At 45.6% G+C, this 72089-nt stretch overlaps 1 long non-coding RNA gene across 1 annotated transcript; it reads left to right on the top strand.

Annotated features, from left to right (window-relative positions):
• The first annotated feature begins 40711 nt into the window (after positions 1 to 40711).
• On the top strand, positions 40712 to 56105 carry LOC144167033 (uncharacterized). Its single transcript, XR_013321826.1, has 2 exons — positions 40712 to 40894; positions 55889 to 56105. It is a non-coding gene; the product is annotated as an uncharacterized LOC144167033 (long non-coding RNA).
• The last annotated feature ends 15984 nt before the right edge of the window (positions 56106 to 72089 follow it).

Genomic DNA, 72089 nt, shown 5'->3' with positions numbered 1-72089 from the left:
ATGCAATGAACGGTATGTTGATAAACGTTGTGGGATTCTATATGTCACACACTAGTTATTCCCCCCCTTGCCACCATCCGCGCGCAGAAAACATGCCTTGCGAGCGATGGCTGCGGACGCGTCCGTTGTGTGCCGAGACAGACAAAGGCAGGAGGCTACAAGGGTAAAACACCAATGACCGCCATTATTGCAGTGTGCAAATCAAATATACCGCGTACAGACTAGCCGTAAGCCATAACGGTAGCATTGGGAGCGAGGCACTAGCCAACGCTAGAGATCGAGATGGTTCGACTCACCGATGGAATACAGGAGCAGCGGGGCACCGCGCGTGCGAGCGCGGGTGCCGTCTCTGAGCTCTCCCGGAAGCGTCCCTTTGTGGTGCATTCCCCAGATTCAGACCAGCGCGTCAAAATGTCCGCACGCTACCGCAACCCCAAGACAAGAGAGCATCATCTTGTATTGCTACACACAACCAGACCTCGCTAAACGGTGGTGCTAGCGCGGAGGAAGGACCGATTCTCGGGTAAGGCAGAAGGGAAAAGGGTCGACTCCACCCCGGCGACAACAAACCCTACGGTTGCTGAAGCGCTTCCAGCGCACGAGTGATGCGGGCTGTGAAACTGCGGCCGCGATGGAAAGCTAGCCAGAAAGGAGTTCACGTAGAAGTCGTGATGCCCACATCCTTGTATCCTAAATTTCTCGCGACCGCACGTAAGAGCTGACTACAGCAATAGTGGCGACGTAAAGTCGTTCGTCGAATAAACTATTAGTGCCTGCATCATGTTGCCTACGCCGGCTTGTACTCTTCCAACGGCAACACTCGCGGTGTACCAGCATGCCAGGTCGTCACCCGCTGATGTCTGCAGGCAGGTAGATCCCGAGAGAATTGCACCACCCAGTCCAAGCAAGCTTTGATCAAGTGATCGTGCATCCGTGATGGCCTGTTGTCACAAAGTGACCAGAGACTACAGACCCCCTCGGCCAGGCTGGCCGCGGCATGCTGCACCGCGCTGCTTCAGCAGGCTCGCTAGTTGCAGATGACCCTTCATTCGGAACAGTACTCAGCAGCATAAACACGCTCCGGCATGTGGTCCGTGCCTGGGTGGCTAAGCTGAACAAAAAACTCCCCGAAGCTTTAGTGTATGGCACCAGAATAGCCCTCCGAACGCACGCCTTCGTTGCGCGATCGTAATGACAATTGCCAAGTTGCCATCGCTATGTTGATGTCAACAAAGCCCAATAAATTGTCCAAACCCTGCAATGTAGAGGACTAGAAAAACAGGCTGCATTACCCCTTTGAAGCTATTGATCATGTGGTTCGCTGTCGAATATCACAATTGCCCTGGCTTTGGCATAACTAACAACTTGTTAAAGTGAACAAAACATGCCAACTTGTCCTAACCCGGCCGCGTGTAGGGTAGACAGAATACCAACTCGATTGCATCAATAGATGGACTCAATCTGATGGTTCAGCTGCAAAGTGTTTCAGCAATGCAATCGCTCTGGAAAGTTAATAGAGCTAAAGAACCTGCTGTGACCCTGTAGCGTACAGGGAGCAAATAACTCACGATCGCATCGACCACCCGGCGCGATGTCTAACCACACAAATGCGAAAGCAGTATTTGCTCGAATCAGTAACACATGTAAACCCGGCAACAGTATTTGCTCCCAACGACAACCCCATGTTCACACACATGCACAACGCATGCACATAGATGCTGAGGTATGTTGCAACACACTGGCGCTTTTTTCATGTGAACAGAGCTTGGTCTCTGGAGCTTAACAAGAGCGCTCCTGCGACGTAACAATTAGCGGCGAAGTTTGTCCCACCTAATTCACCCCGTTAGTAGAAAACAGGGAGGGATGAGGCATCCCTTCATTTCCGTCACCCGCGTGCTGCGACAATAAAAACAGCTACTTTGCTGAAAGAAGGAGTTTTTAACGGAGCACGGGGGTCATTCCGGGAGCGATTCCTTTGTTTGTCTCGTGCGAGGCAATCACAAAAGAGGGAGCGCACCTTCCCGTCCTCGCTTGGTCCCCAAGGACGCGCCTACCCCGGGGGGACCAGCTGTGTAAGCCTTCGGATCACTCACTTCGGCAAACAACCCCCATCCAAAAAGACAAAAAAAAATAAAACATCCCAAATGAAAAGATACCCCGAAAGGGCCCGTACATGCAGCCGTGAGGAGACATCTGCTTTGTTTAGGGTCCTCCACGCTTCCTGCAACACAAACAGCTTAAGAGCGAACAGCGCTGCCGCCGTCAGCGGGATCAGAGCGCCCGCGCCAGGCTGAAAAACCAGCTAGCCTTTTGCAGCACACGTGTTGCAGCCACACGGCTCCCAAAACCTCGAATCCCGGATTTGAAAAAAAAAAACACGAAAAAAATAAAATAAATAAACTCGGACCCTAATCGCAGCTGTTGTACTCACTCATTTCGGGCTAACACAACGGCGCGGGCTCCCTGGCGTCGCATTGATGCAAACTCGGAAACGCAAGTTTTCAGAAACAACCCCGTCCTGAGAAAAATTTGGATACCACCTATTAACTGGCCGCGATGTCCAGCCATATACACGAGTGCTGCAAACTCAGCGCTTAACAAATTAAAAGCGCCACAGCAGTAAATATTTCGCCTCACTCTAATGAAAGTTCGCCTCTGCTAATCACTAATTACAATAAGTTAGGCCTGAAGTCTGTTGTTTATGCTCGCCCAGACAAAAACGGATGCTGTCGTCCTTCCTGCTCATCTCCGGAAACAAGGTCTCACATTGGGGCACCAGGTTTGAGATTCTACGTTTCACAAACTATAGTTATTCCCCACGCCACAGCATTCTGCGCTCAGTAAACATGCCTTGCGAGCGTTGGCTGCGTACGGGTTCGTTGTTTGCGGACGCAGACAAAGGCAGGAGGCCACAAGGGCAAAACACCAATGGAAGCACTTTTTGAAACGTGCAAATCAAATACTCTGCATACAGACTAGTCGCAGTCCATTACGGTAACATTGGGAGCGAGGCGTTAAACAACGCTAGAGATCGAGATGGTTCGACTCAGCGATGGAAGACAGGAGCAGTGGGCGCCGCGCGTGCGAGCGCGGGTGAAGTCTCCGAGCTCGTCGGGAAGCGACCCTTTGTGGTGCGTTCGCCAGCACCAGACCAGCGCGCCGGCCGGTCCCCGCGATACCGCATCCCCAAAACAAGATTGCGCTCTGTCGTGTTGCTACATACCACCAGACTTCGCCAAACGGTGGGGCTAGTGAGGAGGAATAACTGGTTCTCGGGTAAGGCAGAGCGGAAAAGGATCGACACCACCCCGACGACAAGAAACCTTACGGTTGCTGTAACGCTCCCGTGGAATGAGCGCTGTGGGCTGTAGAACGCCAGCCACGATGAAACGCTATCCGCCAAGGGGTTCGCGTGGAAGTCGCGATCCTCACAACGGATCGCTGAGGAATAGCAAACCAGATAATTATATCATAAAACATACTTGGAGGGAGGACATCATATCAAAAAATACAAGGAACAAGTGGACTTGGAATAGGCGGGAGGCGCAGAGTGCTGACAACTGATGCGTCCTGTGTGCCAGATTGGCTATTAAGAGATGGGACTGAGAAAGTGCCGTAACGTGTGGGGTAGAGTAAATAACAAATATGGGATAGCAAAGGTTGGAGTTCTGCATCTCAAAGAAGGACAGTTGCAAGCAATTGCAAATGCATCGGTTTTTGTTTACAATTTTGTTGTAAACAAATTTGTTTGTAAACAAAGATTTGTAAACAATTTTTGTTTACAAATTTGCGGTCTGGGATTGTGTTGTGGATTTAGTGGCCTGTCTCCGATCAAATTGTTATAAGGAAGAGAAGGTGGAGGCTGGGAACAAGGCATGTACGGTGCGCACTGAAGTTGCTAAAGAGCAGCTTCAGTGTGCACTGCTCCATAATTTATTCTGCAGACTTCGGTATTTGATTGTGCTCCAAAATGCTGTTCCCCGAATTATCTCCGTTGTGGCTTTTATAACGAAATATGTGTTACTTCTGCCAGTTGCGTATTTATGTCAAAATGCAGGTTGTGCTTATTTGCTCGCGGTTTACTTATTTTCCATATTTGTATTGGTATTTTGAATAATATAGTGCAGTGTTTTTGGTTACTCTCCAGGTGTTGGTGCTGTTGTACAATATGCGTGTTTGTGATATGATCAGGCTACTGGCAGCATCTTTAGAACGGATTTTTTTCAACCTTAGGTTTCAAGAATTCTGCGTGACGACAGATCTCAATTTTCGCTAATACACCGAATAACTTTGTTATTCCGCCGATTAGGCACTTTTGTGGATACGCATGGGCGTACACGGTTTGCTAATTTTGCGTTTTTTATTTGTATTTTGAATGATGTTTTTCGGGCTGGCTTGCTTAGCGCTCGGTTTTCGGAGATTTAGAAGATGCATGCGTTAAATTTGGTCGGTTCATTATGGTAGCGCTTTTATTCTTTTTATTGATCTTCATCTCTCGTCCCCCAAAATTGTGTTGCCAGTAATGCATTTTTGAGGAAATTCAGGCCGTTACACTGTTTACTCAATTTCGCTATGTTTATCAATGGTCTGGTGTTGCCTTTGTTGCTTTTTGTTCGGATTTTGGAGGAGATTGATGAAATGAATATTTTTGATTACATCAGATCCTTTTTGCAATACTTCCGTTCTATCTTTTTACTTTTCTTGTGTTTATCCAAAGTGTGCTTCACCATTTATTCTATTATAACCATCAGATTCGTAGCTGCCCAAAGTTTTATTTTTGTTTCAAGGGAGGTTCTTACACGGCTTTCTCATTTTCCATTTTTCTACTGGCATATAAAACGTGCTTTTTCAGGGTTTTCGGTTAGATTTTAGTTCTTGGAGATGCATCTAACACATATTTTTGATTATGACTGGTCATTTTTCAGAGTCTTTTTGCATGTTTACTTATAGTTTTTTCAATGTCTCTTCAGCCAATCATATTCATCTACGCCACTAAACAGAATAAATGTATACAAGGAAGAACCGCCAGTGTTGTATTTTTGTTGAAATAGAGGTCTTTAAAGGAGCCATGACGACAAAACACAAGTTTGGTTCATTCAAAAGACGGCCTTGTTAGAACCATACTGACACCAGTTTTAGCGTAAACTTCTCTCAAATAAGCTATATAATTTGGAAAAAAGGAAACGGCCATGCGACCCACTCGCTAATTTCCCGAAACAGAACCAATGATGTCATACCAGCCTGCTCTGCGACTGGCAGAGGCCCGCAAAAGCAAACACAAATTATGCTGAGCCTATAAACTTGTAGAACGAGCCATTTGTGCTTATATTTAGGGCAGATTCTTTTTAAAGCAATATGAAAGGCAGGAGAAACAGTGGAAGTTACGAATGCACATTTAAACATACAAGTACTGATGCGTACTGATGTTGGTACCGCGCGGTATCTTTGCTTTAGCTGCAGAGCACTGCGCGGCATTGGGGTTGTCTTAGACGACACTGGCCGATTGACCCAAGCAACGGGGTCTTACGTTTACATATCTGTCGAGCGAGCACCTTGTTTCATGAAACGATTATTTTCTCCCAGAACAAAAACAAGCCAGATTTTAAAACCAAAGGCAGAAAACGGCTTGCCACGATATGGGGGCGCCAGCTAGGTTCAGTAACGTTAACAAACGCGGGAACGCCGCCGTAGGGTAACTCAATGCCAGCACCGCCGTGCAGGGTGGCGATACCCTTTGAACTGTCCCGTGCCGCCGCAATCGAGTAAACCTGCTCAACGCGTTGTATTTTGCGGTTCCAACGAGACCAAGCAACGCAAAGTAGATAGGCAGATTCAAAATTCACCAGTAAACCGCGTAGCGCGAAAAGTTTAGCGCAGTTTTGATACAAAGACTTGCTTCGGTGGCGAGCGAGTGAACCAAAATGGCGGCGCCAGCGTATACGTGTCTCCACCCTGTACGGCGGACGCGGGAATCAAGCATATGGAAGAAAATGTTAAGAGAGAGCACGATGTCGGAAAGCCCAGCTTTGGCAAGCTAACCTACTCTGATGCCGCATTCTCCTCCCCTCTGGCTCCTTCCGCGCAATGCATCATGGAAGATCCACCACTTTCAGGCGCGAGGTAGCATTTAGTGGCTCGGTCTGCTGCCGCTGGAGGTGGAGCCGAGTGTCGTCGCTGAAGGCGCCATACGACATTTTTCGCCAGAGTTGCGCTCCCACCCTCGTATGATTGAATACTGTCGCTGTTCAAAGCGACACGAGACGTAGATCTCATGTGAAGGAAGCACCTTCACGAGCTGCGATCCGTATTTCACTTCTGACGTTTATCGCTCGAACCACGACCGGCTTTGCTCGAACGCGCGGCCGTAAACAATCACAAGCACAGAGCGGACTACGGGTGTGTGGTGTTTGCCAGGTGTGTTTTAATGATTGCGTCTGGCATTCTGCTGGTAGTTATCGCACCTCCTTCTCTTTACATCATAGCGCTTAAACTAGTGTCCTATCAGCTGAGAGGTGGTGCGAAAGGCTTTCATTTCGCTCGCGTTCGCTTTTGCATACGTTCGCCTTATCGGTGCTCCGGCATGGTGGCACATTCTACGTACCATAATGGTTGTCATGATGTCTGTAGTGTGTTGCCGTCTGATTCAGTGCACTGGCAAACAAATTACACCCATCTCCCCGAAAGGAACCATGAAAAGGATGCGGAGCGTCATGGGGGTTCCGTTTGCATTTTCATTATGTTTGTTAGCCAAATTTGGTGGAAATGTAGTGAACCCCGTAATGCTCATATATCCTACTCATGGTTCTCTTCGGAGAGCTGGGTGTTATTTTCCTTATTGTATGCGTATGTACGCGAGTGAGACGAGATTGAAGTGGTATCTAAAGGTCTTTATTTAGGTTGGCACGTCTTCTTACTTTGAATATGACAGCCTTATGGTCGCTGCAGTGCACAGTCAGTGGATCTCGTAGCAGCGGTTGTATGTAGTCGTCACCGTTGCAGTTGGTAAAGACGAGATCGATACACGCTCCGTGGATTGTAGTTGGGTGTAATTGCTGTTAGTGTTTGCGCTGATGCTCTCACCTAATTGCGTCAGCACACTTACTGACGCGGCTGTTGCTTCCATTCTACTTCACCTGAAGAATCACGGAGTCAAGTGCAAGCACAACCGGAGTTGTTGTTGTTGTTGTTCCTCTTCTATGGCACCTACCCACGTGGTGGATTGGCCAAGAAACGGTGGTTTGTGGACGCCGGACGACCGCCGGCGCCGGGGAACGTACCCCCGAGTATAAGACGTAGGGGATTGGCCAAGAAACGGTGGTGTGTGGACGCCGGACCATCGCCGACGCCGCGGGACATACCCCCGAGCATAAGACGCTCCGCATCTAAAAGGTGCAGAACCACAGATGTTGGGTGCGGGTGGGGGAAACAAGATCACTTTCCGCATCGCGTCGCAAACAATACGAGGGCTGGTTGTACGAGGACTGCTCAATCGGTGCGATTGGGATATGAGAAAAACGAATGCTAAATTACGCCTTGGAGCTCAAAAGATGAAAAGACCAGAACCAAGAAAGTGCGGTGCGCTTTGTGAAATAAAATGTAAGGCAAGGATGTCGTGCTCGGTCATCTCCACTTTCGCATGGCGGTGGAACAGAACACCTCTACTGCGGCGTGAACATGGACGGATCACATGTCTTTCCCGCCGGACCACTTTCCCTGCACGATCAGCCCGTGTGCGTTTCGGGTTGCAGGCAACGCTGCGCGCAACGCCCGGACGGCGACTCGTCGCCGAAACCCGAATACCCGGGCGGACTACCCCGCGGCAACCGAACGTACCAACACATGAGGGGGGGAGCTACCAAAAGATTTTCCTTTTTATTTTTTATGACTAGGCTTCACGATTGTGACGTGACGCTCACTCCTAAACTTTTCTTTCTTCCATGGAATCAAGGCACCCTACGGTGCAGAGCGGTCGGTTCCTGTGATGTCATTGCAGTATACGAAAACACACGATTTAGTGGGAAAATAACAATTTTAGCTTAAATAATTATTTAACAGGCAATAAACCATCGTTTGTATCCGGACAAGCGCTGAGGGTCTATAAAACACCAAATCTTTTGAACAAAACGAAACAGTATTTTTTTTTCCTGGCTCCGTTAAACGCTTAGCCTGTTCTTGCTAAATTTGAAATTTGTATTTAGAATATTCCAGTGCCGGCTTTTTTGTTAGTCTTGCGATTTTTGAAGAGACGTAAAACTGGATATTTTACAGTTCACCAGAAAATTTTGTTAACTATTTATTTGATCTCTTTTTTCCGTGTTTTTTTGTTTTTTAAAATACTGCTTGACGGATTATATCTAGTTGCCCTACCATAATAATGAAATGTTCTTTCGTCAATGATGAATTTCTGTTTAAATTCAGGGCTTTACGCGGGTGGCTCATTTGTGTTTTTTCTTTATTTATAACGGTGTTTTGCTGGCGTTCTTGTTTAGTGCTGTTTCTTCGAAGAGATAAATATCGTGCATATTTTTCATTTCGTCGGATCATATGTGTGAAAATTTTCTTCTTTTCTTATTTTTATTTTTTACAATGCCTCTTCTACCAATTAATTTCGTTCATCCTAGTATGAATGTTAGGTGTGTTACGTCCTCAAAGTCTGCATTTTCTGCGAATGCAGGGCTTTTGCATGGTGGTAGCCTAGGTTTACATGGCAGAGAATTCTAGGTGTTCAGATTAACCGAGCTTCAGTGACCTAACGTCGCGAACGCTAATGGTAACAAGGAAGCTCCTTCGCACTCCCTAATCCCATTAACAAAGTGTGATATATTTTGTCAATACCAATAGATCGATTCCCATAATCCTCCATTCATTTTCGGCATGTTCCAAGGCTCGCATCATATATTGCAACAATTTGTTACTTTTGATCTTGGAACACCGCCAAGAGGATTGCAGGGAGTGCTTAGTGTATTTTGGGGTCAAAAATGTCATTCAGTGGCTGATTTTGAATTTGTGTGTGAAGAATCAAGCAGCTGTGTAATTTCAATAAACCAGCAATAGAAATATGACTTATGTCTTGATACCTTGCCTCACATATTCCTAAGCATTTTTTTCGTTCAATAATTTTAGGATTACGAGAATTGCTAACTGATTGAGTAATTTATAAATGCTTTGCCTAGATAAACGTCTGGTTCAGTAATTCTTGTACATGGTGTACCTGCGCTTGGCGCTTGCTCTCTTCCTCGAAAGCTGTGCCAACTCCACCTCGGTGGAACTGTGTTATCTCGCGCCGAAACATAAAAGCCCTGGTCAAGAACAACTTCGCCATAAAAAAATGAAACACAACCAAATTGTGTAATGCCCTGTCTTTCCCTGAAAATGCAGAATCCGCGGAAATTACACAATTTATCGTTTTATTGCCCTAAATAGAGACAACTGGTTTGAAAAAAATTTAAGAAACAACAAAAATAAGAATAAAACTAAACATTTTTACCACAGTGCTCAAGCAAAACGCAAAAATACGAATTTTATACATCTCCAAAGAAGAAAGAAAAAGAATCTCGTGAAATGAATGTTGAATATGCTAATAACAATAGCATAAATAAGCAAACCTTCTAAGGCCAAGCATTTTCCCCAAAATGCATAAAGTGCTGATGCTCGATATTTTATCCCGCTGTAGTGTAAATGGACACAATGTGTAGAATAAAATTTTGAAAAACCGAGAACTCAGAAAATGGGAAAAATAAAAGTTTACCAAAATGAACTCACGATGTGAAAAATATAAACATTATCCTTATCCTATGAAAACAGATGACTAAACCAATGAAATCCGGAAAAGTACGCGGAAATACAAATAAAACAGCAGCAAGGACGGGCAACGCTGTACTGTGAATTGTGTAGAAAAAGACGATGAAGTAGTAGTAGAGAAAGAAGAAGCAGCTTGCTTGGAACGGTGGTCCGCGGTCTCTATCTTGGCTTCGCACGTCACTTTCTTTACATTTAGTGAGCAAACAGCGTCGTAGTCATCGAATCGGAGTTCGAGAAAACTTTGCGCTGTCGAAAGAGACAGTGCAAGCATTTGGCTAACGGCACTGTAATCGCGCCACCGGTAGAGGAAGGCCAAGTGGCCAAGTGCTCCAAGTGCCACCGGTAGAGGAAAGGCCAAGTATTTCAAATAGTACGGCCGATTCTGCAAAGTGTTGCACTATGCACCTGGGCACGCGATCGTCACAAAGTGCTGAAGAATGGCCACCTGTTTGTGTGCATTGGCAGGCAGAGCCAGTAAACGACACAACCAAGACTCTAAGCCCCACTTTCCTCGCAAACTGTGTCGGAGGTACCCTTTTGGACCTGAGACCTATATAAGCACCAAGAACGAGACGGTAAAAACGCATACTTCTTCAAAGAAAGAAGCAATGCAAGTGAAAGCTGAAGAGCTAGCTAGACAGTCTAAAGGATATACGGTACCTCCATGGTACCAGTACGAAGGAAAACCTCGCGTGTCCTACTAACGGAGACGGTTGAGCCGCGGGGAAGACCTACAACGCTCGAATACCTGCAGCACAGGTCGTCCGAAGATCGCATACTAATCAGCCCCACCTGCGTTTCAGCCAAGTACCCCAACAGCACCACGAAGGTTATAAACAAACGTCTGAAACTGCGGAAAAGTACTGGTCAAGGAGTACCTGGCGCACGGAAAGCATAAGCCGGAGCACGTCTGCAAACATTGCGGCTGAAGGAAGTGACTTTGCTACCGAAAGGAGGGGACGCTGTGACGTCGTGAATTGGTGCCCATATGGACAGTGAGGGGTCTGGACATTGAAAGTTCTGCTTATAGGGTTCCCATCGTCCCAGGGGGGGGGAGGATGTTACCGGTAACTTCTTGTGTGTGTGTGTGGGGGGGGGGTAGGGAGGCATGTAGAAAAAGATGATGAAGTCGTAGAAGAGAAAGAAGAAGATGCTTGCTTGAAACGGTGGCCGGAGGTCTCTGTCTTGTCGTCGCCCGTTTCTTTCTTTAGAACTTGCTTCTGGAAAAAATTCCAAATTCGCGAATAAAAGGCAGGCAACATATATAATATTATGAATATACACCGTATGCAAAAGGAACACAAAAGCCTAAAAATAATAACATAACCCAACGTCCTTTGATGCTTATAGACAAATCTGGCTTTGGGTAAGTGACACTACACAAACGGCACACAAATACATCAGCGGACAATATTCGGAATCTATGCAGATTTTTTTCCCTTTCACCTTGGTAGCCACCGAGGGTGCGGGCAAAGTAGGCAAAGCTCAATCAAAGAGCTTAATATTCCTCCTTTTTGATCCCGAACGTGGTTTGTGATGAAATTAGCCACCTGCAGGGTATTTTCGAATAAAGATGACTATTATAGCAACAATTGTTCACCCTACGCCCTATGGGATGCGCTCCAAATGGTATTATCTCGCTGCGTGGCTTTTAATACCTAACGATCGCATAAGTCGCTCTAACGCAAAAAAACTTAAAATGTTTTGGTGGATTTGCTCTGCAAAGCCTATTTTTCATCAACATATTTACGTTCCGACAACATTTAGCCTAATGTCAATTCGAATTTGCAATGTCCTACTTTCTCGCTTAGAATTACTGCTGTTTTTTATACTGCATATAGCACGGGACGTTTCTTAAATAATTTCTAGAACTCAACAATATTCTGTGATTTCTCTAATTCCTTTTAGTACCTGGTCGATCTTCTAAAGCTACAGCAGATAGAAGTTCATTCCCTTTCTGTCCAGGGAACGACGTTTATATCGCTTATTGCACCCTTCACCGTAAGAGAAACCCTTTGTTCTGATGAGGCTGGCTGTCTGCCCTTTATTCCAGCTGCAAAAATATGGCTTCAGTGTTTTCCCGGCAAGCGTGACCATAATCATGAAATTAACAGCAGCTTCAAGGGATATCAGCGCCCGGTATCACGCACTTGTGAAACGGTTAGCTTCGGGGGTTCCCCTTAGGAGACGCCCTCGTGATATATATCAGGCCTGACACATCTGCCACCCCGCAGAACCAGCAGCAAGGGCGACGGGAGAAAACCCAAGTTCTGCTCTTGTAGGTTTGTACAAATAATGAATTTTTCACCAAAAAAGCGTCCCTTGATGCGAATTTCTGGATCACACCTGGAAATTGATATCGCAGCGATGTCCTACTAAGCTTGCGATTGTTTTCGTGTGGTTGTAAAGTGGCGACGTTGGGTCTCTGGCCTGCGTTTTTCGAAGACACCGTCAATTTGTTGAGTTCTAGTAGAGTAAACTGCAATCAAAAACCGATGAATATGTGATGCTCATGCACATTTAAAGTTTAAATTCTTTTGGCGTGCTCTGATAAGATGACGACAAACTTTATCTAGAGTTTGGTTTTAAAGCGCATCAGATTTCTTGTTAAAAAAAATCGCGGATGTTACCGGCCTTGCTAAAGAAATGGCTTTTGTGATCGTTCAAAAGGGCTGCAAGCATATGTTTACCGCCTACAAGTTTAACGGATGTTATCATTAAATTTCCTCTAAATCTAATTGTTAACGTCGTTATTCTAAAAGCGAACATAAAAAAAGTAGAAGTTGGGTGTACAAAATTGTTTGCGTTGCTCCGAGAGAGCGGACATCAATCTTGAACCAAAGGTCGCAAGACCACTCGGAGATTCCAGAGGAAAAGCGGTGGAGTAACGGACACTTTCAAACACTTTTGGGGGTAGGGAGGTGAGGGAGCGGGGGGGGGGGGGTTTACATGAACTGTCAGAAATTCGCAGGTGTGATGGGCTTCCGCAGGCCAGGTCAAAGCAACCATATGAACTGCTGTGGGCAATCGAAGTGGGGCCTCTAGTACTGTTTTAGGTATTAGAATTATGCTAACGTGCGATTAACATAATGATAAATATGTGTTATTCCTGGATCGTATTACGTCACTGGGTAGCAAAGGTTTACACGTTTCAATTATTCTGGTCTTATTAAGGATGAGAAGCCTATCTATTGGCAGAAATGAAGTTGAGTTAGTTACCTAGAAGTAGTTGTTCTAGAATTAACCAGGATGCATGTTGTTTTAACGGCCCCTTTATAAAAGTAATGTTGTCAAATTTTTAAACTGAATTTTCAACCAGCTGTTCGTTTGTCCTTGTTCTGATTATACAAGTGCGGGTTTTCCGGTGATAGTAGTCAATAGTTAATGTTAGGGGGCACACTCCTCTTGTTGGCCTAGCGCCCCGTCACCCACTACATTGATTTAGAGCGCTTCTATTCAAAAACTGTGTGCCGTAACAGGCATGAACATTGACTACGTGCAGGCTTTTCCCAGGTGCCACTGTGCCCGCAATTCAAACGTGCCGTTAACTTACTGTATTATTTGTTGCGTCTTTAATTGGTTTTTTTAGCAGCGTTGCTAGCAGCTGGAGAGAAATGCCGTTTTAGTATCACGGCTGCTTGAAATGACACTACTGTACACTTTTATGCGACAAATTACCTATTAATTACCCTGTGCACCAAAATTTCAATTCGCCGAAGCTCGCTGGGTTGTACAAGTAAACACGCAGAACAAAAACGAGGCAGTTTTGGCGTGTAAGCAACTTCGATGTCACACAATCGCATGCTTGTTACCACTGATTTTCTTATTGTACAAGTTCAAGAAAAGCATTGGTGCTACGGAGACTATTTATAAAACAGGGCTAATTGTACTAGATCGACTGGCGGTTGTTGTATTGCAGAACTATGCGAGACGAGCGCGCTAGGGAGTTTGAGAGAATGCGGCATCGCAATGAATGGGACGAAGAGAAGACGAGAAAAAGCACAAGCGGTTCTATCACTACTTTGTTCCACATGTGCTTGTGTTTCTCTTGTCTTTGGTTCATCCCGTTCATTGCGCTGCCCCATAATCTCAAAGTTATTTACGTATCGGCACGAGCTTTAACTCTTCTGCGCTAATGAGGCGAACATTTTTATGCTTCCCCTAGTTTTAGAAACTGGCAAAGGGCTCGGCTATGATTGTAACATTTGTTTTATTCAAGCTGGCACATTTATCTTCTTGCCTTAAAATATTTATCCAGAGGAGGATCACATCTAACATGCACTTACAGCTGCTTATTTGATTTTATGGTGCGTTGTGGTGTGACCAAGATATGCGGACAAAAATCATCAAAAATCTGTCTCGGTACACAAGAATAACGCTGAATCAATTCCAGATTCTAAACATTCCATCACTAATTGGTTAACTGGAATTAACAGGGATGTCATTTTTCACATTCCTTAAATTTATCGGTTATTTATTTACAGCGCGTTGCTCTTAAGTTATTATGCATGACATTTCTGTTAGTAAGTTCCCTCGTTTTTAGGCTAGATTTATGTTGTTGTTGTAGATTGTCGTACCTGTTAAAAATACATTATTTTACATTTCTTTCTGTATTATATCCATCTACTAATACGGAGAATGGTTTTGTGAAATGTTGCCGAAATATATTGTTGCTTACCCATGTATAACGTTTCGGGCCTAATGAGTTTCTGTTTTCCTACCATTTATATTCAGTGATTGAAAAACTGAAACGAAGGCCTGCCACAACAGGCACGTAAAGCGTGCAGGCCTAATGAGTACCTCTCAATCTTGCCGGAAACAAATTCGTCCGCCGCTCACGCTTGGAAAAACTGACGGAAGGGATGGGGCGGGATTTTTACGCTTCCACAGCACTCCGAAAGATCGCTACAAAAAAGAAGGATTCTAAAAGTGTCCTCGCGCCGACACGGCGATGACGTACGTGTAGAGTGGTGCGTATGGAGTCTGAAATATGCGAACAAATTACTCAAGAGTCGCTTTAAAACTCGATGAAGTGAGCACGTGCACACCTTCCGAGCCGACGTCTGTTTTTACGTTGTTTTAATGGTCACTGAAGTAATTTCTAAACATTGCGGGGTTACTAGCGCAAATTGTGTGTGAAGTCTTTCAGCTATGTTTGGGCCACTGTCGCTGCGTCTACGCTATTTTGTTCAGTAGAAAAATGCTGTCTTGCTGTCTAAATCCTGTGAAAGAGTGGTAATGCGGGCCAGTTGGTACATAAGGCCTAAAACAAAAAACTGCGATAAAGGGAGGACACAGGGGAGTCGAGACACACGCAGCGCTGACTGCCAACTAAAGTTTATTGAAAAGGAAGGGGGTTTTCAAACAGGTTTTTAGTAAGAACATACAGAAAACAATAGATATTGCAGAACTAGTTTATATGAAGTGTGATACTTAATCTCCATGTCCCTTAATTTCAACCAAGGACTGCCGGTACAATCCTTTCCCTTTTGGTTGGTGAGTAGGGCTACGAATATCTCTCGCGTGAGTTGCTCTCGACATCGGCTCAGAATGGCGACATTTTTAAAGGCCGACGTGCACCAGCTGCTCTATGAACAGTGTGCAGCAAGGCTGCTGCCCGTGCCCTGTTTTAAACAGTACAGCTAAGGGAGCACGCGTACTGCCTACTCCCTTCATGCATGCTATGCTGCTAACCATGCATGCGGTGCTGGCCCGAAATGGCCCAGTGCCGCATGTATGGGAAGCTGCGGGGGTGGTTGGCTGCCTCGGCCGCAGCGGTGGTGGCGACCGCTGTTGGCGCCCACAGACCCTAACCGCAGGCCCGGCGAATCACGCAATGCACTTCGAGGGGTGTGTCGCGGGGGTGTGTCTCCGGACTAAAGGTCATTTGCACATCCTCCAAGAAATGGCTGGACGAAAGTAGTAAAGCTTTGCTTTAAAAGATAACATGTAAGCGTGCGGTAGGAAGCGCTAAATAACCAAAGGAAGCGCTGCTGCCCGCCGATCATTATCAAACGACCGTTTTATGTGCAGGAAGTGCAAGAATGAACACGTCCAAAAGCAAATCCCTGTTTGGTGACACACAAAAGAGAATTGAAAACGTACATGCATCTACATGCACTCTGCAAAAACACTCAGGAGGTGACGTGAATGGAGCGGCAAATATCTGACAAAAGTGTGAGCTTCGTTTGCTCTGCCCGTAAAACAGTTTTGGTTTACGCCGATGATGTTGACCACCCGACCTGAGTGCGCTTGTGCATTTGGTGTGCCTAAAACATCTTTCATCCTAAATTCACCATTGAGTGCTGAGGTCCTGTGCTGCTTGAGCACAGTCTTGACACGCGATATTCCTTTATTTCATCAATGCATCAAATTTTCCACCTTCTCCTTCTTCTATATCGGTCCCTGGGTGTCTTGTTCGTTGCCCAGGCGGTACGCCAGATATCATTTCATCTCATTATACTACCTGACCAAGTCTATTTTTTAAAATTTTAACTATGATACCATCTACTCGAGTTTGCATCCTAATCCAGCAACCTCGTTTTCTGTCCCTAAGCGTTATTCCGATCATTATACGTTTCATCACTCATTCATCCTACCTAAGTTTGTTCTCTAGCTGTTTAGTAAGGCGCGAATTTCTTGAACCATACGGAATCACGGGCAGGATGCATTGGCTGTATTTTCTTTTTTCGAGTGCTACAGGTACCTTAATTTTACTATTTGGTGTGTTTTGACGAAAACACTCCAGCCCACGCCTATTCCACGACAGATTCCCCTCTGGTCTTGGGGTCACCTCTGATGACCTGTCCAAGATAGATGCACTCTTCTACTTGTTCCATCATTTAGTTAACCAGGCTGAAGAGGGCGCTTTCAGCATGTTATTCATCATGACTTCTTATTTATTCATAGTTATCTTTAGCCCCAGGGAACTGCATTCTGATTGATGTTCCTCAAGCATTTCTGCAGGTATGTGTTCGCAGTCAAGCTTCCTGAATACCCTCCCCCGCCAACTTATTTATTATATGTTGGCGGGGGAGGGTAGCACTGGTTCGCTTGGTGTTGGGAATAACAAAAAAAGGCGAGCAAAGAAAGCACGCGAGGATGTACATGTGCGACAAAGAACTTGTATACCGCATTTCACTACAGCAAATTCAGCCTTAGCAAATATGGTTTACATCAACAGATGCAACTACATGGTGCGCAAATGCAAACACATAAACAAATACATTGATCCCTTTCTTCCATCATACAGGCGCTCATGCATAGGAGCTGTAGCGGTGCGACCCTTTCTTCCTAATTTGAAGTTTGGACCATTTGTTCCAGGACCATTAGTTTCGGAACCATTAGATCCGGAACCATTCGTTCCGTACCATTTATTTCGCGACAGGCAGTCAACATACGTAGGTTTTGTAGACTGGTGAGAAAAAGGCGTTGCTCGGATGCGAGGAAAAACCATTGCGATGCCTTGGACAGGAGTATAAAATTACTAACCGGCTGATTGTGAACGCAATATTTCCATACACTGCAATGGATTGTCATATTCTGAGAATGTTCTACCAGTCTCTCTTCGCTGTGCGCCCCAAGTCTACTTAGCAGAAGGAAGGTCAGAAGGCGAACTAAACTGCAATGCTAGAGAACACCGGGCAGGTGGAATTATTTATTTATTTATTTATTTATTTATTTATTTATTTATTTATTTATTTATTGATTTATTTTATTTATTCAAAGTACCCCTAAAGGCCCTCACGCAGGAGGGTATTACATAGGGGGTAGTCAGTGTATTATGTGTCAGTAATTATGTGTACGATCACCGCAAAAAATGCATCATGAGAATGGCAAGAAAAAGTACATAAGGGAAACGGTCACTAAAACAACATCAATTTCACAATTTTTTAGGAAAGCGCTATGCTTAACAGTTGTTTTACTGGCGAATCGTTATACGTGCTTTCGGCTGACCACGTGGATTTCTGTACGGCAGCGAAGTTCACGTTCCATGACCTAAACGTCGCGGCTTGTTGTACAGATATGTGTTTTTTTGAGATTTCCAACTACAAATTTTGCTACCTGCTTGGTAAACCTGGGCGAGCAGTACATGAAACAATGTATGTACAGTCATGGACAACTGAAATACGGACCGCCGAAAGCACGGCCGGAGATACCGGCGCCGTCAGCTGGCAGCGGCCGTGGAAAAGACAGGAACGTGCGCAGTTGAGATGCCGGACGATGGTGTATGTCCCACTGCGATATGTTGCCCTGTCGTCGCACTCATGCTTGCCTTGTCACCATGCCGCAAGAATGCTGAAAACAACTGTAAGTGATGTGACACGAGATAACTACGAGCAGTGCGAGCTCAGCGCCCAGGGGCGCCCGCTCACCGTCTGTACCGGCGTCACATTGCTGACATGGCTTTGCATGTATGGTGCAGTAACTTCATCAAATAACGTTGGACACCCGGTCACGCCAAATATCATGTTCAGTGCTGCCCGCCTGGTTTCTACGAGCAATGAGGTGCCTGAAAAAACAAAAAAATGAAAATATCGGGCCACCAACATCGTTGTGCAAGGGCAACTCGCCTATTGAATGGTTGGAGCTGCCCAACTTGCTAGTCTTTGTGAAAATTAAAATTCTGCCAGTAATTATCCCAGCCCAAACACCGCGTTAATTATTATATATACATGCAGATGAATTCTGGTGTTATATTTATTGTATTCTAGAAGCACCGAATTCGCAAAATGACTAACCATAACTGCGTCAAAGGCTTGTTCTTGGTTTCCTAGCTTGTTGTTCGATTCTCTAGACCACGCACCACGAACCCACAGCAATGCAGTGCCACCAGAAGTTAGGCGGCATGATTTTTTAATTTCTGTGCGCTACATTTCTTCAAGAAAGTACGATTAACTCTACCGTATGCTTTCTGAGAGCGTGCATGTGTTACCCATGCAAGCACTGGCCGCAGCTGGAAGCAATTACGCACCGCATTGCTCATCGCACGACCGACACCTTCGGATGCGGTGGCGGTAGTACTTGCTGTTCTTACAGCACCCTTGCGGCATGGTGAGGAGGAAAGCGTGCTTGCGAAGAGAGGGCAACATATCGCAGCGGGACACACACCCTCGCTCCCGAAACCTTAACTTTTCATGTCTGGGTCTTTTCCACGGCCACCGCCAGGTGACGAACCGGTATCTGCGGCCGTGCGTTACGCGGTTCACATTTACATTGTCATGAGTGTACTTCTTAAAAATGCATGTCTCTTAGTGACAAGCAGTAAATTGGTTGTGTATTTAAAACCTTTGGCGCGGAATGGTATTTCATTTATTGAACAACCCCGTTCATATTCCCACATTAGTTCAAAGAGCGCCTCATTCCCAACCGGTCGCGCTCTCTAATTCCTAACTAGTTTTCCTTCTACACGTATATATAACGTAATATTTCCCTCTGGTCGCAGTGTTTCCATGTATATGATACGAGGAAGTACGAAGTTTTAGTCCAATGGTGATAATATGAAAAAGAAAATCTGTTTGAGAGAAAGAACTAATTTCACATCGAATTTTCGGACCGCCTTTTATCAGTACTGAAGATAGTCACACTGTTTTTGGTGTTATTTATAATGTAGACAAGAAGATGGCACGAACGCTCGACAGTTCTCTGCGGGTACGTGGAGACACTCCTTTCAACATCCATTTGAAGAAAATAAAAATCAAGGGGAGGAGAAAGAGGCGTTGGTGCGTGAAGTAGAGAGAATATTTGGTGTTATTTTAATTTTCTAGGTTAGCGAAGAAAATATGAGAGGTGCCACTGTTGCATAGCGATGGTAGAAACCGAGGTGCGTCAAGGACGTACGAAATTGCGTGTTTACTACACCCAGTCTCAACCACGCGCTTTCCACAGCGCGAAGCTTCATTGCTAACAGTTGCTGTGCCAGCAGAAACAAATAATACCAGAGCCTGTAAATAACTTTTTTTACTTTAATATAAGCGTAATTTTGAAAAAGCAGTGAAACATGATATATCATAGTGAACAGGGTTACGAAATCTTCCCCACTCGCCCACTAGTCTTATACAGACGCCCCAAAACTACTAGGGAGCAGCTTCCATGGGCTTATATTGGGAATTCATTCGAAATTGGATGAACTTCATGCGGGAAAAACAAGGGGCCGCGTGAGCAAGCACATACCGACCACCACCGTGGCTAAAATAACATATTTAATGAGAAACCTTATTGGGACAAGGTCCTTGACAGCTAGCCTCGCTAAATGAAACGGTCGCAACAGGTCAGCTGGGCCGCCCACTGCTAGTCACTCGGGTTGGCATCAGGGTCATCTGTGGAGGTTGGTAGTTCTCTTATACAATGTGGAACAGGATATGTGGTGAACCGCATAATTCTCAGGTCGCCAGGGATAAGGTTCGGTACGTAGCCTGTAATACCGTACGCTGTTGCACGTCCCGTCAAACCGCTGCTCCAACACACGTCATAGCGTACGCCCCTCCAAGGTCGTGTCCAATTACTATGACTTCTAACAAAATGATTGAAGCTGACACTTATAGCAACAATGATGGAGTAAAGGTCGTTGCGGCTGCGAACAAGAAGCAAATCGGCTGCAATCCTGAACTTAAACGTGTGGGACTATCGTGAAGGTTGCGGACAGCTTCGCTTTCTTCAAGTCTTGAGCGTTAGAGTAAGCTTCCTCTATTTTTTACATTAAAAGTTATTTCTCGTGGGTGCTTGCATTGGTGTGTCAGACAGCGAAGTTTTTTGGGCCGCGATAGAGTTCGAAAGCGCACGTGTATTGTAGAAAAGCGTATTTAACATATAGGACAATCTGCTAGGCGGCGAAGTTTAACGCTGGTATTACATTCTTTCTGAGAAGTAAGGGGCACAGATGACTCAGGCACTCAATTTGCTGGCATTCTCAGTTCGCCCAGAGTGATGATGATGTTTATGCACTGTTTGGCTGCCTGCGAGAAAAGCGGGGTTTCTTGTTATACGCTGTGTGCTCTGTCACACTTGAAGGTATGTGCCTGTGCTTCTGTAAACGTGTTTTTTCGTAAACATTGCAGTGTTGACGTGTGCTTCTGACGTGCTGTCAAACATGTCGAGCACACCGTGTACTTCAAAGTAAGTGATGTCGAAAAATAATGATAATTCTCATTTGCATAGAAAAGTGCATATGTATGGCGAGTTCCCGCACATTCCAGCGTGGCACAAAAGACCAACGGCGGAATAGTCAACTCAAATCAACTTTCCGAATACCATGCAATTCTATATTTTTTGATCCCACTAAAGTTATTATTTAGAGCAGTCTGCGCAAACCAACTTCATGCACGGGGACCAGGTTTATTCTATTCACAAAATATGTGAAGATAAGGAGGAGTGAGAAATCACAATAACCTAAAAACTACTAATGTAACCAAACTTAACACAGACAAATTAATACAGGAAACAAAAAATACTGCATACTAACACGATATAATAAGAGTGAAAATAAATATTGAATGCAGAACTTTTGATCAAAGCAGTGAGATGTGGGCAGCAGCTTTTGAATATGCGTGCTTTCAAATTATCAAGTATTTAGGCCTAACCATGACGGGAAACAGCGTGTTTCTGTAACCTAGGAGAGGCAGCGCCCATTTCAAGTTTGGTAAACCGAGAAAGCACAAAATAGAAGTGTGTTGCATGTTCGTCTTCCGTAGTTTCTTTAAACACAAATAAGGACTTTTTTAAAACGACGAAGATGTGTTGGTTTTATGTAGTCAACGTAAAGACACTTTAAAAATATCCTCAGCGAAGTGCAATCATTATAAACTGATTGTTTACGCGCACAATTTTAGGTTGATGTATGATTGAGACTGCCCTCTCAGTGAAAGTATGCTCCACATACAATGCTGCGAGATATTCTTACGTTGCGGTCCACATGTTTGGTCGCTATTTAGAGGCTTTGTAATACATTGTTCTACTGTACTTTACTGTTGATGCTTCCAAAGAGGTGCACACCATTTTTTCTAAAAATGTGGGGTTTAAATCGTAAAAAACACATTTAGCTGCACACGGCCGGTAAACGCTTTGCTACTTCTTGAAAGTGTGCATCCAAAGATTATGTCTTGTCAGCGTGGCATTCTCAGCTCGCCCACGGTGCTTGAACTACTTCTCCATATTTGAGGTAAGAAGAATTCACAGAAACGTCTAAAGCGGTCGCTGCCACGTAAAAATCAGTCATTCATGGTAAGAGATGTTTATTTGAAATGTGAAAGAAATGGAAGCTTCTATTTGTACATATCATATAGAAATACAATACTTATTTGGTAAAATAGCATGTATCTGTTAGAATATTTCCCAGGTCTTTGTTTACGACTAACTCGGTAGGGCTAAGGCCGTGTAGTCACATGCATGTAAGCTTGCCGTCGTTCGATTTCAGTTAACAAAAATGCAAAAAAAAAACATTTACTAGCAACAACCCTTGCAGAACACCTCAATCGACCGGCCCATTTTCTCTAAAACAAGTTTCTAGTTAGACACACCCTTTGCAATTGAGGAACAATAAATAGGAAACAACAAACAGAGGCCTCTAGACCTAATATATTTGAGTCATAATTATTGATGACAAGTCCTCTCAAACGCCCGTCGTATGTCTACGGACAAAAGAACAATAAAATAGATATATAGAGTTCAGTGTAGAGTAAATCGCTAGTCTTCCAGTGTTGTTGCCGTCTGTTAATCAAACTGGATAAGAGTTGTTTTTTAGTTGTTTATTACTCTACTTTCAATGCCCAGACACCGTAATGGAGGTAATGGTTTAGTTTTAAATACACAAGTTACATCTCGTACAAAACATCAAGTTCTTATAAACAATTTGTCTATGATGCACGTTCTTGAGTAAATATTGCCATTGGCCGCAAGTTATTAATAATTCTTTCTATAGCACATTTGCAAACGCCTCGCTTAAGGCAGTGTCGATATGTCTCGCGGCAGTCCTTCCCAAGTTGGTGATCTGTAAGTTGGTTTAACCTGATTCTGGCAAGCTGAAAACTGTATCACGTAGTATGTTTTCTTAGTAGTCCTATATTTGCAGAAAAATTTTTCGTCTTTTGTTTAGATCCCCCTTTTATTGTGATAGTATCTGTGTTGCTGTAGCAATTTTAAACACGACACCGTTTAATAGTGAAGCTTTATCATCTAGTTTACGCCCAAGTAATAAGGACTGCTTTTCTATTGGAGATTTATTTCCTTTTGAGTTATTCTAAATGTCATTAAACTTCTCAGTCGATAAATCGTACACTACCAAGTGATTGTATTTCGTAAGTTTGTCCCAGTTATATTATTTATTTTTTCCGCCTGCTTCTTCCCATATTTTCCGATTGTTTAGCGCATGCTGTATCAGGAGCAAGCGAGCTACAATAATCGAAAACACCCAATAAAATAAAGTAACGGTCTGCAGCTTTTAATGATTCAGCCAAGTGTATTGTATTTTAATGATTATTTAGTCTAACTCAGCAACCGCAATAAATTCAGCTATCGCACTCAATTTTTGCTACATAGGCATCTTTAACAACGAATCAGTGACGATGGATACCACAAAAGCCCGCTAAAATGACCTATTAGCGGCGCCATTTATAATTACTTTGAACGGAGCGCGCGTGTTACTGACATTGTGCAAATTGGCAGATAAAGAAAATCTTCATGGTGAATGTGAAAAAAGAAGTTGTGCTGCAACGTGCCGAGTGTGCGAAGGTAGCAACAAAGCTCCGCCGTCCCGCACCTTGGGAGCGCACTGACAGCACGCGCTTTGCTTACGGAATGCATTTGTGCCAGGACGTTCTCCCTCGTCAGATGTCCTTACCTCTGCCGGCTGCCTGAGCGTCACCTGATCACACCCGATGAGCCCTCTTCCACAGATCGGAGTAAGGCCTTAACATGCAGGATCAGCCACTTTTGCTTCACCAACGGGCAGTAGCATCGGCATACGACGTTAGTGAGCACTCGTCCTCGATGGGCAAAAAGAATGGCAGCGAAGCATTGTTGCAGGTCGCTGCGCATGTCCCGTTCTAACCCCCTTCAATGTCAGACTGACCCCCATGAAAGGGGCGCTCCACACTTAATCCAACTGATCGTCAAATAAATAATGATCCTGAATCTCGCAGTGACCGTTACGTGCTTGTCGAGACGGCAGTGAGGTCTACGTTACGTTTCTGGGCTATGGATTGCGTACATTTACATATAATGGTTATTACAGTTCTTTGCTGCAATGTCCCACGGAGGCTAAAATAGTTCCTTGCGGGATATTTGATTGTTCGGCTTGAGGAACTGCCTACAGACTATTTTCCGCCGCCAGGCATCAAAAATCCTCCGATTGCGTCAGCGCTTTCACGACTTAGGGGACGGGAGAGGTGCATCCGGCACGCTGTATGGATGTACGTGTACTATGGCACTTGAAAGTAGGCTTTCCGGGCATGTCGATAGCAGGAAACGATACGCAGACTCAAGCAAGAGAGTGAGAAAACATTCAGTACATGTGTTACACTCCGCCCGACCAAGCTGTTCTACCGGTTAATCCTTCGGTGTAGATATTGGCAAAAGGTGCCGCAATTATCCGCGTTATACGTGGCGGCATAAGGCAGCGTGTATTCTGAGGAGTGAGACCTATAGTGTCGCATTGCATCCAGCAAGCGTCATGGTTTGTGAGGTTACAAAAAAAATTAAGGAACAAATCTGCGTGTTCATCACATGGGTGGGTTTCACCCACATGAGACGACCGCGTTTATAATATATGATATTTTTATGTGCCCATCATGTCGCAAAAGGTACAGTTCACGCGCCCGGTAATATCCAACGTTCCGGTTCGTAGGGTGCGTAGTGCTAGATTTTAGGTCCCGATTTAGAGTGTATAGCGCCAGATTTAGGGTGTATTATGCCGCTGCACGCAGGAAGGAAGTCTTCGTTAATCTAAGAGTAAAACATCGCCTATGTTGTTAAAGAATCATCGCGCCGCACCTGAAAGGAGAACGAAATGACGGTAAAGGAAGGAATCGATTTTTCATGCAGTGCCCACTGCTTACCCGGTGGTTTCGGGCTGCTGGTGGGGTTATAAACAACAAATAAGAATATCACTTTAACCCCAGCCATCTTAAAAGGTTCTCTGAACAAGTTACGTTAGCAGTTCAATTGTTGGCTAGTCATGCCAACAGCTTCCCACCGCTTGATTTTAGGTCAGGTCCCAACTTTCGGTCCCAGAATTGAAAATGGGGGCGAGAAACCTTGCATTAAAGCTCCGAAATTTTATCTAAGTCGTACCACAGCTGATTGTTGTGGAACGTCTTGATCTTAAGCTCGTGAAGACACTATCTGACGGCGTGAATAAAATCGGAGATATTGAGGCACAAGGGACAACGAATTACTAGGAGCCACCGCCGGTATTTGAAGATGTAGCTACGGTGAAGGAATAGTTATCACAAATAGGGCTGGGGATGCGTAAACGCTCGACAAGTTTGAAATAGATGTTCATACCGAACAAATGCGAGAGATTTTTGGGCGGCTCACTTGTCATGCCAGATAAAGAAATAAGTGCAATAAAACTGCCCTGGAAGGCTGGAAAGGTCTTAGCGACGACCGCCGGTGAGAGGAAGATTCCACCAGCGTAGGCATTCTTCAAGTCACAGCTGTATATCACAGAGATAAGGCATTACTGCAACTTAACTGTGAAACACAGAAAGCAACCACTTGAATATGTAATGTGCGCGATGTCCTGTCCCGACAATAATTTGACAGCCGGAAAACTAAGGTTGAACTTTGGATTAGGTACTCTTTCGCAGGTCTACATATGGTACTTATGGTACATACGGTATATAAGGCAGGGGGGGTGCAGCTTACGTACGCAGCGCGCAGCGGTTTACTAAACTCCGCTAGGCAGTTCACGAGCGCCGCGACCACGCCAAACCTTGTTGCGTCAGAGATATTTTGGTCTGTGCGCCTTACGAAGTGCAGAGGGCAAGATGGAGACATTAGAAGGCGACAAAGCTTGCAAAAAATAAAAAAACAGTTCCGCCCAACGTGAAAGCTGAGAAGTGGGGAGTGGTTATTCGCGAGAGGGGGTGTAGGGGCGTTCTCCGCTCGTGTTCAATGCAATTCAATATTCCTGCGTCCGCACTGCTCGCGCAGCTTCTCCGAAGAGAGCTAGAATCGTTTGTCTTACATTTTGTTTCTTGTTCGGCGTGGTATAGGAGGAGTGCAAGTTGTGTTACCACAATGTACAAAATACCACGTCAGGGTGTAGGAGCGCCATCACTTTATATTTTTATATTTTGGGCGGTTTCTATATCAGCGAGAATAAATAATTACGCAATTAGTTCGTCGCCGAAGATACCGCAGTTAGATTCTTTTCGTGGGTACTTTGAAGTGTCTCCTTGACACTTACGTGATTAGGCAAGTACTTTCCGACATAGAAAATTATAATAAGTAAATAAATCTTAACAAAAATTACTGAGCACTACTTCACTGCACTGGAATTATTATACGCAACGTTTCGTTCCGGTAACGCCATTTCTCTTTTTTAAAATGTTGGTGCATGATAGCTGGGGCAGAGAGCCTTTAGTACGCGTAAAGGCACCTGCGCTGGGTGAAATACAGAATACAAATTGCTGATTACAATTTGCTCAAGTAATGCCAGAATGCTTATGAGTCACTTCGGTATCCTTTGAACTACCCCACTCTCGACCGTTGCTGTTGCAGTTTCTAGGGAAGAGCAAGGCCGACACATTATGGAAGGAGAAAAAATACGTGTCATCTGATTAGAACCGAACTCAGGTCTTTGCCGCAGTAGTCTAGTGCTCTACGTAGTTTGCTTTCTTCACACTTTGCCACGATAAAATCGTGTTCTTGTTATTGTTGCTTGTTTGTTGGGCACACACACCTGGGGTATTGACAAACAAAAAATTATGAGGTATCAGGTGTAAAGTGCCCGTTATGTCCGCACAGTCAGTGACAAGCTGACGCAAGGAAACATGTGATGATAAGGTTTATTCAACCAAGAAGAGCACGGATTTTTCGACTGCACTCAAGCAAAGTCCCAAAGCGTCTGCCCGTGCAATGTCCATTTCTCCGCGGACTCGGGGGCGGCGTCGGCGAGTGAAAGGGCCCCTTCGTGGCGGACACTAATTGGCGCACTGTCGTGAGGCGCCGACACAGAACTCCGCTCCCGCTGGGGAGCAGGAACACAACATTTCTTTCTCGTTTAGAAGGGCACCTGGTAACGGTCAGCGAAGTGTCGCTGCCGTGTGGCTTGGCTTTGGGCGATGGCTTGGCAGTGAAACGAAGGCGTGAGATGGCCGTCGGCACGTGTGGATGTCGGCGCCGCATCGGCGCTTTCCGCAGTGAGATGCCGGGCCCCTGTTGACGGGTGGTGACGCACAACTTCCTTCAGAAGGGGCTGGTTTGCTTGAAGATGGCCTCAGCTGGCCGAGCTGATGGAGGTGACACCTAGTTATCACCCCGAAAATGTCGATGACCCCGACCGCAGGCCAATCCGTTTTTTCCCGGTCGCTGGGCCCCATTCCGGCTTGTCTTGAAGCAGGCGGGCGAGCAAGCGTTCTCTCTTTTGCATATCCGGCTGCGCGGTAGGCCGCAGGCATCCTGTGCGGCCTTTAAAGATGGCTCTGGTCGAACGGCCCTGAGAGGCGTTCTGATTTAACGTGAAAACATTAGTCTCGCAGGGGCCTGGCCTCTGGTATTTTCCACGGTTGTGTGCTGCTTGAAAAGGAAGAGAGCCAAGCGTCACTGTAATGACCTTGTCTCGTCCTTGCAAAGTGCTCTCTTTAGTTCGGCCACGTAGCGTTCGGCTTGGCAGTTTGTTGCTGGGTGGTACGGGGCGGATGTCGCAGTTGCGATGCTGTTGTCTTTGTAGAACCGCTTGATCTCTGCCGGCACAAATGGCGTGCCCCTGTCCAATACTATTTTTTGCCGTAGTCTGAACATTGCAAATAACGCACGCAGAGCGTCGATGACTCCTCTAGATGTTGGCCCACTCATTTGTTTAACTTCCAGCTATTCTGTGTAGGCATCTACCACAACTAGAAATGTTGTTCCTTTGATTGGGCGTGCAAATTAAACCTGCAGGGTGTCGAAAACCTTCAAAGCGCACAAAAATGGGGACAAAAAGGGGGGACAACAAGCCGCCTTAAGACGGCGGGTTTCCCTCTGTCTTACTGTCGGCAGTGTGCGGTGGCCTTGTGCGCCAGATACAGTGCAAATTTTCAGAGGAGGGGAAGGATAGGCGTGAAAGAAAATGTGCTGTTGTCCTGTACGCCGAATAAAGGCGCACGGTTTGAAGAATGTGGGGTACCGATACGGCGCAAGGGTGTTGTTCTCGGCAACAACACAGTGGGCAGTCTCTGCTGCATTGTTAAAAACAAGGACCGGCCTAGGAAAAAGAGGAACGAGTGTGGCGTCACCTATACGGAGCCTTTTGTTCATTGTGCTATTGGCGTCGTTTACAGAATCCAGTTATCATGCAAGTCTGTGTATGTGGGCCAAACTGGACGCTGTCTAAGCATTCGTTTGAATAAGCATGCGTCAACTGTGAGAAATTCAACAGGCGCCAATTTTCCTGCTCATTGCGAAAAGTGTAAGTGTCACCCGTTGTTTGGTTTCACAGAGGTGCTCTACAGGCATAGTGATCAAACTGTCAAGGAATCGGTAGAGGCCTACTTTATCAAAGAACATAATGACAAGTGTATTAGCAAATCATCCATTACCCTTCACGGGAAGGAACACGCTCTCATCGGATCAATAGCACGAACTAGCCCAACTTGCGGTATTGCTGCAAGTTGTGCCACGGAGTTGGTGGCTTTTCCCAATCAGTAATTCTGGCTCTCGGTGGAACTTGTTGGTTTCCCTGGACAGCTTGACAGGTTTGCACAGCTGTGTCGATGTCGTACTCAATTCCTGGCCACCACATGTAGCTGCGAGCGCACCTTTTCATGGCTGCTGCTCCTCGATGTCCAGCATGAATGGGGGCCATCGCTTGCTCGCGTAGTGCGTGAGGGATAAGGAGTCGTGTCTCGAGTGTCACGTAGTCGCGATGAAAAAAACTCCGTTGCTTATTTGTTAAAGGCGTTGAAGTTTTCTCCCTTCAGTTTCTCCACGTGGCGTTGGTGCAGTGGCTCGCTCAGTTGCGACAACGTCGAGTCTTCTTGCGTCGCTACGGCGACCGTATCGCCGTTAGCGGTGGATTTGGCAGGGTGGTGGATTTGGCAGGGCATCAGTACGCAGCCCACTTGTGGAGGATCCTCAATTGTTTCGCCGAGCGCCACACGACTCAATGCATACGCGTTCTGGTGTATTTTTGCTGGGCAGTGCACGAGCGCGTAGTCGTACGCTGACATTTTTATGCACCACGGTGTCATACAGGGAGACGGTGTCTGGTGTATTTGTTTCTGGGGGGTTCAAAATACCCAACAGTGGTCGGTCATCTGTAATTATGATCACGTGTCTGCCAGCAATCTACTGGTGAAGGTGTATGGTTCAATACACGTTGGAGTCCTTCTCGATCCTGTTGTGAGTAATTACGCTCTGCCGCTGAAAGGGTGCGGGAAGCGAAAGCAATCGCTGCTTCCCTGCCTTGATCGTCGGCTTGTAAGGGCACTGCGCCCACACCATAGGGCAATGCATCGCAGGCTAGAAGCAGAGGCTTCGTTTCATCGTAGTGCCTGAGGACTAAGCGCCGCAGAGCAGTTCCTTAAGCGCGTCGAATGCCTTCTGGTGGCGTTGCGACCAGCTCCATTGGACATCATTTTGCAACGGGTGGTACCGGTCATTAGCCACAGTTTCTCGCTGCTCTAGGAATCGATCGTACAACGTAATCAGCCCAAGAAAGTACTGCAGTTCCTGCTTGTTGGTTGGTTCTGGTGCCTCACTTATAGCACGCGCCTTGTCACCAGTGGGATGAATACCTTGAGCATTGATCGGGCGCCCCAAGAGCTTAACCTAGGGCACTGCAAAACAGCGTTTATCTATGCTTAAGCGCAAGTTGGCGCTCGCTAGCCTGTCAAGCACAAGTACTAGGCATGCGGCGTTTTCTTCGCTTAATGTGCCATAATTATCACATCATCCGTAAACGAACACTCCTGGAATTGTAATTATTGTGGACTCCATGTACTTCTGCAAGACTGCTGGGGCTGCTACCACTTCAAACTGAAGTCGTTTAACCTTGTAGAGGCCCCTTGTAGTGTTTATAGGGAGCCATTCAGATGTTTCTTCGCTCACCTTCAGCAGTAGGTACGCCTGGGTCAGGTCCAGCGTGCGGAAAATTCGACCTCCACGGAGTGTGCTGAAAACCTTCTGTGGTGTTGGTAGTGGGTAAGCAGGAAGTCTTTGTTGCCAGGTTCACGGTGCTCCTGCAGTCTCCCCAAAGACGTAGAGGTCCGTCTTTTTTTTTACTCCGACAAGTGCTATGACCCAGTCTGAGTGCTCCGTTGGCTCAATGACATCGTTCTGCTCGAGCTTGCGAAGCGCTTCGTCGTACGTCGACTGCATGGCAAAGGGTACTGGCCTGGCTTTGAAAAATTTGGGGCTGGCGTCCTGATGGAGCTCCAGGTTGATGAGAGGTCCGTTGTGATCGGCAATATCCTTAGCGAAAACCGCTTCGCACTTCCTTTGAAGTCCCTCGAGCAAATCCTTTGGATCGGGAATATTGTCCTCGGCCGCCGGGTTGATACCTCCGATCAGTATCCCAAGAGCGTCAAACCAATTTCGGCCGGAGAGGTTAGATCCGGCCCCTCGCACGATAAGCAGGGGTAGCTGGCAGGTTGTGCCGTTTGAAGGAATTGTCTACGTCGGCACTGTCCAGTAGTGGCAAGTCCTGCCCTGACCACGTTTTCAGGTGCGTGTCGTTGTCGAGCAAGATGGGTGCACGCTGCCGCCAGGTCTGGTGATACGTCTGTTCGATAATGAGCGTACATGCTGCTCCAGAATCCACCTCGAAGTGGACCGGGTGGTGGTGCACGTGTGACGTCGATCATGGTCTTCTGTTGCGTGCGTAGGTTGAGAACGTTGTTTAGGTCGTACAGCACCGGTGATGCTGGTAGGCTACCACACGTCTCCGCCTTCGTTATGGCCTCTGAGGCGTTCACGCGTTTGAGCCGTTTAGGGGGTGGCTTCGACTGCCTCCTCTTTGTTATGCATGCCTTGTCAATGTGACCTCGTTTCTTCAAAAAAATGGCACATTGCGCCTTGAAGCTTCCATGACTGCAGTCCGTGCTACTCGGCACAGCACCAGCAGCGCTCTCCCTTACGTGGTACTTGCCTGGTAGGGCTAGAGCTGGTGATTTGTGATGTATGCCGGCTCGGTGGGCTTCCGGATGTCACGCTGTTGTTTTCCAGCACTGTCCGATCGAATGGCGATGTCCGATCGAATGGCCTTTGCGAATGTCAATTCGGTCTCTGCAAACCGCCGCTGTTGTAGAAAGTCATCCCACAGTCCGCACAGCATAATGTCCAGTGGTTGCATGGTAGAGTTCGCAGGTGGCGTGGCGACTAGGTGTTTGGTAGCTACCGTTGTGGTGGGCAGCATTTCGAAGTTGCAATCAGAGGCCAGTTTTTTTAGCGCCGCAACATAGGCGCTGACCGCTTCTCCTTCAATCTATTCTTTACGCTGAAAACGGGCCCGGCTGTACACTTCGGATGGCATCGGGTCGTAGTGCTTCTCCAGCAGCGCAACTATGTCGTCGTTGTCCACTGCCGCTGGAGTGCTTGGCTGAACCGAAGAGCAGACGGTGTCATACGTCTCCTCCACACACAGCATGCGCAGGTGTGCCTTCTTATTGCTGGGGGTCTACGATGTTGCAAAAAAGAAAACCAGCGGCAAGCACACGCAGGACAAGAGAAGGAGGGACACAAACACAACGCTGGACTACCAACTGATTTAATCGGGAAACTACGATACACTTATATGCAAAACCACGCGCACGCGCACACCTTGACAGCATGAAGAGACAACTTTATACATCTAGGAAGTGAAATTCTTTATCTGTTAGAACAACCGAAGGAACGCTGACACATGTCTTCTTGTTTTTTCTTATAAAAAACGCCTCAAGTAACTCACGCTCACGTCTTGATTTGCCCCTCCCCACAGTTACGGCATGGTGAAATTTTGGAACACAATCCTGGCAGCTATGTATTGGATCCTGCGTCGCGCCCGTGCTGTGTGACATATTTCTAGCCCAGTTTGACACAGTGCTACACAGCTCAATACAGGACTCCCGCATTGTCAGGGTTTTTAGATACGTTGATGATTTTTTAGTCTTCTTGCAGCTAACAGATACGGACGAGCTCACTTGTGTAGCGGACCAGATTTTAAACCTGTTTACTGCCTGTTCCCAGAACTTGGTTTTTACGCATGAAGTTCCTTCTGACAAAACCATCAGGTTTCTAGATTTAGAAATTAACTTCATGCCCGACCAGCACGTGTGTTGGAAATATTGCCCAAGGTCTAAGAAGGCGATTTTGCCGTACAGCTCGGCACACTCAAAGTTGGTAAAGCGAGGGATTGCAAACCTGTGTTTTCTGAATGCCCTGAACAAAAGTTGTCCGCACGTCATGCAGGTGAGCCTTGCAGAACAAGTAGAACGCCTGAAAGCGTCTGGTTTTCCCTCTCATATGTTGCTGGCGGTTGGGGAATCTTTGAGTAGGAAATTAAACAAGCCTCCTGGCAAGTCTTGCTGCCTAGAGAAGAATGCGAGAAAAAAGGTGGAAGTGATTCCCTACTTCCACAGGACATCGCATGGACTGAAAAAAGTTGCGCAAAGATTTGGTGTCACCATGGTATTTTCAGCACCACGGAAACTTTCTGGGCTGTGTTCCCAAATTAGTGGGGGCCATCAGAAAGGCGACCCCTGCAAGACTAACCACCAAACAAAGTTTACGTCTTGCGCAGTGGGTGTTGTTTACTCAGTCCCACTGTCCTGTGGGAAAATTTATATTGGACAAACAGGCGGGTGCATTAATGAACGTTTGAGGCAGCACCGAGCAACTTTGAGTTCGGGCACGGGTAGCAATCTAGCTTTACATACAAAAAGCTGCCAGGATTGTGTTCCAAAAATTTCACCATGCCGTAACTGTGGGGAGGGGCAAATCAAGACGTGAGCGTGAGTTACTTGAGGCGTTTTTTATAAGAAAAAACAAGAAGACATGTGTCAGCGTTCCTTCGGTTGTTCTAACAGATAAAGAATTTCACTTCCTAGATGTATAAAGTTGTCTCTTCATGCTGTCAAGGTGTGCGCGTGCGCGTGGTTTTGCATATAAGTGTATCGTAGTTTCCCGATTAAATCAGTTGGTAGTCCAGCGTTGTGTTTGTGTCCCTCCTTCTCTTGTCCTGCGTGTGCTTGCCGCTGGTTTCTTTTTTGCAACAGTATGAACCAACAAGCCCAGCATTTCACTCTCTTGGTCTACGATGTTGTTGGCCTCGAATTAGAATTGAAGGCGTCCAAACCATGATCACCTGGATGTGCCGTTAAATTCAGGTAATCGTCCTTATGCGTGCGTAGCCATTTCGTAGCAGTCTTTGGTTCCGTAGGTCACCCAAACACTTTCTCGTAACCACTGTTATGTCCGCGCTGTCAGTGACAAGCTGCCGCACGGGCACACTTGAAAATACGGTTTATTCAGCCAAGAAGAGCACGGCTTTTTCGACTGGACTGAATGAAGCAAGGTCCCAAAGCGTCTCCACATGCGTTGTACATCTCCCCGCAGAGTCGGGGGCGGTGTCGGCAAGGTAAAGGGCACCTTCGGAAGGATACTAATTGGCGCGCTGTAGCGACGCGCCGGCACAGAACTGCGCTTTCGCTGGTGAGCACGAACACAACAGTGCCACTCAACACTCCTTAAATATCAGCTGCTCTCGGTTCACTAGAATGGTTTCTAATTTTTTTAGAGAATTCAGAAAAAAGCCAGAAGATGTGATTCTTGAAACGCAGATTTCAGATGTCGCTTGATCGCCTCGTTCGTGGCCGGTTTTTTATGCCTTCATTGTAGATCCTAAGTTCACCCAAATAAGCGCGAATTTCAAGAGCAACTTTCTTTATCCTTCAGTGCTATTTGTGATTTCATTTTTGGAAGTTGTGTAATATTCTACCATAAACGGAAGCAAGCGCAGTCTTGGAGGCACAGAAAAAAGGGAATACCGCCTTTTAAAAAGCAGAGATTTAAGCTCAAAAGCGTAATCAGCGTAAGAGATCTTTTGTTTTTGAACGAATTTCAGGCGCAAAACTTCAGGCAGGGGACGAACGGGACAGATACAAGTGCTATTTCTGTTCGTCTTCTATCTGAATTTTCGCAGTTGAAAGTCGTACAATGGATTCCTACAACTAGCTGGAACCTACACGGCATTGTGTTTGTACCAGTTAGGCTGCATAAGACATGAGGGTAAATGTATTTTATATAATTAGGAGTGGCTTAACACCACAAGAAATTAACGCAAATTTTATTATTGCTTACCATATAAATAAGCAACAATTTGAGTGGTATCCTGTTGATGTTGTGATAATTCCCCCACTTCTTTTGATGGTGTGCCCAAGACCCGGAGGAATGATAAAGATGTTTTGAGGTGCACTCGAAAAAGAGAACTTGGTTGATATGGCATTTACAGCATTGCGAGGTGATACACCCATTTTCGGGAGATGACGCGTCCTATGGCTGGCCTTTCCTGAACTGGAGATTTTTATGCATTCATTCCAAGTGGCACATACACCTAGAAACCTGGGCAAAAACTATTGCATACTTCACTGGTAAGTTTTGTCCTTCACTCGTGCAGGTATGCTGCATTGCTGCTTAGCGCCATGCTGGCAGTGGCGGTTCGATCCGCGTTGAAGTCAGAACGAGATGCTCAGCACCCAACGCAAGGCCCACCGCCGGCTTTTGGTAAGAGAGAACTACAACCGAACAACGTGTTTTGCTGTAATGCTTGTATTGTAATGTAAAGCATGACCACAAAAACTGCGTACGTGGCTGTAGGTATCAAAACGAGGAAGAGAGAGAGGGGGAGAGAGACAGATCCGCAAAGGCATAAAACGTACAACTTGCGAGATACAGATGATGAAACGTGGAACACAGTTCGTACAGCACACGCCTATCTGAATTGAAGCAGCGATCCCAGTGTCACGAGGTAAAGTGAGGTAGTTAAAATGCCCGAAGCCATATCTCAGCATCCATATATGTGCGCATATATATATATATATAAATATATATATATATATATATATATATATATATATATATATATATATATATATATATATAATCCAGGGAGTAGTCGAACTTTGAAAATGGTAGAGAACACAAGAGAAGAAAAACTTCGAACAAGGTAAAAGCACGATTCTGGCCTACGTTTCAGCAAAGAGAACTTGCTCTGAGGAAAGCAAGTTCTCTTTGCTGAAACGTAGGCCACAATCGTGCTTTTACCTTGTTCGAAGTTTTTCTTCTCTTGTATATATATATATATATATATATATATATATACATATATAGAAATAAGGGTTGGCAGTCGAGAAAACCTCGGAAAGCAAAGGGGAGGATGTGGTAGATCATTGAAACAGATTAAGAATTTGGAAAGAAAGAAAGAAAGTGAAGAAAAAATGCCCGCCAGGTGGGCATTTTTTCTTCACTTTCTTTCTTTCTTTCCAAATTCTTAATCTGTTTCAATGATCTACCAAATCCTCCCCTTTGCTTTCCGAGGTTTTCTCGACTGCCAACCCTTATTTCTGTGTTATTTTCAACGAGCCCCTCATTTCCTATTCTGATTCGCTATATATATATATATATATATATATATATATATATATATATATCGAAAAAGAAAACACCGAAAAAGCGCGCACAAATAGTATAGGCAACCAGTCCAATACACAGCAAGACCAATAACAAAGGAGAGTTACTCACGTAGAGGGAATGGGCTTGCCTTCACCAGAGCACGGTTAATTTATGGTGCTGACAATCATGTAACAGTACAATATTTTCTTAACGTTTCAGCTACTTAACAATTATTAATGTCGGTTGACGTTTCTGACGAAGGATTGCCCTTAGTTAAAACTTCATTGAAGTTAAACTTTCAGTTCGTTACCCGTTCGGCTCGTCGTTATACAGTACACACACACACACACACACATATATATATATATATATATATATATATATATATATATATATATATATATATATATATATATATATATATATATATATGTGTGTGTGTGGGTGTGTGTGTGTGTGTGTGTGTATATATATATATATATATATATATATATATATATATATATATATATATATATATATATATATATATATATCAAGGTAGCAGTTGTCATTGCCAGTGCTATTTGACTGTTTCCGTAATATATAATAGTGCCAAATGACGTGTGTTTGTCATGTTTCTTTGATACAGGGATAATTAATCGGAAATATGGGTAGAGAAAAAATCCGCCATTTTAACCGGGAGCGTGAGTCGTCCTCACATTTCCGCATAACGGGTGCGGTGCACTGACCAAATATGCCATCCCGCAGCGGCTCCTCTCTCGACTTAAACGCGGGGATTTATACTTACAAGTTCTCTGAGGACGGTCAACTAGCACCGCCGCTCGACCATCCCGGGAGACGTAGAAAGTTTTTCTTCCCAGCGGCCACCACGTAAGACGTGGTCGGAGGTCAGGGTTAGCATTAGACATATCCGAACTGCTGGAGCCAGAGTTCTCGTAATGAATGCATGTAGCAGAACAGAAAGATACGGGACGAGGGACTCGGAAAGGACACATATCAAGGCACTGCGACATAGAAGGCTTGCAAATTAAACCAATAATACACTATTGACACTACAGCTGGTGTTTTAGAATACATATTAAGTAAAATATTTTCACAGGGAAAATTCCCCAAAATACTCCAATTACCAAGAGTATCCCTAATGTTTAAGGGTGGCGATGGAATAAATCATGGAACCCTTGCCGAAAAACTAGAACACTATGGTTTTCGTGGACAATTTCTCCAGCTTTTAAACAGCTATTGGAATTACCGCAAGCAGCAAGTAATAATTGATGGTTCCAAATCAACGTTTCTTTCATTATGGAGGGGTATACCACAAGGAAGTATTCTTGGACCGTTATTATTTAATATCTATGCCAATGATATCGGGTATATTGATGAAGGCTGTCGTTTTGTTATGTGCGCTGATGATATCAGTGTTTATTTTTCTGAGAACACATAACGGAACTTAAAACAAAGGAAAACAAGGTACTAGAATAATTGAATTCATGGAGCTTGACAAATTCTTAAGTATAAACGTGTCTAAAACCACAGCAGTCCTTTTTCGTCCTAGGAATAAAAAAGTTGATCTGTCATTATCCTTAACACTTGGTCATGTAACATCGAACTAGTTCCAATTGTAAGTAATCTGGGCATAATATTTAATGAATGCATATCATGGAATCCGCATGTACAAAGTGTGTGCCATAGGCTTGCCTATACGGTTGGTGTATTATCCCGCTTGCGTAGTGTCCTACCCCAAACTGTAAAAATCTTGATTTAAAATTCATTTTTCCATCTACGTTAAGCTATTGTTTTATTGTATGGGGACTACGACAAAGACTAATACAAATAAAGTTCACATCCTTCAAAAAAAAGCTGTTAGAGCTCTTGTAAATGTTCGTTACGACGCGCATACTGGGCCAATTTTTCACAACCTTAAACTACTCCCGGTGCAAAATTTATATGATTCAATATTACTAACGCGCCACAATAGTAGCATTAAAAAAATAATTATTTCTTGAGAGACGTTGCTGCTCTAACAGTTCGGGTAAGCACTGATGACACACGCTGTACAGACGTTTGTAAAATACCATATATACGAACGGACTACGGAAGACAAATGCTTATATTTAATTTACCTGTTATACTAAATTCATCCCCGAATTAACCATGTACCATGGCTTTTGTATCGTTACATGATTTTTGTTCTTGTTCCTCTACGCTGCTTTAATTTTGTGGCACATGTATTTCCCACACCTATTGTTCATGTCTTTGTATGTGACATTATAATCGTGATCCTGTGCATTGTTTCTGGTTTATGTAATTTTAGGACACACGTATTTTCCAGAACGCTGTGTAACAGTATACAGGGAACAGGCTTTTGTCAAGCCCTATAAAAGAAACGTAAAGAGAAAAGAAAGAAAAAGACTTTTTATCTGTGCCCCTCAACATAGCATGGCTATGTGGAAATAAACATTGATTTGACTAGACTTGACTATTTGGCACTATTTGCACTATTAAATATTTCGGAAACAGCCTAATAGCACTGGCAATGACGGCTGCAACCTTGATATGTGTCCTTACCGAGTACCTCGTCCCGTATCTTTCTGTTCTGCTACATGAATTACGAGGACTCTGGCGCCCAGCAGTTCGGATATGCCAATTGGTCAGTGCACCGCACGCGTTATGTGGAGATCTGGGTTTGGCTCCCGCTCCCGGGAAAAAAACGGCGGATTTTTTCTCGACTTATATTTTCGCCTTATTATCAATGTACCAAAGAAACATGAGAAACACACGTCATTTGGCACTATTAAATATTTCGGAAAGCGCCGAATAGCACTGGCAATGATGACTGCAACCTTGATATTGTCCTTACCGAGGCCCTCGTCCGGTATCGTTATGTTCTGCTATATATATATATATATATATATATATATATATATATATATATATATATATATATATATATATATATATATATATATATATATATATATATATATATATATATACACACAGAAAGAAATGCCGGCAGTCAACAACGCCAAAGAAGTCATAGGGGAATGGTTAGACTATTTCATTAGCGTTAGTGACGTTACATTTTTTTTTTATTAATTACGTGAGAAAGAAGAACGAAAAACACGCGCCCAGAGTGGGGACCGAACCCACGCCTTTCGATTAGATCTCGAATTCCTTACCAATTCGGCTATCTGGGCGACTGTGCTCTCCTTCACTTTCTGGGGTATTTATATATACTGGAACTGTATCTGACGCTTGAGGGTGGTAGCCAGTGCTACTCAGACTTCACGGGGAGAAGGGGACATTCTTTTCAACCCCCGGGGCGTGACGCGAACGTCTACAGCCTGTCATAAGCGGGTAATTGGAGCGAAACCCTCTTATGCTACCTTGGCATCAAGGCTGCCAGAACCGAGGCCCTCGCTAAGCTTTCACACGATAATAGGGTTTGGAAATGAGGGGCTCGTTAGAAAATTCGGAAAGAAATGCCGGCAGTCTACAACGCCAAAGAAGGCATAGGGGAATGGTTAAGCGATTTAATTAGCGTTAGTGACGTTACATTATTTTTTTATGAATTACGTGAGAAAGAAAGAAAGAAAAACGCACGCCCAGATTGGGAACCAAATCCACGCCTTTCGATTAGGTCTCCAATACTTTACCAATTCGGCTATCTCGGCGACTGTGCTCTCCATCACTTATTGGGGTATTTATATTTACTGGAACTGCATCTGATGCTTCAGCGTGGTAGCCAGCGCCACTCAGACAACACGGTGAGAAGGGGACCTTCTTTTCAACCCCCGGGGCGTGACGCGAACGTCTACAGCCTGTCATAAGGGGGTAACTGGCGGGAAACCCTCTTGGCACAAAAAACAAAACCCCTAACCCATTGACAGGCGGTATTTATATCTCCCAAGTATCCTGTGATAAAATAAAGTTTTCTTCAAACCATTGTTGGATGTGTTTCGCCAGATGTATAAAAAAATGACTGGGAAACGCAATAAAATTGAGTTTCTACTCAGCTTCGCGTTCGTGCGCCTCCCATTTTTGATTTATTGACTGTAGGGGTAAATTCGCCGACTCAACGGAGGCGATGAGGCGCGCCGTAGTCGTGGGCTCCGGATTAATTTTCACCATCTGGGGATCTTCAATGTGCACCGAACTTTCTTACGCACCGGCGATTTTTCTTTTCGCCTCCACCAGAAAAGCGTTCGCCTGCGTCCGGGAATCGAACCCGCGTCCTCCTGCTGAGCCGCACAAAGCCTTAGCCACTGAACACCGCGGCAGATTACGATAATAATGCAACCACTCCATATCCAACAATTGTGCATCATGCCTGGCTTTTTCTTATCTTGCTGCTTTTTAAATATAATGATGTTACCGCGTATATGTGTATGTGCCTAGAATATCACTAAACTATATACAATGTACAGCTCAATTGGCCTTTATCACGCCTGAGTAAGGTAGTGATGGTACATTTCCTTTTTTCTCAATGAAGTTCACTCTTTTTGTCTGGCATCGAACTGGTTTTTTTATGTTGAATAAGGTTGTTTCTAAGAGTTATTACTTTCTGTGCAAACGCACCCAAAAAATTCAAATACTGCCCAAAATAATTGCTGATATCATTGATGCGGCGTTTATCACGTCTTTCCTGAATTCTTAAAACAAATAATTTTAGGTGTTTGCTTTAACTTTTCAGAATAGCTATAATCTTCTAACAAAACATTATTCTGTAGTAGAGCTGCCACATCGAGGAATAATATAAAATTCCCAGAACATAAGCTGAGAAACCTTCGCCAACAATGCCAAGGCTGACAAGATGATGAAACCGAAACCCCCAATGCAGCAATCATGCTATGCTTTGAAAATCAAGTGGCATTGTATACAAAGCATGGAAAGCATGCATAGAATGTGAACACAAAACACAGATTTCTTGCAATAAAACCTCGGCAATGCAGCAGTCGGTGTCAATTTATCAGGTTTAATCGCATTTCGTTCGAAACGTTCCTTAAGGGGAATCATTAACCCTATTGTTGACTCGAGTAAATGCTAACCGGGACAAATCTGGGGCAATGGGACGATGTCGTGTGTATTCACAATAGTCAACTCTCTCCCCCCAGCAAACAAGGCCGGCCTGCAGAGCCATGAGCCGTACAGTGAAGTGGCGACTGCAAAGTACGACCGGGTTGACACGGACAACTGACTGTCGTGGCAAGCGTATGCTCCCCAGGTCGAACCTCAGCCGGAAGCCAAGTTTTTGAATCATATTTCATTGCCTCGCGACATGTACGGGTACTTAGCCAAGAACGTAAGTCTGCTGGTCGATTTTTGGTGGTATTTGTATACCAGGTCGGTGTTCGTGTTTAAATTGGTATTTGAATATAACATGCATTTAGTATTGTCATATAGTCCATGTAAGGACATCAATAGCAGACGAAGCGATAGAACACCTATGTTTCGTACGCACCTATTTGTATTGTACAATACCTATTTTTAAGTGTTTGCGCAGTGTTGCATGGTAGAAATTGGTTGTATAATTTTCTGGTAGAAGTTGTACATGCCTGAAGGAAACACGACTCATCTTATGTTTGGTTTGATTCAATGTTTCTCAGCTATTTGCATGATTTACGTAGACAGAACTGCCATTACTAACGTCTACATGGGGATTCCTCACATTACCACAACGCTTGTCGGCTGCCGAAAGGAATTGGCTAATGTAGCTTACTGAAGGTAGAGGTGTTTTAGTTTGGTAGATAGGTTCTCCAGAAACTTGTCGTTCGACGCCACCAAATCTTTAAACGGACATTGTAGGCCGCATAAAATTTTGTTTTAACTGACAAATCAAAGGATTTCTAGCAGCCTCATCCTTTGTTCGACGAGCAGCAATGCGTTATTTTATACGAAACCTATTCGAATTTCTCTCTGCCTCAACTCTATTTTTGTGACGTAGACACAGCGTCACAAAGGAGGAACGAGGCACCGGTATTGTAAGCGTAAATGGTAGGCGCTAGGCGCTCTTGGGATATCAACGGTTGGTTTTACGTCACCAGGCCATAGCAGACCCCCCAGAGAACGCGTCTTCGACTGATGAGGCTGGCTTGCACTTTTAATATTGATTACTGACGAGAACTGCTTTTCACTGCTCCAGTTGTCGGAGTGACCTCCTACACCGGCCACCCAAACCCCATGACACCGGCCTCGAGACAAGCAGCGACCAGCGCAGTTTCAAATATCTGGCAAGGCTGGCTTCCCATCTAGGCGTCGCTCAATCGAGAGCCTTCATCTCACGTTGTCTGGCGCTAACGTTCATCTTATATTCGCTCCTGTCGCGAGACGTACCAACCTATCGTGAAGTCTACACTCGCTTACTGCAGCCGTCTCTACTAGTCCTGGTGTCCGAGGTTCCGCCCTGCCGAGACATAATAAGGCTACAGGTAGGCATGCACCACTTACGGATAAGTTAGTAACACCAGCTAGCGGTGAACGAAAGATCGGAAGTTCGTATCGGTCCGATAGCCCCCTCCAGTACGTACCTTTAATGGGCAGCAAGGTTCGATCCGGGCGCGGTCAAGCTCTACTGATAGTAGCAGCCGCGCACGGAGAACTGATTAGAAGCTCAGGGGGGTCGCTTAGCCACCTGGAGATCATCTTGTCCTTTTGTGCTTCTTGCCGGGCTTATTTCTTAGAGAAGTGTGTGGGTTTACCGTGATAGGTTACTGGAATCGCTAATACACACCAATTCTTGTTTAAAAAGATGCTGAAACCATAATGGCTGACCCTGAAGGGTATATCAGCTCGCGCAAAGTTTTCATTTAAATTTATTAAAATATTGCCTTTGCTTCGTGGCTACGGCGAGTGTTTTTCGTCGAACTCAAAATTACGTCAGACGCCTCTAGTGAAGCACCGAATAATAACCGAAGATTGAGCACGACCTACCCGATTGTGACCGTACCGCGTGTCTTCAGACGAGCGGAAAGTCATCCGTACTTAAGTCGACGACATGCTAAGCGACGACATTATACAGCCATCGAAAAGCCCCTCCGCTGCGCCGGTCGTATGGCAAAAAAAGACTGCACATTAAGGTTTTGCGTAGCCTACCGGCGACTGAACAAAATCCCGAAAAGGACGTGTACCCCCTGCAATGAATAAACGACGCCGTCGACCACCTCTGCCATTCGAAGTACTTCTAATCGATGGATCTGAATAACGGCTACTGGCAAATTGAGGTGGACGAGAGAGGCCGAGAAGACCGCAATAATGACCCCGGACGGCTTGTACGAGTGCAAGTTGACGCTGTTTTGGCTGTGCTCGGCACCAGCAACGTTTTAAAGAGTCATGGACACGGTGCTAGCTGGCCTTAAGTGGCACACCTGCCTCGTATACCTCGGCGACATTTTGGTATTCGCCCGGATTTTCGACGAAAGCCTTGCAAAGTTGGTGTCTGTACTCGAGGCCATTCGTATGTCAGGGCTAACGCTGAAGCCTGAAAAGGAGGAGCTCAACTGTTGGGCCACGTCTTCAACGCCGCGGCAGTCCTACCTGACCCGGCAAAAACGTCAGCAACAGTGAACTTCTCAAGGCCGAAAGACAAAAAGGGCGTGCAAAGATTTCTCGGACTCTGCGCATACTAACGGCGCTTCGTCGCAAACTTCGCACGCATTCCAGAGCCACTTACACGCTTGACGAAAGATACCACCCTTTTAGCTGTGAAAGCGACCACGAAAAAGCATTCTGCAAGCTGCAAAAACGCCTGCAAAGCCCGCCCAGCTCGCGCATTTCGCCGAAGATGCCGAAACGAAAATTCTCACTATAGCCGGTGATATAGGCTTAGGTGCTGTCCTCGTATAAAAACAAATCGGTTGCGAAAAAGTAATCGCTTTGCCAGCCGTGTCAGTTTAATGAGGAGAAAAACTACTCAGCATCTCAAAAAGAGTGCCTGGCTATTATATTGGCGATTTCAAATTTTTGTCCATACGTGTATAATAGCCCATTCAAGGTTGTGACAGACCACCATGCGCTGTTTTGGCTCGCCATTTTGAAGGACCTCTGAGGCCATCTTGGGCGGTGGAGCTTGCGCCTGCAAGAGTTTGACGTTACAGTCGTCTATAAATAAGTCAGAAAACATTCCGAAGCCGACTGCCTGTCCCACGCTCTCGTCAACCCACCAGCACAAGACTCTGGTGAATACAGCGTGAGCCGCTCAGCAGCGTGCCGACCCCAACTTACGCGTCATGATCGACTACCTCGAAGGATGCAGCGTCGCCGTGCCTAGGACCTTCAAACACAACCTACCAGCATTCAGCCTGAAAAGCATCGTTCTCGTGCCGAATTTCAGCCCCGGAACGAGAACGAATTATCTACTCGTAATCCCCGCAGACCTTCGCGACAAAATTTTGGAAGCATGCCATGACGACCCGACTTCCGGACATCTCGGCACAGCTCGCCCCATTGGAAAAATCAAGGGAAAGGGCTACTAGCCCCTAGAGGCATCCGACGTCACCCACTACGTCCGGAGCTGCGGTGACTGCCAGAAACGAAAAACGCCACCGGCGAGACCCGGCGGACTTCAGCAGCCGATCGCCGTCCCATTGAGGCACTTCGAACAGAGTGGAATGGACCTTCTGGGCCTGTTACCTACATCCCGATTCCAGAACAAGTGGATTGTCGTAGCGACAGACTACATGACCCGCTACGCAGAGACCGCCGCTATTCCGAGGGGTAGTGCACAAGAAGTCGCAACGTTCTTCATGAGGCAAGTTTTGCTGCGACATTGGGCCCCGGAAGTACTAATCACGGACCGCGGAATGGCCTTTACTGTGGCGCTCATGCAACTTTTTATTACGCTACAGCAACACGGATCACCGAAGAGAGACAGCGTAGCACCCCCAAACGAACGGACTAACAGAACGTCTGAAAAAGACAATCGCAGATATACTGTCAATGTACGTCGACGTTGAACATGAGACTTCGGACGAAGTGCTCCCGTATGTCACGTTTGCGTACAACAGCTGTCCAGAAAACTGCGCACTTGTCTACGGAAGACGGCCGACCACGATGCGTGACGCCATGCTTCAGCATGTAGAAGACGACGACCTCAACCCCGACGTCGAAAGATACCGTCAGCGTGCGGAGGAAGCCCGCCATCTCGCTATAGTTCGTACAACGGACAGGCATTTGGTGGACGCCGCGCGCTAAAACCTCCTACGCCTAGACGCCGAGTACCACCCAGGAGATCGTGTTTGGGCTTAGACTCCTATCCGACGACGCGAACTCAGTGAGAAGCTTCTGCGACGTTATTTCGAACCCTACCAGATTCGAAGACTTGTCGGCCAACTTACCTACGAGGTGATCCCCAATGGTGATTCCGGAATATCATGACGACGCAGGCGGCCCGAAGTCGTCCACCTGGTTCGTTTGAAACCTTACTATGCAAGATGACGGACTTTTTTGTTGTTTGTTCGGATTGTCTTTTGTTTTAGCATCGGGTCGATTCACTCTTAGAGGGGGTGTAATGCCGCGTTCTTTGATTCTTGAGTCTAAAATCAATTCCCTGCAACAAGTAAGTAAAGGCATGCAAATTTCTAGCTAAGCATCTGAATATGCAATCTTGTATGACCAGCTCAAAAGAAACCGGTAATTACTATGACATTAAGAGTTTTGACACAGAATTTTCACACCATAACTCGTTTTCTGGTATGCAAATCAATACGAGAAGTCTTAGAAATGAGATAGATGAATTGAATATCTTATTACTCAATTAAGTGTGAATTAGATATCTTATTTCTTACTAAAACTTGGTTGACTGGGAGTGACTCAATACCACTGCTAGACGGGTACCGTTCAATGCACCTCAGAAGGGAAAAGAAGAGAGGTGGAGGAGTCAGTGTATACATAAGACACCATTATTTTCATGGGTATTGAAGAATTTTCGGAGATTACCAATGATTTCGTATGCTTAGCTTTTCAAGTACGGAAAATGACTGTGTGTATTCTATAGACCTCCTAGGGGTAACAAAAGAACATTTTACACTTTCTTGTAGCGATTACTGACATATGCTTGTTGGCGCAACGAATCCTGCACTATAATTGGGTAATTTGAACATTCATACCACCTTGAGCTTCTCTTAAACTGAAAGCCTCGTTATGTTGTCATGGTTGTGTTAATCCCATAATGCTAGCAACTAGAATTAACTCTAACAGCGCCACACTTTTGCATGTCTGTATATCGAATTTTGTGATTGTGATATATCGAAAGGAGTTCTGACTGTGGATGTCAGTGATTATTTTCCAGTTTTTTTATGGAGACTCATTCTGTTATAGATGATCTATGTTCTCAACCGCGGTTTTTGCGTAAGGTCAACAACCGTACAATCGAACATTTCCGAAAACTAAGATCGGGAAATCATTTCCGATCATTTCCGAAAACTTAGATCGGGAAATCATCTATCGAGTGAGCGATGTGAATATCGGTTGTAATGTTTTCCTGCGATCCATAGAAGAATGCTCAGATGGAGCCATTCCCTACAACCTGCAAGTAAAATAACAAATAAGGTGCGGAAACCCTGAGAGGATTCAGATCTGTGTAAACACAAAAAAAATTCTCTGTTACGCAATTTAAAAAAATATGGAGGATCCCGAAATTCGCAAGGCGTACAAAAAGTATAGAAAAAAGCTACAGAGAAAAGCCTAAAAAGATATGGGACACTGCGAACAAAATAACAAGTAGAACCCCCCACCCCCCCGCATCTTCCCACGGCGGGAACTCGAGTAAATGCGTCGCGGAGTGGTGGGGGTACCGCGTGAATGTTGCGTAATTGGGTGTATTTTGGGAATGCTTAATTGTTATTTCGTCTTTATTATTCTTATTTATTGAATGAAGAAGAAGCGAAGGCAAGGAGTGTAAAGTTAAAGTCTGTGTTTATTGCTTGGTGCGGTCGTTGTATTGGACGGAGAGGATGACAGCTTTGTGGTCGCTAAAGTGCACTGTCAAGGGGTCTTTGAGGAGCGGTCGTGCGATTGCGTAACTGGTGAAGACGTTGCTTCCGTCGCATTTACTCGAGTCAAGCAAAGCGTCAAGTCAAGCGAAACCCAATCAAAGACGGCCTTGACTGAATTCCGTACGCACGCTCCGCCCCCTCTATACACATCACCCGCGTTCGAGGGAGAGGAGTACGGGGGAGAGACGCGCATGCGCACACTTCCGTACACAAGCGCGCGAACTTTCCACGCACCCACCACGCCGTTATCACGTGTACACGCCCTGCCGCCGTAACTGTTGAGCGCGACGCAGCGCACGTGTAGCTACCACGCATGCGCGCAGAGATGTGCTCCCGCCGCACCGCCGCAGCTGTTGTTGAGAGCGACGGAGCGCACGGGGTACACGCGCTCCTCCCGCACCGCCGCACCTGTTGCTGAGAGCGAGGAGTGTAAGGGGGAAAGATGCGCACCTGCACCTCGACGCGACGCGCATGCGCAGTGAGCGTGTGGACGGCGCCGACGCCGAAGCGGGACATCGTGCGACTAAGAAATACTCTACATTTAAAACGATAGCACAGCCTGTATTCACGCATTTCGATGGAGAACTGGCAGAGAACCTTCAGCTAGCCAACTGTAAGAATACTCATTTTATTGATGCTGGTGCGCACCCAACAGACACTGATAACACCGGCGGCGGCGCTACTGGCATTCCACGATTGTTCAGCTCTATCTTTTTTGAGCCCACGAGTGGTACCGAAGTACGGGACCTTATCGGAAAAAAAACTCCGCCCACCACCCCGAAGGGGATCGTGCGGAAATGCGAATGCATTGGGTGCACCGATGAGTGCGCTGCGGCAAGCAGTCACGGAGAGAGTCGCGCGCTCCACTGCATTTATATATATATTTTTCCGAGCGCAGCGAGCGGAGAGAGGGTACGCGGAGAGGAGAGAGAGACCCAAGCAACACGCCCGCCCCGCGCGCGAGCTCTCTCCGCCGAGCTCCGCGATGCGAGCGCCCTCACACGCCCGAGCGCGCTCTTCCTCTCCACTCACTCTCCGCTACTCCGCCCGAGCTCCGCGATGCGAGCGCCCTCACACGCCGAGCGCGCTCCTCCTCTCCCCTTGGCCTCCGCTACTCCCGCCCGAGCTACCAGGTGTTCCGGTTGCTAGGCGCGCCAGAGCTGTTGCTAGGCGCACGCCAGCCAACGTACGACAACCCCCGACTAAGAAATGCATTCGCATTCAAAATAAATCTATTATGCACGGGCAGAAGTTTACCGTTTTTTAGCGAGTGTGATTAAGCGCGTGGCACTAGAAGTAAGAGACGTGTTCGCGTACAATATGAATCCGTGTCTGTACACCGGTCTTTTTCCTCAGGAACTGAAAGTTGCTAAGTGACGCCGATCCATAAAGGGGGAGCACAAGAAAATGTATCAAAAAGAGGCGATATCTGTCCTGACAGTTCTTTCCAAGGCATTTGAGGGAGTAATTTACAATAGAATATCAAATTTCGTACTTAAACACAATGTAATTTCAAGTATCAATATGGTTTCCAAAGATCTATATCAACAGATCAAGCATTACTTACATTTAAGATAAAATAATTGAAAACATTGAAAACAGGCCGTTCACAAATGAACTATTTTTAGACCTTAAGGAAGTTGTGATTCAATAGATCATAATATTTTGCTAAATAAATTGGAGAGATATGGAATACGTGGCGTGGCAGGTAACCTCTTAAAAAGCCATTTGACTCCAAGAAAGAAGTTTGTTTCACTAAACTACATTGCATCAGACATATTAGAGCTAAAACAGGGTGTCCTGCAAGGCTCTAAGTTAGGGTCGTTACTGTTTACACTATATTTAAATGACATCATAAATATAGAAGGTCCTCAAGAACTTGTATGCAGGTGACAGGTGACACTAACGTATTCTTTCCATCTGATAATATCATTAAACGTCACTCAATGGTAAATGTTTAGTTGGAACAATTATCAAATTGGTTATTAGATAATAAATTACAACTTAATGCTACAAAGACAACCCACATGATATTTAGGCCGTACAATAAAAATGTCGAGAAAGAAGTACCGATTGTAGTCAACAGAACCAAATTAAATTAAAGTGACAGAACAGAAGTTCTTAGGCATTTGGTTTCAAGAACAACTTCCGTGGAATACGCATGTTGCTCACCTGTCCACCGAACTCTCTAAATGTATATGTCTATATATAGAATCGGTCATTTGATAGCACTATGGTGGAAACAAAACTTATACAATGCTCTCATTTATTCGAAACTATGCTACGGAATTTTGGTGTTGGGGACCACAACCAAAACTAAGTATAACACGCTCAGTGTATTGCGAAAAGAATTTGCGCATATATTTATATTATCATGGCTGTTACGCGGATTTGAGGAAAAGTCCTTTATTTACTGAATATTCAATGCTTCGAGCTGACCAAATCTATTATATGAAGGTTCTGCGCACCATTTATAAGCAAAAGACCCACAATCAGGTTAACAATAAATCTTCTTGCTACCATCTCAGGCATACAATACGGCGCACTCCAAAAGTAAGAACGAACTATTGTGAGCAATCTTTTCTGTACCAGTCAACTGAAATATTCAATAAGTTAGGATAAAAATTAAACTTCGACGCCAGTAAATTTACGTTTAAAAAACAGTTCAAAGAAATGTTACTTAAGAAAAACGCTCGCAATACTGATATACAATTAAGGGTTCGAAGTATATGTCTACATGTTCCCCTAAAGGTGGAAATTAAAAACAATTACAAATAGCAATATATTATTACGTAATTGTGACATAGTAGTGTAACTGATGAAAGTTCATGCGTACAAATTGTGATCCCTCTGTGAATTTGAGACCTATGCTCGGTATAATACTCAAGAAATGTAGTAATGACTTTGCTTTGTGCTATTTCTCCTATTACTATTGTGCTATTATGCATAATTTGTGAACAGACGCGTTATTATGTACGCTGTACACAGGGTGGCTGAGGCCTCTGTAAGGCCTCGTTCGCCTTTAGTCTCAGCCTCCCCTTCGTTTTACCAAGAAATAAAAATCAAAATGTTTTTTCTTAACTTCGAGTTTTTGCCGCGCGGCAAATAAGAGGCGGTTTAAAGATGGGAGGAGAGAAGAAAGTAGGAAGGAAAGAGAAAGAGAAGAAAATAGGGAGAGAGGGGCTGCCAAGAGCACCGAAGGTCGCAAAGCCGAAAGGTTTTCAAGTCTACAGGTATGCATGCAGTCCAGTGGCGTGGAGAAAGTTTATCAGTGACCTGCAGTATTTATCGTCCTGCACCCAGCGATTGTAGTCATCCGGTTTACCGCAGCGGAAACCAACCTTTCGGAGCGCGTCGTCTCGAGCTGCCCTTGTTTCCGCTCATGTCAACAAAACATGTTTGGCGTCAGCTTCAACCGCCGGAGACGGACACTTGGGACACGTTCCTGCGTCGTCTTGTGAGTGCCCCCAAGTCCAAGTGACTGAAGGTGTGACGGCCACTCCAGCCCGAAGCCTTTTGAGAGAAACGTCCTCCACCCAGGAAGGATTAGGGGGCAGGGAGCGGACACACGGGGAAATTAGTGCACGTGTGTCCCTTCTCAGGAGAGATTTCCGGGCTGAAAGACGGGAGCGCGGATCACAAGGAAGGGTGCTAGGGGAGGATTCATGGGGGAAAGAAGAGTGAGAATTACGGTCGGCTAATTGATTCAGTATATTCTAACCGTGCCCCGGTACCCAATGTTCACGGATCGTTAGCTCTGATGTTCTGTGGAGGCTGTGAATCTGCTGGCAGATCGGAGGTGTCTTCTTTTACTTGCTGCAGATGCTTTACAGCACTGAGCAAGTCTGTGTACATACGCACCTCCGTGATGTTATGGAGTGCACTTGCAGTATTTACTGCGTCATGAACAGCTTGGAGCTCCAGTAGCAGCGGGTCAGGAGTCTCGGTAGCGTAACAACGCGAGCCCTTGATTTCCGGGTGCGTGGCACTGATGAAAACAGGCCGTCCTTAGTCCGGCAGAAGAGCTGCGTCTGTGTACAGTAGGCAGTGGCCTTGAGGGACTGTGGTATCGCAGGTTGGCGCTGGCTGGTCACGGCGACGAAGCTTCATCGTCCTATTCGTTGTCATTGTCTTGTGCCGCCAAAGTGGAAGATCGTCTGAGGTTGAAGTGACGGGGGACGCATGAAAAAAAATGGGAAATAAGCACTGTGACCACTGGAATATACAAGCGCTTGAGCTTCCTTCATTCTTCGCGCTGGTTTACAAGGTGAGATATAGTACTGAGCTGGGAGTGTTCCTGTAAGATGGGTATCGGGGTAAGACAAGGAAGTGCCGTGATGGTGCGCATGGCTTCTCTGTTTATAGTCTCAAGTTGCGCCCATTGTTGCGTGGTAAGTCTGTGAAATTGTGCCTGGTAGTGTAGGCGCGGCTGGAGAACAGCACGTACGAGTCTTCTAGCCACCTCCGTGCGGGCTCCTCCACTACGCGGTGCAATCCGGCGGATCAAGTGCAAGGTTGTCGAGGACTCCTCCCATGCCTTTCGGAGCCAGTGAAAACCAGAACCCGACTGGTGGATCAGAAGTCCGAGCACCCGCAGCTTTTTTTTGGCTGGTATGGCAAGTGAAGCAATTTTAAGTGGAAAGTGGGCCATAGAGGCCAACTTCCTTCCTGACTTAGTAGCCACTTGTATATAGCACGACTTCTCAGCTGAAATTTCTAAACCGGCTGATTCCGCAAAGGCAAGAAAAACATCTAGGGCTTGCTTGCGATTACAGCACTGTAAAACGAGGTCGCGGTTTGTGGACCAAAGTGTGACATCCTCCACGTAGATAATAAATTTCACGAAAGGGATGTCTTTCAACTACCATGCCAAGGGTGCAAATGCGATGTTGAAGAGCAGCGATGGCAGCACAGAACCTTGCCGTACCCCACGATTCGATGTAAACAGGCCAACCGGCTTCCCATCCACTCGTACAGAAAACGTCCTTCAGCGCAGGAAAGAGTGTACCACTTTGAATACATGATGTGGAATTCCTAAGGACTCCATGTTTCTGAGTATTGTCCTGTGGTCAACGTTGTCGTAGGCCTTTGAATTGTCGGTGGCCACCACAGTCCGCACAAGATCGCTGTGGGGTGAAAAATGCAAGATATCATCAGCAAGAATAGAAATGTACCTCTATACCTTGGTGTGGTCTGAAGTCAATCTGAGCAGGACGGTATTTTCTGTTGTGCTCCAGCCACCAGGATAATCGAGTGGCCAGTACTCGCTCAAATATCTTGCATATTGTCGGAGTCAAAGGTCTTGGTGCAATAATACCCGTGGGTGGTTTTCCTGGTTTGGGGATAGGCAACACCACGAAGTGTTTCCACTCGGGTGGAATGACACGTTTCGCCCACACATCATTCAACGAACGCAGTAGTGCGTCCAAGGCCACCCCCTCCAAGTTCTCAAACTGCTCATACGGGATTTCATCATACAAAAGAGAAGAGTGCGCTTTTGATTCTTCAATGGCCGCTTTGAGCTCGGCCATCGTAAACGCTTCGGGTATACCCGATTCTTCCAGTACCACAGCTTACAGAGGGGCAGCCGGACTCCTCTGGGCTGATGTTGAGACCCAGGCGAATGCTTGCTGATGGGTCAACCACGCTGACACTCCTACTGAAATAAAAAAAAACATGTATGGGTTTGTTTATTTATTGTTTGTTTGTACTTCCCGGCCACTCCCGCTTCTGTTATCTGTGTGCCAATCCAAGCGCGACTTTCATTCTTTGTTTTTATGCCGCACGTTCTATCCCCTTCAGATAAGCACACTGTTTCGTCTTTACGTCAATAGCCCAGAATAATGTTCTTTGATCTAAAATGTTCTGGATGTAAATCGACGGTTCCAGAAACACTCGCGCCGAAAGATAAAAGCCTACAGAGCAGACGCCGCCACATTCGAATCATCGATGCTCGCCTTCGAACGTCACTTTGTTGACTGCTGCTTCGCCGCCTGTATTCTTTGTGTTAGGCGGGCACAAGTTCGCTCCAATAAACTTCTTTTTCTTGAAGACAACGGTGTCGTAATTGGCCACGTGACAATGTCTACACTGCCATGATCAAGCATACTGAACAGTGTTTAAGGTGTAGTTTTTTCCAGAATACTTCGATTCTGAACAAGGACTTTAGTTTCGATTGGGGAAATTGAGAGAACATGAAGAATGTAAATGCTGTACTGCACCACTAAAATTTAGCGAAAATGTTTCTGGGGCATAACACGATTTCCGAATTAACGTTGCAAACTAAACGAAGTGAAAGTGAATCAAAATAATTTCGACCGGCACCAGTAAAACGAAAAACGGCAGCATCTCTACTCCGCGGATGATGGCGAGGGTGCGGAGTACAGGGCTCTGAAATAACATCAAAGTTGCGCCCCGTATGACGTCCGATTTGCGCCCCGACCGTCATTCGATTTGAGCCGTGAGTTTCACCTTGATTATTTCTTAAATGGCTTGATGGTAGTATGCGCACGGATGGACGCGGACGGACATTGCGAGGTCCTAATGTACTCCACACCGTCACAACTCAGGGAGTAAGCCATTTGACCCTTGGGTACTAACTCACCTTCGTAGCGAAGTGGTTAAGAGGACTGACACCAACTCCGTCTGGTCTGCCACACACAGGCTCTAATCCTGCCGGTGCCCTGTGGTTTTTTGCGATTGTAAATGCCATGCGCGCCGACGCGGACGGACATTGCGAGGTACTAAAGTAATCCGCACCTAAAAATTCTGACTTATAATTACGATACCTCCTAGCGAAAAATAAGAGCACAGGGTGAACTTGCGGATTCTGGAGGTTGGGCCTATATCGGCTGTATTCTGCCCAAGTTATCGCCACGTCAGCGAACGGACGAAGGCGTGCGATATATTCTGCCGTTGTCTCGCAGCCCGTCGCCATGGGGGGGCATTTCTCGCGCCTTCGCCACACTTTCATCCACCGGTTTTCTGCTCGCTCTATATTCAGGTGGCCTCTTTGTTCTCTAGGTTTTCTCGTAGCGCGTCGCCGCGGGAGAGAATGTCTCGCGTTTTGGCATACCACCCTCCCCCTCAAACTTTAGACATTATTTCCTCCTGGGCTTAGCCGATCGTACTATCTCCTTCCTCTTCGGTGTCCCCTTCCTTTGCTGTGCTGCTACGCCTTACGACACCCCCTCAAACCATACGAGCAAGTGCTTAGGTGCTGCGCGTTAAAAGTTGGTAGATTCTGCGCTCGAGGCCAGTTTGAACATGAAAGTGTCAAATCCATTAGCTCGATTACACAAATAGGAGGTGCTCAACGCCTATTTGGTACTCTGCAAGGTTGGTCCGCCCGTTTTCACGCACGTGTTCCGAATTCGATGGAGTGAGAGAGACTTGACCCATGCTCAAAGTTTGGATAAAGAGAAAAAGGTTAATATAGGCCATGAAACACATAGACAGGCCAGACAACACTTACAGTAACCTTTACGCTAGCAAAGGCACTTACAGGGATGCTAGCATGAGATGCGCGACTAGAAACTAAAGCATTCGTTTGAGGTGGCACTAAGGCGCTGTCGCACGCAAAAAATCTCCAACACAATAAAAAGGCTGCAAAATGCTTTACGAGGAACTCTGCAACCCAACCATAAGGTTCAGTGCTTAACGGGCACGGCCGTCATGGACCGATGCTAAGTAGCAAGTAGCAAATACCTGAAACTCTCACCCTAAGCATGGTCTGGACACGACACGTTAACTCTAGATAATTTCTTCACCCCCCAGTAAGACAGAGTGAAGAGCCCACTGCAACCCAGAGAAGCACATTTCCGGGTAGGGATAATCTCCCAGCAGCGCCTACCTCCCCGGTTTTACTTCGCTCTCTTCCTGACTCGCACCCGCTCCCGTCCGTGTACCTTTGCCCGTTGCTCTCCTCTTCTTCGCTCCGCCCACCTGCTTGTTCCTATTCACCGCGTCACTTGTCTTTAAACATATCAAACTGTGCAGGCAATTACGAGACTGGTGCACCCATGCTGAATTTATATTTTGCTCCTGGTGCGCGGTTGCAATGAGCAGTGCGAGTGATCGCACACAGCGTACATACGTGATGATGATTACTAATTTTCTATCAGGGAGCGTTTAGTTCGACATACCAAAAGCAGCTGAATAATACCGACCTCAACGTGAAAGCTCTAAAGTGTGGAGCAGTGATTCTCTAGAGCACCTGTGGCACACTGGTTTAATTAGTTTGTGTCCATTTAGTGTTGAATTCGACTGTAGTCAAGAGGTCACGCCGAAGCCCCTGGAAAGTTCAACAAAAAACACTAGATGGAGGTTTCAATAGTTTCGAGTTATTATAGGGTAATTCATGATGAGTTCATAATTTATATATTTGTCTTCTCATTTGCGGATGACCAACGGCCGCTTACAGAACGGAGATCACCCGACAATGTGGAAATGGTACCACGTACCTCTGTGGTGCAATGACATCGGATTCAGCTTCGAGACCGGGGCGACCGACGTTTAATCCAGACAAGGAAAAGTGGTTTTCTGTACGAGGCCTCTGTTCGAATTCGTGACCTCATGATGCCGTGATCCGTCTGGTTGCGCGGCTCCGGACGAGCTGCGTCGACCAGGCGGGCCCGTAAAGTTCCCCGAACGAAACAAATAGTGAAAAGAAGCGCATTTCCAGCACCTGAACACTGCCGAGTAACATCTAATTACCAACTCTGTTCTCTTGCTTTTTTAGCTATCTTATCTATCCGGTGTACTATTCCATTCCCTGTTTTGTGGACTTTTTATTTCTCAACGACAAACCACCCACGTGCTCTTCGTCTGAATTATTGGGTAATCTGCCGTCGGTGTTTTTTTCTTTTGTTTTGCTTATCGTTTAAATGCTTGCGGATAAAAAGCATTGCCTTCGGTCGAAATATTTAGTTGTACGTGTGCACTTTGTCTTATTGTTGTCTCGTGGGGCATGATTTTCGCGCTTTTATTTTTTAAATGTATGAACTTGCCCAAGCTTCAGCTTTAGTAAGGTGCAGGCAGTATATTTTTTCTTGATCCCAGCACCGCAACGTTAAAGCCCCACCCCCGAACCGCAGCCAAACATTTATGCAAAGAATCTTTTTGTGACAGCTCGCCTTAAAACGTTTTACACTGTTTTATTTTTCGCTGCCCGGCGCCGCCAAAACAACTTTTTAAAGACCACAAACGCATTCATGAAATGCCTGGCAAACAGCCTCTACTTGAACCAGTGAGGAGCTGTACGTTCTTTGTATACTAACACTTGTCGCGTTCTTTTTATCCCGCAGATTCCCTGCCGGAACGAAACCAGCGGCTGCCGAGTAATCCTTCCAGCTGAAGAAGCCGCTAATTATTCTCCGCTACGGCACCCGTCAAAATTCTTCCTATGCTTAGCAACCGTAGTATGTCGCGACGAATGTACACTCAAATGTACGGCGCCTGTAGAGGATTCAGTGCCAGAAAAACCACTCGTGCCAGCCGAAAAGGAAAATGAACAGCTGGTAAAGTTGGAAAAAAATGTTACAAGCCAGGTGGATGCACTAGACGTAAACCTTGAAAAGCTAATAGAGGAGTTTGATTCCCAGAAGGACATAATCGTAGAAATTGGCCATCAGCTCAATCGTTTCAACGATGTACTCCAGGAAAAATTGAGAGCAGCCACCGCCAGCACTTTAGAATCTGTGGACAGTAAGGCACGTGAGGTGAAAGCTTTTTTTAATGAAAAAACGGAAGCAATGACGACGACGATATCCTCAGAATTATCAACGGTGGCAATTAATCCGAAAACACACCTGTGGACTCTAACAGGATACGCAAGATACAAAGCAAAAGCAATAGAAAGAGGTTGGCAGTGGGTAATGGGCGAAAAAGTATAGTCGAACACGGATATATCGAACACGGGTATATCGAATTATTGTCTATATCGAACTCGTAAATTATCCCCTTGAAAATTCTGTGTAAAAGTATAGGAATTCGTACGTTTATATCGAACCGTATTTTTCCCGACATTGGGTATATCGAACGCCGCGCGAGTTGGAAGGTACTCTGCGGCGGTCGCTGCACTCCCGATTGAGGTTGAGGAGGATGTGGAGGAATGCGCGGGCATGGCGAAGACTGGCTCGCGTAACTAATCCCACCTACCGGAACGAATTTGCGCTTGCCCAGTCGGGCCCCGCTACCGGCCGCCGTAGCGTTAGCGGACGGAGTCCGGTATGCTAAATCTCTCTAGGCACACAAGCCCGAACGCCCGGAAAATATGACAATGCGAGGTAGGGATGCCCCGACTGCGCAAGTCCTTTTTTTTCGGCTGCGTACGTTCCCCGGCTGGCCGAAAAAGAGTTTTTCTTTCTCTCTTTCTGGGTCTGTCTTCCCCCGATGTCGTCTCCGGAAAGGGAAGAGGGAACGAAGGCGCTGGTGGCCTCCTCCCTCTTTTGCATTTTGCTGGTGTTGCTGCTGTTTGGCGAGTTGTCCCGCACCTTTCCGAGATCAGTTTCTCTCGGAGATGACCATCGCGAGCGCTTTGTTGGAGTCCGTTCAGAGAGCCTTGGAATTGTTACCTTCAAAGTTCTTGTGGCACGTGCGCGCTGTTCGTCTTTTGCGTGCGTGTTGTGCATGGTGTGCGAAGGTGCAGCGTGCTGCTGGAATTTTCTAGTTGTGTAGCATCGAGAAGATCGAGACCAGCGTCTTTAATTTCATTACCAGGACGAAGAAGCAGGCCAAGATGAGCGATTTTTTTTCACGGAAATAAAGTGTCCTGTTGCGTCGTGAGTGCGGAATTAGTTGTCATTCTTGAATGCGACGATCGGTAAGCGATCGACCGCCATAGGTGAGGTCTCAGAGCCCATATTTTTTATATCGAATTTTTCATATATCGAACTAATTCGCGATCCCCTTGGAGTTCGATATATCCGTGTTCGACTGTAAATACAGCACTACCTAATATCTTGGGGAATTGAAATTAGAGCTGAGGATGGTGATGTGAAGCTTTACTTGTTGTTTCAGCTGCACAAAGGCAGATATGACGAATTTCTTGATTGGCCATTTTAGAATAAGTTGACTCTGTGCCTCATGCACCCGGAAGAACCACTGGAACATTGCGATAGTCATAAGCCAAACCTAGCCGGGGAGGGTATAAAATTTTTCGCTAGACCGCTAAAGGACAGCAATCAACGGGTTTATTTAGAGGGCGCCCAGATTGACTCAAGCTACATATAGAAAAATGGTTATACAAAGGAAGATAAGCTGGTTGCAAAGTTGAAGGTTCTCGCATGATTTGATTTTGAGGCCCAGTTTTCCTAATACTTACTAGAAATGTATAATTTCTGCATGAATAATGAATAAGAATATAAAAACAAAAACGTGATTCAGAAACAAGCTGTTGGGTCAATCGTCGCTTACGTGGGAACGTACACATAGAAGAAGTAAACAAAAACATTCGTACCAATCAAGGTAAATGTACTCTTAACCGAATTACTACAAATAAAGTTCTCGACAATTATCCCTTCTGCAGCGTGGAGATAAGACAATGACAAATGCACCGATTGGTCAATTTGTCTCTGCATCGATCATAATACACACAAGGCGCGTTTTCGCACGAAGAAGGGGACGATCCTAGACAACTAGATGAGATTCTTGCAGTTTTAGTACTTTTCGGGCACGGTGAATGTAGAAACTTTTTCCCACGGGTAACGTAAACCACGTGCAGAAAGCGAAGTGTAACACCAGAAAATGGAGCTTCACCATAATCGAGGGCGCGAGTGCCATCCGCATTAGCGTCAACTGCAGACGCGGCAGTGGATGAGACATATACGTGGGGCGATTGTACAGTGTTCAGTAGAACTTGTGGTTGCGGTGAGCTTCTCCGTGCCGTAGACGCTATTATAGGGGCAATCCGGGTTTTTCATGCGAAGCGTCTACGCGGTGGCTCGTGGTGTCATCGGTATGTCTTTTGACATCGTATGTCGAAACTATACTCTTCAACGCCCTCTCCTACTTCTCAGCCCTAGCTGGCGGCCGGATCTCGCTATATTCCCGGATGACCACAAGCGCCGCCATCCTCTGGACTAGGAAAAACTTTAGCTCACTCCGCGCATACCGTTTGTCCACAGCTCAAAGCCAGCTGGACCATGGATATGCAGCATTTGTCCAGTACCGCCGAAGTGGAGGCAGCTATGAAAGAATAACGGGAGCGGGCCCATGAACCTGAATGTGCTCTGAAAGCGAATCCTGAGTTTAGCCAATTATAAACACAGGCGGAACGACAACGATCGGTAGCTGAATTGGTTTGGCATTTGGTTTTTGCAGTGATTTCTCTCATGCATTGGTTTCACATGATACACAAGATTCGCATGCACTCCTGTTCCCGGCATGGGAAGGGGTTCTTTACTTTTTATTTATTGTGAAGATACATTTGTGTCCCAGTCGTACAGAATAAAGATGCATGTCCGCGAGTCGGAAGTATCTATGGTGTTATGCTGGTTCCTCCCACGTTCACAAGCATAATGTCAAAGAGTATTCTGTATTGTTCAGGGCGCCAGTTCTAAGGCATTGCAATGTCGGCTCGGTCTATGGCGTGAAATCAGCCCAGTGGGGTTAGGCATCTTGTGAGAAGCCCGCTCGCCTAATGCTGTGCAAGAGTACTTCATTCAGACCGCTTTTTCAGTATTTACTTCCAGGTAGTAGTATAATTACTCGTCCTCACCTTGAAGTACTGATCCGTATATGTGTACGACTTCAGTAATAATAAACTACGGTGTGCCAGGGGTACATAATCAATTTAATTCCGTCGCATTATCGTCGTGCGTCTGTTACAAAAGCCAAAAGCTCAGGCCAAAAAATATTTTGCGTACAAACGCAAAATATTGCCTATAGAAGTCATATTCTTTTCGTTGTCACTACGAATGTTTCAAAATGGTCACGGCTCTATAGAGAATAAGAATGATTTCGAGTATTATTTTAACCTGGGTCGCTAGAGCAACACTAAGCCGACACCCTGGGTCAACGGAACAGAAATGAACCTGAAACGTGCTCCATGACAAGTGCACTTGGCGGCACGTTCTATGAACGGGAAGGAGGAGAACAGAACGCTGGTTGTGGGGTTCCAGAGCGGGGAGAGCACCAATCGGCCGGTCGGAGGGATTCGTGTTGATGGCGAAGGAGTGCAAGAAATAGCTGCAAACAGGATTTACCTCCAATGAAAATATTTTTAACTAACTAAACCACTCTTAAGGCTTGGCAAATCACCCCAACTATGTAATCGTATGCGCCATTATTATACAGCAAAGGAAGTCAAAATGTGATCGGAGCCACCGCGGTCGAGAAGCAATCTCTGCTCGCTCTCTACGAGAGCGTCGACGTCAGGAGCAGCATCTTCACATCATCAAGCTTTTTATTTATTTAGAAAATACTGCAGGCTAAGAATAGGCCAGGCAGGAGTGCGTGTGGTACAATACAAGAACATGGCCAAAAAAAAAACAAATACAGGTGGCACAAACTAACAGTGAAATATACAACATATTACGGTACAATATCTAAGTCACTTCAAAGAAATTTTCAATGCACCTTAACACGTTTCTAGATTCAAAAATTTGATGTGGTAGTTCGTTCCATTCTGTTATTGTGCGAGGAAAGAAAGAGTATTTGAAATTGTTAGCTCGAGCAAAGATAGGAGTGAAGTTTTGGGAATGATATCGTCTATTTGGACGCGAAGATAACGGGAAAAGAATGTTTGATAGGTCAAGTAGACTTGTTTTGCTGGATAGACAGAAAAGAAATTTTGGTCTTGCTGTTTTCCTGCGACATTCTAAAGTATGAATTTTGTTATCATGCATTAGTTCAGTTGGGAAATCAGACTGGCGAAATCGGTTGAAAATAAAACGGACGGCTAACCTTTGGATTTTCTCTAGGTTGTTAATATCTTTTTTAGTATGCGGATCCCACACCTCACATGCATATTCGAAACCAGACCTGATTATTGTATTGTATGCTAGCAGTTTAGTACTTATGGGAGAACTACTGAGTCTATGCCTTAGCATGCCTAATTTCCTACGTGCCGATGAACAAATCTTTTCAATGTGAGAAGACCAAGTTAGTTTGTTAGTGATTGTTACGCCAAGATATTTGTAACTTTCTGTTAGTAAAATGGGGGTTTCTTTTTACTGTGCGGGCAAATAAACGGATGTTTCCTGTTAGTGATACGCATGAACATAGTTTTGTCAGGGTTTACATTTATTCCCCAGCGGTCACACCACTCAGTTATGGCTTCGACAGATTGTTGCAGCATTATCTGATCTAATAAAGAATTAAGTGGACGGAATAAAAAACAATCATCGGCAAATAAGTGGATTTCTACACCTTGTTTAGCACATGTTGTAATTTCATTAATATAAATAAGAAAAAGCAAAGGCCCAAGGACACTTCCCTGGGGAACACCGGAGTTAACAGGGAGAGGGTTAGAATAAACGCCGTTTATGTCAACAAACTGTGTACGTAAACTCAAATACGATGCAACCCATTTACAATTGTAGAGGGAAAACCTATCAGATTAAGTTTGTGAATTAGTTGGGAGTGCGGTATCGAATCAACTGCCTTGCTGAAGTCAAGGAAAATTACATCGGTTTGGCCTGATTTATCTAGTACCGAAGAGAATGAATGGACACAAGAAATTAATTGGGTAATTGTAGAAAGACCTTTACGGAAGCCGTGTTGGAATGGCGATAGAACATTTCGCGCGTCTAGAAAATTTACCATATAATTTGAGATTATGTGTTCCAGCCGTTTACAAGACGTGCTTGTAAGAGATGTCGGCCTGTACTTGGTTATGAGGAGATTATTTCCTTTTATAAGTACTGGTATCATTCGAGCGATGCGCCAATCTGCGGGTACAATGCCTTGTGATAAGGATAAGCGAAATATTATAACAAGAAAGCAGGAAAGAAATTCAGCGTAACCACGTAAAAATACATTTAGTATGTTGTCAGGACCACAACAAGATTTTGTTTTAATGTTTAGAAGCATATGAAAGATACCCTAGAATGTTATGAAGTCGGGGACGATTTCTGCGCAGTTTCCACTGGCATTATCGAACACGCATGGGTTTGAAAAAACGGAGTGAAAGTACCGGTTGAATTCAGTCGCTATTTTTATCTCATCTCGAATAATTTGATCGCCGAGCACAATGCAGTTTGCATTTTTTTGTTTATTAGTCTTTATGTGGCGCCAAAACGTGGCGGGATCGCTCTTAAGGAATCGCGGCAATTTTACTGAATAGAAAGCGTGCTTGCTAGACCGTATTTTTTTCTGAAAGGGTTCTTTTTCATTTTTGAAACGAGGGACCCTGTGACTTTCGTTTTCTCATGCGCTTAATTTTCCGCGCTATATGGATAATTTCTCTTGTTATCCACAAATTTTTGGAGGGTTGTTTTTTGAGTTTGTTCGGGATGAAAGTTTCGAGGCAATAGCAACAGAGTGACCAGAAAGTACTCCAAAGGCAGTTGACATCAACACTGGCAAAGCGATCAAAGGCTAAATCAAGGTAATCAAGAATGACGCCGGAACCGAACCACGAACACCGTACTGCTGCTAGGATAGCCAATGATCATGTCAGCGTGCCATCCCGCGCAAGCTTGCCATCCACTGCCCCACAAACCAGAACCAAGGCACGTGTTTTACAGTCTGCCTCCGGCCGACCGCCCCGTGGCGTTATTCTCTGTGACGTCATCGTCGGTGAAGAGTATAAACAGCGGCCCACAACGGTTCCACTTCAGTGGGCATGGTGAAGTTAACAGAACAGCAACGCTGACCATGTCTGTCCGTTTCGTTATTCAGCTTAGTAACGAATGTAGCTCGGTACGATCAAGTAATAGGTATCTGCTTGTTGTGCCATGCTCATACACTTGCATATGCATTATGTATGACTGTTTCCATGTCTGCAAGCTCATTCCTTGCGGAGAAGTCGAAACAAATCCCGGTCCCGAGGTCAATAAAATGCTCACCAAAATCTTGGAGCAACAGGAAGTCATCTTGAAAAATATAACTGAGTTGAAGAGCGAACAGACATCCCAAAAGAATGTGCTTGCATTATGATCCGATAAAATTTCTGAACTCGAAAACCTTGTCACAGTAATGACGCAATCAACAAGTAAAATTGATCGGGTTGATTCAAATTTAAACCAAATGAAATCTTTCGTAGCTTAGACGTCAGAAAAGCTTGTCGATATCGAAGACCGTAGCCGCCGTTCCAATCGAGTCATATATGGCCTCGCGGAAAAAGTAAATGAAACCGAAGATGACTTAAAGAATGAGGTAGTGAACGAACTGTTTGGGAAAAAACTTCAAGTTAAATGCAGTTCAATTGGCCGCATACATAGACTTGGAAGAAAAGCTGGCAACCGTCGCGTAATTTTGTACCTACAGGATTATAATGAAAAGCAAGAAATACAAAAGAACACGAAGAAGCTTAAAGATACCGATGTGTTTATTCAAAACGATTACTCTCACCGCACGCTCCGAAGGCGTAAACTGTTATGGGACAGTGCCAAGATAGATAAAGCGAACGGAAAGAAACCGTATCTCTTCCATGATAAGCTGCGGATCGATGACGACACGTATATGTGGGATGACAGCAGAAACAGGCGCGTGAAAGTTCAAACGATCACTGCTCCTAATTCAGTAACTACATTGCAGCCCGAAGAAACACCATGACCGAATGCTTGACTGCTAAATAAAACCTTGCGCCTCATTAATATCAACGCCCGAAGCATTCTTAATAAAACGATTGAACTCGAAAATACACTGTTAACATACTCTCCCCATATCACCGTAGTCACGGAAACTTGGCTTCACGAAGGCATCGATGATGCCGAAATTGTTCCTCAAAATTTTAAAGTATACAGAAGAGATAGGTCGACACGTGGAGGAGGCGTCGCTGTCATTTTTAGCGTCCAGGTAACCGTTACCCCTTTCGAACAAATAGAAGAGCATAAAAGCTTATGTCTGAAATTAAACATCTTTGGAAGTTCCTTTATTTTAACTGCCGTTTATCGCCCTACTTCTTCTGATGCCTATTTTCTTAGCAAACTCTACAACTTTTTTGTCAAATACTCTGAATGTCCTCTTATAATTGCTGGGGATTTTAATATACCGAACATTAATTGGTCCAAATTAAGTTCCTCATGTTGTTCCAGTGATCAGATTGTCTTTGATATTATGTTGGCGTGTGATATGGACCAAGCAGTGAGCATGCCTACACGCATACAGGAGCAGACAGCATCAATTCTTGACCTGGTATTGCACAGCAAATGCCTTTCTGATGTACATGTATCTGTTGATGATGGTCTGTCTGACCACGAGCTAGTTCTCTTTACATGCAGTGTAGTCAGTCAACCTGAAAAAAATCCCTGTAAAGAAAAGTGTGTTTAAAAATTTTAGTAAAGCAAATGATGAATCAATTCTTGATTACCTTGATTTAGCCTTTGATCGCTTTGCCAGTGTTGATGTCAACTGCCTTTGGAGTACTTTCTGGTGACTCTGTTGCTATTGCCTCGAAACTTTCATCCCGAACAAACTCAAAAAACAACCCTCCAAAAATTTGTGGATAACAAGAGAAATTATCCATATAGCGCGGAAAATTAAGCGCATGAGAAAACGAAAGTCACAGGGTCCCTCGTTTCAAAAATGAAAAAGAACCCTTTCAGAAAAAAATACGGTCTAGCAAGCACGCTTTCTATTCAGTAAAATTGCCGCGATTCCTTAAGAGCGATCCCGCCAAGTTTTGGCGCCACATAAAGACTAATAAACAAAAAAATGCAAACTGCATTGTGCTCGGCGATCAAATTATTCGAGATGAGATAAAAATAGCGACTGAATTCAACCGGTACTTTCACTCCGTTTTTTCAAACCCATGCGTGTTCGATAATGCCAGTGGAAACTGCGCAGAAATCGTCCCCGACTTCATAACATTCTAGGGTATCTTTCATATGCTTCTAAACATTAAAACAAAATCTTGTTGTGGTCCTGACAACATACTAAATGTATTTTTACGTGGTTACGCTGAATTTCTTTCCTGCTTTCTTGTTATAATATTTCGCTTATCCTTATCACAAGGCATTGTACCCGCAGATTGGCGCATCGCTCGAATAATACCAGTACTTATAAAAGGAAATAATCTCCTCATAACCAAGTACAGGCCGACATCTCTTACAAGCACGTCTTGTAAACTGCTGGAACACATAATCTCAAATTACATGGTAAATTTTCTAGACGCGCGAAATGTTCTATCGCCATTCCAACACGGCTTCCGTAAAGGTCTTTCTACAATTACCCAATTAATTTCTTGTGTCCATTCATTCTCTTCAGTACTAGATAAATCAGGCCAAACCGATGTAATTTTCCTTGACTTCAGCAAGGCAGTTGATTCGATACCGCACTCCCAACTAATTCACAAACTTAATCTGATAGGTTTTCCCTCTACAATTGTAAATGGGTTGCATCGTATTTGAGTTTACGTACACAGTTTGTTGACATAAACGGCGTTTATTCTAACCCTCTCCCTGTTAACTCCGGTGTTCCCCAGGGAAGTGTCCTTGGGCCTTTGCTTTTTCTTATTTATATTAATGAAATTACAACATGTGCTAAACAAGGTGTAGAAATCCACTTATTTGCCGATGATTGTTTTTTATTCCGTCCACTTAATTCTTTAATAGATCAGATAATGCTGCAACAATCTGTCGAAGCCATAACTGAGTGGTGTGACCGCTGGGGAATAAATGTAAACCCTGACAAAACTATGTTCATGCGTATCACTAACAGGAAACATCCGTTTATTTGCCCGCACAGTAAAAAGAAACCCCCATTTTACTAACAGAAAGTTACAAATATCTTGGCGTAACAATCACTAACAAACTAACTTGGTCTTCTCACATTGAAAAGATTTGTTCATCGGCACGTAGGAAATTAGGCATGCTAAGGCATAGACTCAGTAGTTCTCCCATAAGTACTAAACTGCTAGCATACAATACAATAATCAGGTCTGGTTTCGAATATGCATGTGAGGTGTGGGATCCGCATACTAAAAAAGATATTAACAACCTAGAGAAAATCCAAAGGTTAGCCGTCCGTTTTATTTTCAACCGATTTCGCCAGTCTGATTTCCCAACTGAACTAATGCATGATAACAAAATTCATACTTTAGAATGTCGCAGGAAAACAGCAAGACTAAAATTTCTTTTCTGTCTATCCAGCAAAACAAGTCTACTTGACCTATCAAACATTCTTTTCCCGTTATCTTCGCGTCCAAATAGACGATATCATTCCCAAAACTTCACTCCTATCTTTGCTCGAGCTAACAATTTCAAATACTCTTTCTTTCCTCGCACAATAACAGAATGGAACGAACTACCACATCACATTTTTGAATCTAGAAACGTGTTAAGGTGCATTGAAAATTTCTTTGAAGTGACTTAGATATTGTACCGTAATATGTTGTATATTTCACTGTTAGTTTGTGCCACCTGTATTTGTTTTTTTTTGGCCATGTTCTTGTATTGTACCACCCGCACTCCTGCCTGGCCTATTCTTACCCTACAGTATTTTCTAAATAAATAAAAAGCTTGATGATGTTAAGATGCTGCTCCTGACGTCGACGCTCTCGTAGAGAGCGAGCAGAGATTGCTTCTCGACCGCGGTGGCTCCGTCGCAAGAGGTAATGAGCGCTTTAAGCAACGCCAATCTCGCATTTTGATCACTAATTTCACGGAGGAGTACCAGCTATAAAACAAGAGAATCGCAATTGCGTCCCTTGAAGAAACGCAAGAAGCAAGTGACGTGTCGCGGTCGCGACTTTCAATGCACATCCGAAGATACTATCAAGCTTCTGCACCCCTTCGACGTGAATCCGGCACTACCGCAAAAAAAACGGAACAAATTATTGGCTTTGGTGAGTCACTAAAGCGAGTGCTTTTCGTCGAACTCAAACTTACGTAAGACACCTCTAGCGATGCACCGAATAACAACCGTAGATACAGCCCGACCTACCCTACAGTCACCGTACCGCGTCTATTCACATGATCGGGAAGCCATCCATAGTCAAGTCGACGAAATGCTCAGCAACGACATTGTACAGCCATCAAAACGCCTTTGGGCTGCGTTGGTCGTACTCGTGAAGAAAAAAGACGGCACAATAAGGTTCTGCGTTGACTACCGGCGAAGGAACACAATTACAAAAATCGACGACGTCCTCGACCACCTCTGCTATGCAAAGTACTTCTCATCGATGGATGTGAAGACCGGCTACTGCCGAATTGAAGTCGACGAGCGAGCCCGAGAGATGACTGCATTTATAACCTCGGACGGCCTGTACGAGTTCAACGTGATGCCGTTTGGGCTGTGCATGGCGCCAGCAACGTTTCAAAGAGCTATCGACACTGGGCTAGCTGACCTGAAGTGGCACAGCTGCCTCGTATACCTCGACGAAGTTGTGTTATTCGCCCGGACTTTCGATGAACACCTCCCAAGGTTGGAGTCGGTACTCGAAGCTATTCGCTCGTCGGGGTTAACGCTGAAGCCTGAAAAGTGGCGGTATGCTTACGAGAAACTCAAGTTTTTGGGAAACGTCGTCAACGCCGCAGGAGTCCTGCCTGACCCGGCGAAAACATCAGCCATTGCGAACTTCCCCAGTCCGAAAGACAAAAAGGCCGTGCTAAGATTTTTCGGACTGTGCGTAGACTACCGGCGCTTCGTCACAAACTTTGCACGCATTGCAGAGCCACTCACGCGCGTTACCAAAGATAGCATCCCTTTCATCTGGGAAAGAGCCCAAAAAAGCATTCTGCGAGCCAAAACAACGTCCGCAAAATCCGCTCGTTCTCGCTCATTTCTATGAAAACGCCGAAACGAAATGCACACGGACGTCATCGATATAGGCTTGGGTGCCGTCCTTGTCCAAAAGAAAGCGGTTTGGAAAAAGTAATCGCCTTTGCCAGCCGTGATCTGTCGAAGGATGAGAAAAACTACTCCTCCTCTGAGAAAGAGTACCTCGCAAATGTGAGCCATTTCCGAATTTCGCCTTATGTTAGACGTGCCCCATGTTAGACCATTCAAGGTTGTGACAGACCACCATGCGCTGTGTTGGCTGGCCAATTCGAAAGACCCCTCTGGCCGTCTTGGGCGTCGAACCTTGCGCCTGCAAGATTTGGACGTTACAATCGTCTAGAAATCCGGCAGAAAACACTCCGACGCCGACTGCCTGTCCCGTTCCCCGTCGACTTACCACCATAAGACTCCGCTGAAGACAGCGCGTTTTGCGGAGTCGTAACGGAGAGTGATCTAGCGGCCAAGCAGCCTGCCGACTCCGACTTACGCATCATGATATAGTACCTCGAAGGACGCAATGTCGCCGTGCCTAGGGTGTTCAAACGGAACTTACCAGAATTCAGCTCCACCGTCATCAAGGTCAAGTACTACTGGCTCCGACTTATATCCGATGTCACACACTACGTTAGACGTTACCGTGTCTGCGAGAGACGAAAAACGCCACCGACACGACCCGCCAGACTCGTGGATGCAGCCGATCGCCTTCCCATCGAGGCCCTTTCAACAGATTGGAAGGAATCTCATGGGCCCCTTCCCTTCGTCCCGATCCGAGAACAAGTAGATTGGCGTAGCGACAGACTACTTAACGCGGTACGCAGAGACCGCCGCTCCACCGAGGGGGACTGCACAAGAAGTCACCAAGTACTTCATAAACCAAGTTGTGTTGCGACATGGAGCCCCTTAAGTCCTAATCACGGACCGCGGAGCAGCTTTCCTGCCGATCTTATGCAAGGAATCTTACGCTACAGCAACACGGATCACCGAAGAACGATGGCATACCGCCCTCAAACGAACGGACAAAGGGAACGTCTGAACAAGACGATTGCGGATATGCTTTCTATGTACGTCGACGTAGAACATGACCGGGGAAGAAGTGCTACTGTATGTCACGTTTGCGTACCACACGGCTATCCAGGAAACTACGCAGATGACACCGCTGGAGCTTGTCTACGGGAAACGGCCGACTACGATGCTTGACGCAATGCTTCCCCACATGGAAGACGACGACTTAAACGCCGACGCATAAGGATATCTCCCATGCGAAGGAGACCCTACAGCTCTCCTGAGTTCGCACAACAGACCAGCACGTGGTGAATGCGAGATGCTACAACCTCCGATGCATAGACGCCGAGTACAGCCCAGAGAATCGTGTGTGGGTTTGGACTCCCATCCGACGACGCGGTTCTACGATGGTATGCCGGAACCGACCGGATTCTACAATGTGTTAGTCAGGTTACCTTCGAGGTGATCCCCGATGGTGATTCCGGAACGTCACGATGACGCAGGCGGCCCGAAGTCGTCCACGTGGTTCGCTGAAAACCTTTGTATGCACAATGATGGACTTTTATTTTTATTTGTTCGGACCGTCGCTTGTGTTAGCATCGGGTCGATGCACTCTTAGAGGGGGGTAATGCCGCGAACCTTGCATTGGGTTTGTTTATTTAAGTTTCGCTTTTACCGCCCGGCTGCGTTGGTCTCTGTGATCTGTGTGCCAAGGGAAGCGCCTGTTGAATTCTTTCTTTCTATGCCGCCTGTATTATTTCCTCAGATAGCGAGAGCGTTCTGAACTAACGTAAACGGCCTAGAATAATCTTCTTTATTCTGGACGTGATTCCACAGTTCCAGAAACATTCGAATCTCCGAGATTCGCCTACTCCCGTCCCTTTGTTTACTGCTGCTTCGCCGCCTCTGTATTCTTTGAGTAGTTAGGGGAGCACAAGTTCGCTCCAATAAACTTGTTTTTCTTTTAAGACAGCTGCCTCCTCTTTGTCTACGTGACACTATAACTCCTCCTAGGCTCCACTGAAGTCGCTTTAACAATTAGCACAATACGCATGTAGAATGGTTAGCGCCGACATCAGTAGTTGCGCTTGTAACTTGCTCTGTGACAAAACTGTGTCGTCCGCGTGGAGGAAGAAGAGTGTTAATTGAAGAAACGTAAGGGCAAAAAGGTTCGAAAGGATGCGAATGCAACGGGAAGTCGCCACAACAGCATGTGGAGCCACCGCTGGGGCATCCTCAAGTTCCCTCCCGTCGAGTAGCTGTGAATTTTTTCCAAATGAAGAGACGGTTGCCTGCTTAAAACGCCGGCCGTGAGCCAATAATGATGTAGTGCCGCTGACGTGTTTGGTCATACCGCCGGGAGAGAGATGGTAGGTACAACACGTGCGCTGGGAAGCTGGTCATTGCCATCCTTGTAGGGAGATATATAAAATAAAATAAAAGTAGGTGGGCGAAATATTTTGAGCCGATGAACAACTGCAACAGTGACCTAGGACCTGCCCATGCCATGTGAGTAACGGACGAATACGGCGCAGAACGGACGGACACTACAGTTACCCCAACATTCACTCGTGAAGCAGTAGAACTCGCCGTTGCAATGGCCGCAACCACTGGGACCGAATACTTTACTGTAACAAGCGACTACAGAGACGCCTGCCGCTACTCCCTCCTATGTCAGATTTCACGGGCGGGCCTTAACATTCTACAAAGTTTGTACCCCCTCCTGGAAGCATACATCCTCTGGATCCCTGGAACCGAGCCACCCGATGGAAACGAGGTGGAACAAGTCGCTTGCTCGCATTCTTATCCTTTGGGCCATTTCGCAAAAAAAGCGAATACAAACAGCCACTTTGCGCTCCCAAGGATATTCCTCTTTCATTAAACACAAATTTTCTCTCCCAGTGCTGTCACGAATGACGACAGTTCCCTCCACCACACCACCATTTATCCAGAGCCGAGGCGACTGCCTTATGCCGAGTTCACATTAACTATCCTCGCGGTAGTCACCCCCATGCCGTGTACCCTCTCTCATATCTATAATTAGGTCACAGCCCTGCACCCTGTACCACATGGCATGGAGGTGTCAAAACGTGATCCTTTACCCCCAATTATCACCCAACCTACGAGCAGTGGGCACGCCAGCTGGCCAGCACCTCTCTGTCGATCCAGCATAGGTTGGTGGACTGCGCCAAGGCAGCCAGCGCGGACGAGGGCTTCTCGGACTAGAGGAGGCCCAAGCCTCTTGAGTGCCCAGCCATTACCGCCGGAAGAGAGAGAGACTACTTTTCTTTTGTCCAGTTGTTTGTATAGAGTCCTCCTTCCGAAAAAGTGGCCAGCAGCCCTTCGGCCCTGACGGCGTTTTCAGCAAACTGGACGGCCCAGAGTTCGTATTTTGAGACAGAGCTGAGCAGCACGGTATCCCACTGCTGGTTATTCGCGATTTTACGGCCTTCTTGGCTCGTCTGAGGGCACGTCCATGGTATATGTGACAGGTCCGCCCGGTCCTTACATAGTGCGCAGATGCAGGTATATTGGCCAGTGTAGTATCGACTGTATGCCACGGGGTTTGGATATGTATACGTTTGGAGCAGACGCCAGACCACCGACTGCTTTTTGTTTAGGGATGGATGAGCGGGAGGATAACGTCTCTTTCGAATCTGTAATGATTATTAATTTCCCTATATAAGACCTTGCGGTGTCTTCCGACCTCAGCGGAGGCTGCTCGGTGGCTCGGCATGCGAGTCCTCGAGCCGTGTTGTGAGCTGCCTCGTTGCCCTGGAGGGAAGAGTGTGCAGGTGCCCTTAAAATTTGAACTTTTCTCTGGTCTCGGAAATTTAGCAGAATGCGTCGTGTCTCCGGCGATATGCGCCCTTTAATAAAATTTTGAACTGCTGTTTTCGAGTCACTGATTAAGTATTTAGCTTTCGTGGAGGCTATCACAAGTGCGATTGGGCATTCCTCGGCTGTCTCCGGTGCTGCTGTTACGACCATTCCGCAACAGGTTAATTTACCTTCACAGTCTACTGCTGTCATTGACATAGCATCACACGTGGCATATTCTGCCGCATCGACGTAGACCACGTCCCGAGAATTTTGAAACCTTTTCTTAATGGCTTTGGCCCGCTCTTGCCGCCTTCACTCGTTGTGTTCTGGGTGCATGTTTCTTGGCAACGGAAGTATTTTGGCGCACTCGCGTATTTTCTTAGGAATGTCTACCTTGGTGCCTTGTTGTGCCGCGTAGGTAATTCTGAGGGAGTCGAGTATGTGCCTTCCCGTTGGGCAGTGTGTAATTACTTCGTATTGTGCCACTGTGTCGGATCCTATAAGCTCTTCCAGCGTATTGTGATTTCCTGAGCTAGTAATCGTTCGTTAGTCGTACAGGTAGGCATCCCGAGGGCTTGCTTGTATACCCCTCCATTATTACGCTCCATTGTAGCCGTTTTCGGCGAATTGCAAGTTGAGGTGCGGAGTAACGTACACTGCACGACTGACGACGAAAGCCTGCACTAATCTTATGAGGTTTGCTTCCTTCAATCTGTAATTCTTGTTGGCGATCCTCGAGATGAGTCTCATCGTTTGATGTGCGCTCTGCTCTAGTAACGTGATGGCTTCCCCATT

Source organism: Haemaphysalis longicornis, unplaced genomic scaffold, assembly GCF_048455015.1.
Source record: "Haemaphysalis longicornis isolate Haplotype H1 unplaced genomic scaffold, Haemaphysalis longicornis Haplotype H1 scaffold_2, whole genome shotgun sequence".
Taxonomy (NCBI): Eukaryota; Metazoa; Arthropoda; class Arachnida; order Ixodida; family Ixodidae; genus Haemaphysalis; species Haemaphysalis longicornis.
The sequence above is the reverse complement of the archived record's forward strand: the minus strand, read 5'-3'. Positions and strand labels throughout refer to the sequence as shown.